General features: G+C 36.2%; 5 protein-coding genes and 1 long non-coding RNA gene across 6 annotated transcripts in view; all 6 read left to right on the top strand.

Moving 5' to 3' along the window:
* The first annotated feature begins 12,611 nt into the window (after positions 1–12,611).
* LOC121420266 (synaptogenesis protein syg-2-like) lies at positions 12,612–24,769 on the top strand. The gene is made up of 6 exons (XM_041614840.1): positions 12,612–12,700; positions 13,756–13,839; positions 14,416–14,766; positions 22,952–23,284; positions 23,646–23,987; positions 24,279–24,769. The coding sequence occupies exons 2-6, from the start codon at positions 13,791–13,793 to the stop codon at positions 24,584–24,586; spliced, it is 1,383 nt and encodes a 460-aa protein (XP_041470774.1). The 5' UTR covers positions 12,612–12,700; positions 13,756–13,790; the 3' UTR covers positions 24,587–24,769.
* Positions 14,911–20,302, top strand: LOC121420268. The gene is made up of 4 exons (XR_005970736.1): positions 14,911–15,136; positions 17,037–17,166; positions 17,802–17,914; positions 19,732–20,302. It is a non-coding gene; the product is annotated as an uncharacterized LOC121420268 (long non-coding RNA).
* A 2,361-nt stretch (positions 24,770–27,130) lies between the features above and the next one.
* Positions 27,131–29,803, top strand: LOC121419603 (synaptogenesis protein syg-2-like). Its single transcript, XM_041614060.1, has 4 exons — positions 27,131–27,439; positions 28,246–28,578; positions 28,929–29,024; positions 29,571–29,803. The coding sequence occupies exons 1-4, from the start codon at positions 27,256–27,258 to the stop codon at positions 29,801–29,803; spliced, it is 846 nt and encodes a 281-aa protein (XP_041469994.1). The 5' UTR covers positions 27,131–27,255.
* A 12,901-nt stretch (positions 29,804–42,704) lies between these two features.
* On the top strand, positions 42,705–43,856 carry LOC121419893 (synaptogenesis protein syg-2-like). The gene is made up of 2 exons (XM_041614371.1): positions 42,705–43,042; positions 43,414–43,856. The coding sequence occupies exons 1-2, from the start codon at positions 42,784–42,786 to the stop codon at positions 43,854–43,856; spliced, it is 702 nt and encodes a 233-aa protein (XP_041470305.1). The 5' UTR covers positions 42,705–42,783.
* A 14,662-nt stretch (positions 43,857–58,518) lies between these two features.
* Positions 58,519–61,523, top strand: LOC121419604 (synaptogenesis protein syg-2-like). The gene is made up of 4 exons (XM_041614061.1): positions 58,519–58,864; positions 59,907–60,239; positions 60,638–60,982; positions 61,282–61,523. Exons 1-4 carry the CDS (start codon positions 58,528–58,530, stop codon positions 61,521–61,523), a joined length of 1,257 nt encoding a protein of 418 aa, XP_041469995.1. The 5' UTR covers positions 58,519–58,527.
* A 6,524-nt stretch (positions 61,524–68,047) lies between these two features.
* LOC121419605 (synaptogenesis protein syg-2-like) overlaps positions 68,048–68,866 on the top strand; it is an 8,497-nt gene continuing 7,678 nt past the window's right edge. Inside the window, exons 1-2 of the mRNA XM_041614062.1 lie at positions 68,048–68,371; positions 68,633–68,866. The exon at positions 68,633–68,866 is cut by the window's right edge and continues 111 nt beyond it. Coding sequence (XP_041469996.1) covers positions 68,113–68,371; positions 68,633–68,866 — 493 coding nt within the window. The 5' untranslated portion in view covers positions 68,048–68,112. The remainder of the gene's footprint in view (positions 68,372–68,632) is intronic.

Here is a 68,866-nt window from a genome sequence, read left to right on the forward strand (position 1 = left end):
CATACAAAATAGGTTTGACCACGGCAAACGTCTTCTCTGTCAGGCAACTCAACCTACTTCATCCACTTTGTGTTCCGTGAATAACACACAGGTTTTGAAAATATAATTTCAACCTTAGATCAGGACGATGACTGTAATGAAAACAAAAAATCACCAGATTATTCAGTTATAAAAAAATGAATAATGAAAAAAATATACATAATTATTGACAACGGAATTCAAATGAATTTCCACATTTCCACTCGACAATGCTCCATTTCGATAATTAAAGCAAGGTTTATCATGGCCGTACCCAGATTTTTTCCGGGGGGGGGGGAGGAGGTCAAAACGCATGAAATTTCTTAGGAATGTTTCTCAAAGTAATTATTTTATGTTCGCACAGAAAGTGATCATGCTGTTATAATTTTGAATATTGTTCCAACCATACACGTGACTTCATATTGTTAACTGAGTACCCCAAGTACTCCAGTTAAAAATTCAATAATTTATTATTGTGATGAGGATTACACTTCCGTAAATAATTGATCCTCTATGCACTAGGCAGACGATTTAACTAGATATTTATTAATCCATGTCTAACATTTAATGACCAGTATATCAGTGGTGACAATACAGTTGTTGCATCTTTATTTCAACAGTGGTCTATGCATATGGCATATGATGTATATACATATATTTTTTCTCATGTTTTTGGATTGATTCAGCAAAAATATAAACAAAAGGGATAAAACCTGTTTCATAGTTTTGTTCTGTCTAATGTTGTGGATGGGCAGGGTTGACAATAATGATTCAAGTAATTCCTGCTATGAATAGATTGCGTGAGAACGTGTTCATGGTAATAAAAAAAACCCGCCAAGTACCATTTCAAAATACACATAGAAAAAAAAGTGAACACTCTTTTTAACAACCTCAACGATGATTTTGCTACATTTAACTAAAGGTTAGTGAAGAATAGATTGGTGGTGCATATAGACACACGCAATTTTGGTTGATTGGTGTACACCCGATGTTTTCTTAGGACCTAATGTAATCAAAAGAGTAACTTAAATGGAATAACGAGAAATCAGGACTATACCTTGACAGGTGCAATACACGTAAACGTGGATGTCAGAGAAGTGAAAGCTGCAGATTACCAACGCATGCATTAAATTGGTATCAGCCTCTAGATGGAGCTGCGATGACGCCAGTAAATAAGGTCTTTATTAAGTTAATGACATGTGATGTAATAAGTAATTTCAAAGTTGTGTGTATGTGTAGGGGGGTTATGTATTTTTTTGTATTTATCTGCAGTTTATGTAATTCATTTAAATGAAATCCTAATAAAAACATGTTGAAAAAAAGTCATGGCATGGAGTGCCTAGGTTGTAAATTGACAATTTGTTGTGTATTATTTGAGTGCTGATTAACGGCAGTGGCATGCTAAGAGTTAGCGGTGTCGATTAGGATTAATAGGGTGAAGTTTACGCACAATAAATGTGTTCAGGAACACTTTCACTGAGTTACCTCTGATTGTGTTCGTTTGGGCACATGTGTCGTTACGGTTCTCTGGACGCCATCCCAATCCATTGTTTGATGTAAGTAGGTTATGCAAACTTCAACCTCAAATCGGATAAGAGAAAGAGCACACTCTCTCGCCAGATCATTGAAATGCCGCCATACACTTAATATATCTAATATACATAACATCGTACTTTCATTTTCAACCGTTGACAACTTAAGACATCATGTCGTTTTTTAGTAATGTGCTTTAACGGCATGGATGATTGAAAGTAATCGAACAAATTTCATTGTCATCACTATTGCTTCACTGTGTTCGGGACACATCGTGGATGTCTTCTAGAAACGAAATTTGTCTCACCTACTGTAACTGTCTTACATTTTGATAATGAATGTTATCTTGTTACCAGGATTATTGAATTGGATGCTATCCCTCTGATCTCAAATGGCATGCCATATTTGGTGCTTGTTTTCTCTTCTCTTCTTTGGTAATGGTAAGTCGAGTAAGATTAAATTTCTGGGGGGGGGGGGGGCTGCTTCCACTTCTGCGTACAGTTCTGAATATAGTAAACATAATCGCCATCGTTACACAGTGTGACTTACTTTTATATTGAAGGGGTACTTTGAGAAAAATTGTTTAAAAAGTCAAAAGTTTTTACCGATTATTCATTTATTGTTTCGTAGTTTTTAACAATAACATTAATAACGACGTAAAGAGATACCTTTAGGCTCTGTCCTCTAGGTTGGAACATTTAACAGAAAAAAATGTCTGACATGCAAAACTAAAATAGATTCAAACGGCTTATAGTGTCTTTTTGTACATGTGTAGACAAAACCTTTAACTTTCAACGTATCATTATTTCAATTATTTAATTTTTCAGGTTGTGTATCCAATTTCTCAACAATGTTGATCAATGCATTTTGTCTATTCGCACAGAAACTAATCATGCTGGTAAAATCTTTAAAATTTCTTTCCAATCAAACATGATAATTGATGCTGTTTAGTGAGTACCCTTTTCAATTTATAGGAAGTATAATACTTTTATGAATTATTCACCATCTATGAACCTTATGCTTCTTATCAGAAATTCCATGTAAAACGTTATATGTCGGGTCTGTACCCAGGGTCAGCATATCAGTGTTCATGATACAATTGTACTTTCTTTATTTCAACAGTTGCATAAGTTTATGTCCATGTGATGTGATATTACTCCTTTTGTTTCTCATATTGCTAGATTGATAATTACCCCCCGAAAAAAAATTGGGAAAAGAGAATATTAAAAGCATATTTCCCCATTTTTAGTAGGATGTGTTGCATTAGCAAGATTATGAATAACTCAAGCACTATAATGCAAATGCGGGGAAATGTGATAATGTGTTCCTAGAAATAACGAAACGTTGTAATTACCGTTATAAAATCTTAATAAAAAAAGTGAACTCTCTTTTAACAATCTAAATGATGAACTTTATAAAGTTTAGAAACTGTTATCGAAGAATAGACTGTCGTTAAACATAAAAAAACCGAGGGATCAAATTGTTTAACAAGGATGGAAGTACCTAATGTTTTAACTGGTCCTAATGTAATCAAGAGTAACTCAAATGAAATACCTAGGAATTGTGATCATATTCTTCGGTACTGGAGCAAGCATAGAGAGAGAGAGAAAAAAAAAACTCATTGAAATGGTACCAACTCAAATTAATCCGACCATTCATAACTAAACCACAGCGCTGATATTTTATAAGAGTTTGATACAAAGCATGTTTGATTAGTGTGATGTACTTGGGGAAACTTAGAAAAAAAACCCCACAAAGCTGCAAAATAGATTCCTTGGTTTTATTTTAGATGTGGAATGGATGTATAGATCAAGGAGAACCTGTAAATTTGAACATATATGTAATGAACTAGAAGTTAAAGGGATAAAATCGTTTCGATGTGTAGCAATGATGAACTTTGAACTTTGGAAGCGGATTCCTACGAATATTTTTGCCAAACAACCTAGGGTCACAAAGGTAAATTATGATTTCACACAAGCCAGCTTTAGGAGTGTTGATTTTGTAAATAGGTTTGTCGGCGAAAATGGGTGATCATGCCACATTGTTAAGATAAACGTTATATATTTTACGTCACATTCTCATAGCTTTCTTCTTTAGATAATATTATAAATACACATAAGCATGATAAGCGGAGTTGTTAGAGATGCGCCAGCTGCAGATCAACAACGCATGTTGTTGTTGTTGATGAATATGATGGAGCTCTTCAATCTCTCCAGATTATACGCGCCAGTCGTTCCCGTTTATAATCAGGATTAATTAATAATTGTTTTAGATTCGGGTCATTCATCCTAAGTTTATCAAACATGATGCGTCTCTCCTTTACATATTTTGAACAAAATAAAATATAATGTTCAATAGTCTCAAATACATTGCACACCTCACAGAGGCCTGAAGAGTGCTGTCTAATTTGAAACATATAATAGTTTAATTTGCACTTACATATCGTGATTTGATGAAGGAGGCCTCTCTTTCCGAGAAAAACCTTTTCTATAAGCCTGCTTAAAGACATTATCATGAATAGCATATAAAAATCTACCATTTCTAGACGCTTTCCAATCTAAATTACGTATGAACTGCATTACATCATACAAATATATGTTAGGTTCACAAAGGGTGGATTCAGCAAAATGTGAAATCTACACGTACATGTATATAATCAATATAACAATTTGTGTATGATATAATTGAAAGCGCCCGAATGTAAAGCAGCTCTTAGATTATTTATCAATTGTTTTCTTTGTATAAAGGTAAAACAAAAAAAAAATGTAAAGCAAACTCATTAGCCTTTAAGATGGCGGCGCGACATGACGTCAATGTATAAGTTCTTAAGACAAGTGGTGCCATAAGTCATTTCGAAGTTTGGGTGATTAGCATTACTTTAAGTCCAATGTCTCAGATTGGTTGTAGCTGTATAAGTGTTTTTGTGTATTATTTTTGCAGATTAGCTACAGTGTCATGTTCAAAGTTAACGGTGTTGATTAGGATCAATATGAATTTTAAACGAAAATAAATGCTTTCGGAACAGGTTTTCTGAAGTATCTCGGATTTATTGTGTATTGGAGCCCATCCCTAAAAGAGTATGTGTCGTGACATTTGTCTGCACGCAATCCTCAAAGCTCAACCTCAAATATAATAGGGAAAAGAGCACACTCTGTCGCTAGATCATTGAAATGCAGCAATACAGTTAATATAATCTATAGACATAACATCGTTCTTTCATTTTCGACCACTGACAAATTAAGACATTAAGTCGTACTGTTATAATGTGTTTAACGGCATGGACGACTGAAAGTAATCGAACAAATTGTCATCATATTCCTTCAACGTGTTTGGTACACATCGATGATGTCTCCTAAAAAACGAAATTTGTATCGCAAACTGCAACTCTCTTATAGTTTGATATTGAATGTTACTTTATTACTAGGCTTTTAGATTGGTCAGTATCACCCTGATCTCAAATGGCGTACCATAATTGGTGCTTGTTTGTTCTTCTCTTCCTTGGTAATGGTAAGTCGAATTTAAAAGATTTAAATACATACATATTGGCCTGTAGCATTTCTCTTTGTAATAGATAAAGGCTATGAATAAAATTAACAATATTACACGAGGAAGTCATCCAGTATCTTGGAAGATCATTTGACGTGAGGTTATGGCCCAATACTGTCTGTAAGAATTCATTTTCCCATCATAAAAAACTCTCTTTTATTCCTAATTGCATTGTTTGATTTCGTCTTAGAATGCGTATAATAGGCCTATGCATCTATAAATTACGTATGAACTGCATTACATCATACAAATATATGTTAGGTTCACAAAGGGTGGATTCAGCAAAATGTGAAATGTACACGTACATGTATATAATCAATATAACAATTTGTGTATGATATAATTGAAAGCGCCCGAATGTAGACCAGCTCTGAGATTATTTATCGACTGGTTTCTCTGTATAAAGGTAACCCCCCCCAAAAAAAAAGATTAAACAAATCTGCAGCAGAACTCGAAAAAAGTGCAAGTGTGCATCCTTTTGGGTTAAATATCATGAAGGGTGCCACTTTGCACCTCTTGATACTCTAAAATTGATACCCGTCTTGGAAAATATACTATGAATTAGCAATCCGTCTGTTATTACCAATAATTGAAAATATTCCTACTCAATCTATTTACAGGATACCGCTCTACCATGTCTACAGCCATGATTTCTTTTCAACCAAGGCAGACCCTACCGTCAGGGGCCGCGGAACGGTTTTGAAGGAGGGGGGGGCTAACCATTCATGCAAAGAATCATAATCAGATGATCATTTTTACATTTTTGTTCACGGTTTGGGAAAGGGCGCGGGGGCTAAATTCCCGCAGCCCCTGCCCCGTTTCCGCGGCTCTTGATGGTGATGTTTTTCTTAGTGCGTGCTTCATTTAAGATTGGAATGCTAAAAAAATAGTTTAACACCAGAGCCAGCTGTCAACGTGTAACTCGAACATTTTGAAATATCTGTTATCTATAGGGCACACATGAGTATTACAGACCCCATTCATTCACGTGTTATATCATAGCTCATCAAAAATCAATCCTTCGATAGATTTTGCTTTAATTCACTGACAACAGTACATTAAGACTTGATATGTTAATCAGGTACTTGCCCAGCTCAACCATAATTTCGGCCAGTTCATTGCCAGAAAAAACAGAACTGCATTGTGGGTAATAATAATTAAAATGAAATACAAAAATGCAGTCTAGCCGCCCCAAACGCCTTGATAATAAAAGAATATGAACATAGCATTATCTCTATCGTTTTTCTTTTGATATACAATCATTTGATCTAATTTTAATGAATTATTTCAATCAATAAGTCATGTGATCTTTACGAATATATGCCTGTCCGACATGCTTTGCGCGCAGATGAATTACTCTCGTGTGCCGTATACTGAGGGTCAAATGACGAAAAGTTGAAAAATTTTGGTCTCAAAAGAAAGAGTGGGTTCTCCTGAAGAGATTGATACCTTGCAATCAATACTTTATACGTATCAAAAGAAAAGAAAAACGTCTCATTAGACACCCTCATTTTAATGTAATAATGCAGTGTTCCATTCATATATTTTGTGCGCTTCCTATGGTATTGCAGCTAGAGTTCTACTTGCTTGATGTCTATCAACGGGCTTAATACGTATTGTGTGGATTTACAACAACTTGTTTACATGTTTAATTTTGTTCGAGGTGATTCATTACATTTTTATTCGCATAAAGATCAACAAAGTAAATAAAAGAAAATATACATGATAACAAAAAAGAGTGTAAGCATTTATTTTGCTCATTTCGCCTCTCTTCCTCATAACCGTTAATTTAGAGGAAGAAGGGGGGGGGTGCTATAGGTATCAACCGCCCTGCTAACAATCCTGGAAGATGGGGGTATTTACCCCGACTCAGCTCCACCCCCCCCCCCCTTTATCCGGAGCTTTGAACGAAGTGAATAGTAATCAAGTGCGCAATCTATGATGTGTAACATCTGACGGAGACAAGTTTATGCATTTTAATGTTTTGTTTATTTTTCTTTCTCTGCGTGCTCTAAATATTGAAAATAGGAATACTGATGATAATTAGAGGTTATTTATCATTTTGAAATCCCTATTAATTGGATTTCACCCTCAAACTAACCAGATCTGATCTCCTCTTGGCATTTCTGCATGATAATAAGCATTTAATATGCATTTGAAAGCGTCATTCCAGCATCGTAAGCGATAAATGCACTTAATGCCTAGTTATATAGGGGAAGGCGGGGTAAGTTGAGCATAGGGGCAAGTTGAGCCACCAGCCCCAGGCCAATAATGAAGGAGTCAGACATTGTGGTGGTGTCATGTATTGATGACCCATAGCATAACCCCTAACCCCACCACATTGTTTCCAACTTTGAAACAAAAACTAGTTTTTTAGAGGGAAAAATATGAATTTCAGCCAAAAAAGTAAAAAAGAGTGTGAAATAGATAAGTGCTTTATAAACACACACGTCTTTAAATATAATTAAGACATGATAACAACATTATTAGTCCAGGTATGGATCTTCATTCTTGTCATAGTCTTTTATATGATGGATGCATAATAAATGTGTGGATACAAAATTATCGCACTAAGTTCGGGGTGGGGTAAGTTGAGCCAAACAGCATGGGGCAAGTTGAGCCATGGTAATTCCTATGGTCATGTATCTTAAAAAACAAACAAACCATAAAAATCGATTGAAATGCAGGCTGAAAGGAGCAAATTTACATGACTGTTTTTTTCCTTTTACAGGATGTTAGTATTTATAGAGAATTAGCAAGTGAAAAGACTTTAAACAAAAAATTGACATGCTGGTTCTCCCCCATACATTTTGTACATAGTTTTTGTGGCTCAACTTACCCCAGAAGGTGGCTCAAACTTACCCCATATATGGGGCAAGTTGAGCCTTTTGACATCGTTTTTTTCAAAGGTCACGATGACTTTCAGTGTGGGGATAGAAAGTTATTTATAGGTGGAAAATATTTCAGAAGAATTAAATTTCAAGGCAAGGTACTTATTTCGACAAGATTATTAATCATATCAATTCTAACATGCAAAAAGCAAAAACTGTCACAACTTACCCCGCCTTCCCCTACTTATCAACTGTTGTTAAACAAACCTATCACTTTGCATAAAACTGTTTGAAGCATTCTCACCACCGATTTCTAGCAGACGACGCCCAGCCATAGCAACGACAGTGTAGAAATGTAGTCGCGCTATAGGGCACACATAGGTATTACAGACCCCCATTCACTCACGTGTTATATCATAGCCCATTAAAAAATCATTAAAAATCAATCCTTGATAGATTTTGCTTGAATTCACTAACATTAGTCACAATTAACAGTACATTGATATGTTAATCAGGTACTTGCCCAGCTCAATCAAAAGTTAAATGGCCTGAAATAATACTAACCATAATTTCGCCGGTTCATTGCCAGAAAAACCAGAACTGCATTGTGGGTAATGATAATTAAAATGAAATACAAAAATGCAGTCTAGCCGCCCGAAACGCCTTGATAATGAAAGAGTATGAACATAGCATTATCTCTATCGTTTTTCTTTTGATGTACAAACATTTGATCTAATTTTAATGACTTATTTTAATCAATAAAGTCATGTGATCTTTACTTACGCCTGTCCGACATGCTTTGCGCGTAGATGAATTACTCTCGTGTGCCCTATACCATGTATACGATCGTGCTGCGAAAGGAAATGGCGACCTCTTGGACCATACATGCTGTATACATTACTCATTAATGTTAAATAGCACACGAAAACGAATCAGGAGTTGAAAAGGAAACCAGTAGAACTAGTTTGACACTATACCAGCGATTTTTCCCCTGAGTGTATAGGAAGCGGGAGTCTCCTGCAGGTTTGACTTTATAAGAGTATATTTGCCTTTGTTGAAGTTTTAAGTTGGTCTAAAAGCAAGTCTCCGTACAGCCAGATTCGATATGATGACAAGCGCCTTTGAACATGCTGCGGTTGTTCTTGTTCTAACCATCTTCAGTTGTGGTAGGTTTACGTTGGTATATCTGTATTTGACCCATTTTCCGTTAACAATTAAACGAGCACCGTATCAAAAGGTTCACTGTGTGTATATTATAAGTACTTTTATATGACAATATTATTTTGCAACACATCTTTATGTGCTCATATTCAATATGTAAAGCGACTTACTGACATATTTTGAAGAACAGAATCCTTCGATTTCGTAAGAGGGTGACCAAAGGACAAAAATATTCCCGGTAATGGCATGTGGTGATTTTTACACACCCCATCCTTCTGAATAGATACACGCGGCCTCAATTAATCAGTGTATAATTCATTAAAACATTTATAAAACAAATAAATAGTGAAATTAATTGATAAGTGATTAGAAAAAAGGAAAATAAAATGATTAAATGAGAAGTGATATTGACAAATGAATAATCTATAATGATACCCCTTACAAACTCACTGAAATGAATTTATTGTCATTGCATTAATTCGGGAGAAATCACGCCAAATGAATTATCTTCATTTCCAAAATATTGTCTTTCAATCTCGCAGAAACAGAAGGGTTTGCTGTGTTGATCAACAGAGGCAAGTATCTTCCCGTGATTGGCGAGAATTTTACATTGGTCTGCACGTACACACTACATGCCAGAAATAAGGAGATCACGTGGCAGAAGGATGGTGAATCACTGGCAACATGTGATTGTAGGGAAGATCGGTCCTGTAGATTTACTGTTCTAGACCAATGGAAATTCAGCTTGGTGGCAGACGACTCCAGTGCTAATCTTACGATAAAACAACTGGTTGGTGATGATGGCGGGCATTACAGATGTGCTGTTCACCAAACTGCCTTTCCCCACAATACAGCATCAAGGAGCATGCTCGTAAGACCATTACTACCAGGTGCAGTAATTGTTTAAGATATAATGATCAAAGACAAGTCAATCCAATTTCAACAATGAAAGTTTAAGCTAAAAATACATTACAATATTTCATCACGGCTATATTAAGAAAAAAAAACAACATGCAGATTATTGAAGTACGTGAAACGCGATCAAGAAACAAACTAATAAACAAAGCTAAACTAATTCATCAGCACATAACCGTAACAATTATGACAAAAAAAATGCAAAAAAAACATTTCGTTCACTATTTATTTTGTTGATATACATCGTCGATTTCATTAGTTTACTGGTAATCAATTACATTTTTTTTAGGAGAGAAATACTTTTTATTTACAATAATAGGAATGTGTCCATTCATAATTCGATTCAAGCTTTATCGACATCCACAAATATACGTACTTTTATTCAATGTAACATACTCCAAGAATAGATAATGAATAATAAATTTGACGCAGAAATAAAATCGTAGATCGTAGCCCATGATGTGACCCCCCCCTCCAAAAAAAATAATAATTCAAAGTTCTTGTTTCTGAAACAGTCGTTGGAAAGACGTGTGTTCATTGGCATCCGGCATCCGGATTGTGAAGCTCATCTTTCTAAGAAATCAATAAACACACACACCCCACAAACATTGAACCTTTTTAAATTGTGCATAATTGAGTATAGCTGTAATAATATACCCCTCATGAATTTTCTATCTTCTTTCACAGCTCCGCCTTCAGTAATCATAGTTACCGATAGATCAAGCCGTCTCTGCACCGATAACACCACTAGAACGATAATGGCCGGGGAGCCAAATGTGCTAACATGTACAGCATCGGAAGCAAGGCCTCCTGCAGTCCTTAACTGGATTGTACCAGATCATCTTACTTCCAACCATCAAGATCAGACTGATGTCGTTAAAGGCAACAGCTACACGTCTCGGAAGGTTGTTACCATCACGCCCTCTGCGAGTGATCAAGGAAAGCATATCAGCTGCTTTGCGTCACATCAAATACTCCAGACTGATCGTCAGTGTATTGTTTACCTAAATGTTCACGGTATGTTAACAAAATTGATGAAAATGAAAAAAATAAAAGTGATTTTCCTGACATTTTCCTCAGATTAGCAATTATATTATGATGTTTAGATAAGTCTTTATGTATTGTAAACCACGAAATGTTCTCCATAAAATCTAACCCATATTCTCCGTCACTACACAAGACATAAAATGGTATTTGTTTTAAGCCCAAACTCTTTCAAATTGACATACAGTATAACGAAAATTCTTCTTTTCTTCACCTTTCCTATAAAGTTCTTCCGTCTAACACGACAATCTTTCAATCTGGAAATGGAAAAGACTACCAGATATCACCAACAGTTATTTACGTTCAAGAAGGTTCTTCGGCTTCGATCAGCTGTCAAAGTATTGGATCACGACCGGAAGTTGAACTGACATGGAGAGTTGAAGACCCTGATATTCCTCCTGGAAGTATTAGTCTGTCGAAGATTCAAAATCCTGTAGACGACAGTCTGTTTGATACCTTTAGTACTTACAAGTTGCATCTGTATAAGAAGTATCAAGGGTTGATTCTCTGGTGCTTTGTATATCTGGGTGATTTTGTCGAACGACTGTTTGCTACAATATCAACCTATGGTTAGTGTACATTTCATCTCAATTATATATATATATATGTGTTTTCTCCTTCGGCATTTTACAGATGTGGCTTGGGCAGTAAGTTAGTAAAAAGTTGCTAGGCTATATAACCAGGGATACGTGTGTGTGTAGTATTCTTTTGATATAACAATTGGATGTCTTTTTGTTGTGGTTGATGTATTTATAATCTTCTATAATGGGCGTTTTCGGAAAGCAAGATATGGTAATTGATTAGGCCGACATGTTTATTCTCCTGTAAAAATAAAGCTTCATCAAGCGGATCACCTATGTCCGCAAATGATTTTGATGCTTTAATAGAACGTGTCACTTTTTGCATTTCTCTGAAAATGCTACAGCACCACCGGATGGGGTCGTTATGACTTTACCTGCTGAAATAAAAGAAGGAATAAAAGTCACCGTGATCTGCAAGGCTGCCAACGGGTACCCATCTCCTCGCATTTACTGGTACATAGGATCAAGAAATATGACAGGTCATTCATCACTGAATATTATTGAAAATGATGCTAGTCGATATGATGGTGAAAGTATTTTGACTTTCGTACCAAATAGGTTGGACCATGGAAAACATCTCCTGTGCCTGGCAGTTCTACCTACATTATCCACCACTTGGTCTGTGAATGATAGCATGGTTCTAAACATTACAGGTGCCTAGTTATTCAATATGATTTTCGATGCTTGTACATTATAGGAACTCCATAGAGTTGTGTACAATTTTAGTTCATATATGTTTGTAACTTTTGTGTAATATCTGATTGATATATTTTGTTAATATCTGTAGATTATTTATGGACAACAGAAATGTTTCTGGGCCAGCTCGGTTATCGTCTTTTGAATTGATTTTTAACTGAATTTTCTGACATAAGTATAATCCACCGGTTGTGTCTATAGACTTACTTAGATAAACTACTTAGGTAACTATCAATTATGTTTAAATTAATTAACTTTACACTGTAGTTAGACCCGATACACCTTCTTCTTGGTTCATCGTCAGTCAACACCAGGCGACATCTTCGACTATCCTCGCTGCCTGAGAACCTATGTACATCAGAGCTGGACATGCAGGTATAATGTCTCTAGGTCGATCAGCTTTTATTTTTTTAAATTTTATTGTCATATTTCACAAATGGATAACAGAATATCAACACAATACAAACCAATGCCTTTGATAGTAATGCTAAAAGATACAGTGGGCTAAATTAATGAATGACTGTATATGTTTATAACCATCAATGGAAATCTGCAATGAAGGAGACGGGACACACACAAACACAAATTCAGACTAAATTGTTCTGAGAGAGCCAAAGATAAGAAGGCAATATCATGAATCAGATTCGTATATCCAGATCTCTTCATAATGTTCAACAGTACTTTTCTTTTTTTCTCTGCTGGTACTGGAAGCCATCACAGCCAGCAAGTTGTAGAAATTAATTCGGTAGGAATAAGGCAAATAATGTTTTATATTAGACAGAATGACTGGTATGCAGTTGCGCTTAGGCAACATAAGGGTAGATGTGACTTTTCCTGATCCAACTTTCAGAGGTCACCAAAATGCAAAAAAATGTTTCGATAGAAAATTTGAAGTAAAATGAATGAAATCCTTTCTTCAGTTTATCAAAGTCATCTCATTAGAAGCGCATATGTGTTAAACATTCAAGGAAGGGCTGGTTTATGGCTTGCGCCAGTTGAAGATCGACAAGGCATGTCAGGCACGATGGCGGTGCGATGATGTCATTGCATAAGGTCTTCCCGAAGGGTATGTGTCGTGGCAGTTCTCTGGACGCCTTCCCAATCCATTGTATGCTCGGTTAAGCAACCTCGACACCTAACCGGCTATGGGAAAGAGCACACTCTGTCGTCCGAACAAATGCAGCTATATATTTGATATATGAAATATCGTACTTTCATTTTCGACCGCTAACAAAGTAAGACATTAAGTCGAACATGCACTTTTGAAATGTGCTTAACGGCATAGGCTAGCGAAAGTAAGCGAATAAATCTCACCGTCATCATTATTAAATCAATGTGTTTTAGACACATCGGGAATGTCTTAAAAAACAATTTGTCTCACCTACTGCAACTATCTTGAATTTTGATATTGAATGTTTCTTTGTTACCAGGATTATTGGATTGGACACTATCACTCTGATCTCAAATGGCTTACCGAATTTGGTGCTTGTTTGCTCTTCTTGTTATTGGCAAAGGTACGTCGAATTTGATTAAATTTGAATGAAATTGAATCTATACATATTTGGATTGTAGCCGTTTTTTCTTCTCTTTGTAAAGCCGGGTAGGCTGTTAATAAAACAAAGAATATAGAAAGTATGACTTCTTCCGTTACTGTATTATTATTTTCAGTGAGTTTAAGGTCAAAGCAGACTGTTGACAAAAAAAATGTCTTCCCATTCGTGCTTTCCATCAGCAGGATCAGATTTTTTTTTTCTTTCACTTAATTGCGTTGTTCACGTCTGTCTCGGAATGCGCTTCCTGGGCATATATCCATCTAAAGACCATGGACTGTGTTACGCATTTAAGGTGCACGAAGGGTGTTATCCTTCGCAAAATGGTACAACCTGCAGCAAAACTTGAACAAGTGCAATTTTGAACCCTTTTTGACATGTTTGAGTAAAAGTAAAAAAAAATCAACGCAAATCTAAAAGGATGCAACTTTTAAACCCTTGAGAGTCTAAAATAAATGCCCACCCTGTATAGTACTATGAAGAAGCAATACTTCTGCTATCACTAATAATTGACAGTATTCCTACACAATCCATTTACAGGCTCCCGCTCTACCATGTCAACAGCCACGATATCTTTTCAACGGAGGCAGTTCCTACCCGTCAAAGGAGAAGATTTTACGATGGAGTGCACCTATTTCCCTCCTTCGAATGTTCGCACTGTCAAGTGGAAACACGAAGAAACACCAATTGCGTCTGAGTGGTGCACAACTGCAAGTGAATGTACACCCAATATTTCAAATCCTACAAAGTACAAGTTATTGGCAGATGACCGCAGCACATCCCTTACAATAATCAATTTGAACACTGGTGACAATGGGAGATACACATGCAATGTATTTAACCTACATGGAGAACGTTCAGCGACTGAAATACTGAAAGCACTAAATCGAGGTAAGAACAAAACGGCTTATGTCGAAAGGGTGGGTGCTGTCGCGTTAGGGTGCGTCAACGCGAACGCGAAGATTCGTCCAAAGCCCCCCAGTTTGGCCGAAAGGGTGCGTTGGGAGCGTTAGGGCGCGTCAGTGTCGACAACGCCCCCAAATGGCACAACCGGGGGGGCTTTTCCCGAACCTTCGCGTTCAGTACATTTTTATTTTACAAATCGTCTTGAACGAGGTTCGCTGACTAATTAGGCCACGCCCACTCCAAAGTTTTGATCAAAATGTAAAGTTTGTTTGATGTTTTCGCCGCGACGATTCGAAATGAAACGAAGAAATTAGCAGAAGTGAAGGTCACCGGAGAGGTGAATGAGGATTTTACCGTAAGTAAAACCATTCAAAATGTCGTTCATATTATATGTAAGGTGATGAATAATTTGTGGTGCGTAATTATCAATTGAATTACAAGAAAAGATTATCTTCTGGCAGGAACCCTGTCGATACGATCGACAACCTTGACAGTACATAATCCAGTCTAGTCCATACCCGTGTTTCTGTGTCTGCAGAACTAAGTATCTGACTGAGGTCCACACAACGACCCATCGCGACCCTGTCCATACACGTTTTTATGATCCACACAGGGCTGTAATTTTGCTAAGAGAAATCTTTATATTGTTTTACCTTTATGACATTCGGCATTATCGTGATATAGGGAACCACCGTTCACTTCATACAGCAGCGCTTTATTCAGTCACACGCTCACGCACTACCCTATTTCCACCTCCATTCACTTTGTACACAAGTGCGCGTACACAAATCTATGAGTGGTTCCCAAAACCACGATTTGGCCTTACATTCTATATTAAAAATCATAATTTTTCTTTTCCTTTGGTTTTTGTATTAATTTTGTTGCTCGGTGTGGTCGGGGATATCCTCGATTACCAGCGTGTGCAATAGATGTACACAAATCCAATGTGGCCATCCCAATTCTGTGTTACAGTCATTGGAATTGGACAGGAGCTAAATCACATATTGATAGTGTGAGTGATAAATTGGATATTCTCAACTTATTTAGCATATAGGCTTAGCGAACACAAGTCAAACGAAATGGAGGCACTCGACAGCAGGCGAGGATTCAGGGGGGAGTTATGTGGCAGAGGTGCGTTCACACCCAATCAAAATCTAGATATTATAAGTTTTAAATGGTGCACCCGTGGCAGTAGACCAAAAGCTTCGGTCCCTGTTTTGCTGGTTGTTCAGCTGAACTCCGTTGGCTTCACTCACCAAATACAGAGACCGAAGTTCTAGCGCGATCTGTACAGGGACTCAATGGCCATATGTTTACGTACTTAAGATCGGATAAAAAGGGGAAGTGAATTTGCGCGACAGCCGAGGTAAGTCACTGTTTTGTTCCTTTTAACTTCAATTTTCTCCGTTTTGGGGAATTATTGCCAAGAGGGAATATAAATTTGCATTTTGGTCGCGTTAATTTTCAAAATTGTTATTCATTAAAGACAAAATTGAAGAGCCCCGACGGGGGGATTTTGCATTGTAAGTCCCCTAATGGTGGCTGCACAATAGCAAGCCGTCTGTGTATGAGAAATAAAAAAAATGTTTAAAAACTCCTCGAAACAGACAGCTGCCAGCTGTCTAGCTATCGTGCAGCCACCATTATGGGACTTACAATGCGAAATCCCCAGTCGGGGCTCTTCAATTTTTCAATTTTATTTTTCATTTTTATCGTACCACATAAAGTTAGAGTCTAGATCTAGTCAAACCTAACCTTAAATAGCACGTAAAGGTACTTAAATGTCCATTCATTAAAACAAAAATAAAGGGGAATATGCAATGGATCTCATCAAGCCCAAGTATTTTTTTGCCTTTGAATCTCATAATAAAGTACTATTGAACAAAATCCAGTAAATTAAACCAGCAAGGTATCCATGTGCTATTGGGTTAGAAAAAACTTTTATTTTAATTCAAAAATATATTAATGACAAAAATGTTTTATTATTTGTATGATTAATATGTTAATGACTGTCTTGCTTATAATCAAGTGGAAATTATATGAATTAACTAGAATTAATTGTTGACCGATTGTTGGTCGATTCTAGAAATTTCAGGATAATACAACAAGAAAGAAAAATGATTGGTATATTTGAATCATTCCCCTTTATAAAATGTCAACAATATTCATAGAAAGTGCAATATTTTTCAATGATCACTGTGTCAGTCTACATATTTCTTTGTTATATCAATGTAATATTAATGTTCTAATTTCAGACTGGAACTAGAGAGCTTGGCTCTGACTGGTCTACTACAGCAAGGAATGTGCCAGGGGCCAATCTGATGAACATGTGGCAGAAGATTTGGCAATGGGTGAAGAAACACTGAGATTGAAATGCAACCACAGGTAACATGTAGACTAGTAAAATGCTATAATGATGACAAAAAATGAAGGATATTGTTTAGGTTGCAGAATGTTAAATCATTAAAACCCACATCAATGATAATGAAATCGCACTGTACCAGATTTTAAAGTCAGTTTGTAATGTAGACATTACATAGACATGAAAGACCATGACCATGCAAAAAATCATCCAGATGGTCATTTTTGTACATGGTTTTGGAAAACAGTGTGGGAGCTGAAAAACATAAAAATTACCATTTGGTCATGATTTTTTGCATGGTCGCTCACTTTAAAACTCTACAGTTAACATGCGACCCCAGCCCCCCCCCCTTCTGTTTGCGTAGCCCCTACTCACACCCCTCAATCCATTTTTCACTACTTGCTCATGTGTATGTACATACAAGCTACATTACGAGGAATAATTTCTCTAAGTTTCTCGGCCAGAGCATATGTCATTTACTATTTTTATTTTTGATTAACATAATAAAAGCTTGAACCCTTTGTTTACCCCCTTCTATATGAATTCTGGTAATCAAAAGATGTTTTATTTCCTGTTTTTAGACATGTACATATACATGTGAGAAGAAATACAAGATTGTGGCAAATATTTTAATTAGTTCAATACTCTTTTCCTTCAGGTGGAGGCTTCACCCAAACTTTTCAGACGGATGCGAGATACAAAGTTACCCAAGTATAAATGGTTGAAGGTTTTGGAGAGCCAGACAAGAAGGCAGGAAATGTGATGTCACTTGTAAGTTAAAACACTCTTAAGTATGACTGCCTCACTTTGGCGAAGAAAGTAGTCACATTAAAAAAAATTAAATTGCCAGTACTGTTCTCTTCTTTATTTGGTCTTCTAGCAGTCAATATTTGAAAACAGTGACATCTATAAGTCTATAAGATAATAAGTGCTTAGATGCTTAAATGATTATTGATGATATTTCTTGGACAGTTGTAAAACATCCAATATCAATCAATGCTAGATGCTGTGTCTTGCTTTCTATTGCCAAAGTAGTAAATGAATGTTCCATTGTTCTGCATTCCTATTAGACCCCCCACACACCATCACCCTCTGCTTTGTCAGCTAGGAACACTGCAAATTTCCCAAAAAAGAACACAATTTTTTTTATATCTCTTGTAGGCATGTATAAATCAGATAAATTTAATGACTACAAAAGCAGTCATTAAACCTCACTTATTCAAATGATCTTGGTAGGGGGGGGGGGGGGTGGCTCAGGATCTTGCCTGTAGATTGTGCACTCACTTCAGAAATCAGCAGGTTGGTTCTGAATCACGAAATAAAAAACAAATGTGATAATTTTGGATTTTGACTCCCTTTATTTTGTCATTAAAGTCATTAAAATCAATTATGTATACATGTACATTTTAATTTTTTTCTTATGCATTTTTTTTGGGTTGTTTAACCCTAAGAAGACGGGGGGGCTCGACATTTTTCGCGATAAATCAGCTGCTCAAAGTTTTTTTAATGTGTCGCTCGCTGACTTTTTACTTTCAAGACTCTCGCGCAACTTTTGAGACCAAAATTGTGACCCCAGGTACGCGTTTCCGAAATTACGCAACATTTCGTAAGTGCATGCAGACCCAAAATTGCTCAAAAACATGAATTTGTGTACAAATCCAATGCAAATAGTGTTTTTAGCCAAAATTCATAAAATGTATCATTATTTTTCCTTTTACTGCTTAAAATCATTTAATTTTATCTTGTCTATGGTAAAAATAAAGTCCCTGAAAATTTCCATTGAAAACACAATGAAAAGCAAAAAGTCATAAAACAAAGAAATACATAAGAAATTTAGAAAACAATAGAATACATAAGAAAATAAATGTGATGTGTACATTTTTGAAAAATAAATTTGATCAGATGCCTATCTAGAGTATGTGAAACAAAAATGAGCATTTTAGGGGCTTTATTTTATTAATAAGCCAGTTCGTAGTTCCTTTCTGCGCATGATCAAAAGATTCTATGCATGATCAGAAGAAGGTCATTTGTAAAGTGACATGGTGCTTTAAAATCTAATGAGATAAGCACCAACTTTGATGTCTTGATTATTCATATATTCTTTTGAATTGTCATTTTCATTTTCATCCACAAAAAACAACAATGCTTCCACGAACGACTGGTATTTCACAGTTTGCAAAGTACATTGTGCAACAGGCTAAGATATGCATTCAAAGTAGGAATGCAACAAATGCCTTCATTACGTGTTCATTTGTGTGCTATTCTAGTCACCTGGTCTATTCAATTTCTTCATCCTGCTATGTAAGGCAAGCTTACGTAATATCTTGCTTTGAAATCTGCCTATCATGATGAAAGAAATGAAAGGTCATTTGACCAAAATTGTCCACGAAGTAACTACGAACTGGTCTATTAGAGCAAACTTATGATTTTACGCATAAATTTTCATAATCAATGAGCAGTGAGATTTTTCGCAGAATTTTAACAGCGATAATTAAATTAGGAATAAATGACTTTGGTATCAATAATCATGGAAATTAATATCTTTATTAATAAAATATCACATGCTCTATAAATTAATTCCATTTCAGTTACTTCAATAAACATGAACAGCAGCAGGAGCAACAACAGCATCAGCAGCCGAAACCTCAACTGCAAGAAGAGATGCAGCAACCGCACCGACAACATCAAGAGCAACAGCAAAAATACCTACATGTATTACAGCACAAATGCAACAATCACATTGGCAACATCAACAGTAGCAGGAGCTCCAACAACCATGCAGGGAACATCGCGCGCAACATGAATAACTTCATGAAGAGATGCAACAACCACAGTGGTAAACATCAACAGCAGTAGCGACAACGACAGTAGAAACAAAGCCAATGTCAAGGATTAAGCAATCATACAGGAAACAACACAAGCGGCAACATCAATAAATGCATCAGGGGATGCAACAGCCATACTTGTAAACAGCAGCAGTAGCAGCGATGACAAGAGCAACCACACAGGCAACACCTTGAGCAACATCAGTAGCAATGCACCAGCAATGAAACAATCACACCAACGACACCAAGAGCAGCAGCAAAAAGAAAATAAATTACAGCAACCATGATGACAACAGCAGCGGCAACACCAACAACACTAATGAATGTTGAAAAACTTGTACAAAAGTCAATGACACCACAGTTTTTTTTTAGAATTTATTGGACATTATTGATTAAAAAAATGCACAATGATTTATTCAGGTTGAAGAAAATTATGTGTGAAAAAATTGTGTACATTTGAAGATGTTTCCTGTGTATTGAATAATTTTTATGAAAATATAGTTTTATAGATGAAAATATGATTCTTGAAATGTCTACTTTTTATTTGTCATTGACTAAAGATAAATACATTTTCTTTGAATTTTCTTAATGAAATGAAAAAAAAGGAATTTATTCAAATGTTATCATTATTATCATCGTTCTTATCTTTATTATTATTATTATCACTATCATTATTACTATTATTATTATTATTGTTATTGATATTATTATTATTATCATTATTATTCTTATCATTATTGTTATTATTATTATTGTCATTAAGTATTATTTTTCTCATTATTATTATAATTATCATTATCATTATTTTTTTATTATTATTATGATCAATAGGACTAGTAACATGTTAGTATTTAGATTAATTATTATAATTATTGTAATTAAAATCATTCCTTCATTTTTGTCTCACCTGCGTAGCAAAGTGAGACTATAGGCGCCGCTTTTCCGACGGCGACGGCGGCGTCAACATCAAATCTTAACCTGAGGTTAAGTTTTTGAAATGATGTCATAACTTAGAAAATATATGGACCTAGTTCATGAAACTTAGACATAAGGTTAATCAAGTATTACTGAACATCCTCTTACAGTTTCATGTCACATGACCAAGGTCAAAGGTCATTTAGGGTCAATGAACTTAGACCATGTTGGAGGAATCAACATCGAAATCTTAACCTGAGGTTAAGTTTTTGAAATGTCATCATAACTAAGAAAATATATGGACCTAGTTCATGAATCTTGGACATAAGGTTAATCAAGTATCACTGAACATCCTGCATGAGTTTCACGTCACATGACCAAGGTCAAAGGTCATTTAGGGTCAATGAACTTTGGCCGAATCGGGTGTATCTGTTGAATTACCATCATAACTTTGAAAGTTTATGGATCTGATTCATGAAACTTGTACATAAGAGTAATTAAGTATCACTGAACATCCTGTTCGAGTTTCAGGTCACATGATCAAGGTCAAAGGTCATGTAAGGCCTATGAAATTTGGCCATGTTGGGTTTTTTTTGTTGAATAACCATCATATCTCTGTAAGTTTATTGGTCTAGTTCATAAAAAGTGGACATAAGAGTAACCATGTATCACTGAACACCTTGTGCGAGTTAGAGTAGTATTCAAAGTCAGAACTGCTGCTATATTGAACCTCGTGATGCCGGTGAGACTGCCAGAGGCATTCCACTTGTTTTCTTTTATTCTTCTTTTTCTCCTTCCTCTTCTTATTCCTCCTCTTCTTATCATTATTATTATTTTTATTATTATTATTATCATTAAGCATATTTTATCATTATTATAATTATTATAATTATTATTATTTTTATTTTTATGATCCATAGGAGAAGGAGCATGCTATTATTTAGATTATTATTATTGTAATTAAAATAATTCCTTCGTTTTTATTTTCTTCTTTCTCTTCCTTTTGTTCTTCCTCGAACTTCTTCATCTTTTTCTTCTTCTTTTTCTTCTTCTCCTCTTCTTCTTCCTCTTATTATTATTCTTATTCTTCCGCTTCTACTTATTCCTCTCCTTCTTCTGCTTCTTCTTCTTCTTCCTCTTATTATTATTATTATTGTAATTAAAATAATTCCTGATTTTTGTTTAACCAAGCACGCTATTTTGCGACGCATAACATCATTTTAATGTTAGTAATTTCTAAATCATGACCATGTTCTTACTGAAATTTAAAAAAAAACATCCCTACGAAGTAGTTAACCACAATGAGCGTGATGATATAGAATTAAATATCTACGAATGCGTATGCCTAATATTCATCCAGTATTGGGCCATCATTCTTACCCACTGAAAATACATCTTAATGAAATATCTAAATAATTTTACCTAGAGCCCGAGACTTTTCGCTGTTTAAGCAGTAAAAAAAAATAAACTTGAATAAGGATTCCGGTGTAAAAATTAATGGTAATGCCTTTTTTTAGAACGTGTGAAACCAAACTTGAATCATGAACGCTAATCACAATCACGAAGTCCAATTCGACTCCGGAGGGAAGTTCCAGTAAAATTTTACCCAAATTACGGTACGAATCTTCTGTGTGAAAGTTCAAGTGATTCTAAAGATGAATTCAGGATTAACGTGTGAAAAGGCCTACGATCAAACTGCAAAGATTCTATCGACGATGCTTTTTTTCACCAAACATGTGAAAGGTGATTTAATTGTAGATATTTTTAGTTTTACATAACCTCCGTCACCTCCTGCTTTCTGTATCATTTCATATAACGGGCTCTTTCCGACGTGTTATTTGTAAGAAGTTAATAAATATGAATACAGGTTATACATAATATAAATAATATTATGACTGTTTTATTGTTTTTTATTATTTATTTGTTTATTTAGCCCTTTGAAAAATTTGCATGAGTTCATACTCGCCAACAAAAAAATCATTAAGTGATTAATCATTTAAAAACTGAAATGGTAAAGAGCTATTTGGGATGAGGGTGTTTATTTCTAATGTACTGTGTTTTTCTCCAGTTCCACCCTCACGGGTTTTCATTTCTGACGCCCAATCGGGACGGCAATACTTGAACAACGCCAATATAAGTATAACTGCTGGAGAGTCGTTTAGCATCACATGTGGAGCAAATAGGGCAAGGCCTCCCGCAGTACTGCAATGGCTAGTACCAGAGGACGTGACCGTTGTTCATCAGGATCAATCTGATGTCATTCATTACGGATCTTACATCTCCCGGAAAGCCTTGACGATCACACCCACGAGAGATGACCACGGAAAGATTCTCAGCTGCATCGCATCACACCCGGAAATACAAAGGAGTCTTAGATCCTCATTTCTTCTGAATGTTCATGGTATGTGTCATTCAGGGAATCCTAGATTTTCAGTTCTTGCAAAACACTCAATTCATTCACCATAGCTTAAGCATTGGACAAAATATGCTAACACTTTACGTCGATTTAAGCTCCATTTCAATCTATTTACATGCATATCTACAAAAGGACGAACGAGCTGTTTCCAAGCATCATTCCGCAGTCCACACGATTTTTCTTTATCTATTTTTTATATTGAGATCATCTCTTATTTATTTACACGCAGTATCATTAAGTTACAAAACCGCTTTCCACAAAGGGCCTGTCTGCATATCATACAATGCTTCATTCTTCTTTCTAGTACTTTCTCTTACGATTCTTCTCTTGTTTGCCATGCATACAGTTCTTCCTTCCAGTGTGCTGCTCTTTCTAACTGGAGGTAACCAGTCACTCTCAACAGTCCTACACGTTCAAGAAGATTCACCGACTTCAATCACTTGTAAAAGTATTGGGTCATTCCCAGCAACTGAACTATCATTATGGTTAGTTGGTGACTTTGGCAGGACTCCGATCCACGCAAATGTGTCAAGTAATAGGAGCGTTTTAGACGACACTTTGTTTGACACTGAAAGTACCATTACCATTAGACCAGATGCCACGAACAATGGAATGCACATTGTATGTTTCTCGAATATGGACGATGTTTTCTTTGTTAAAGTACTGACAGTTAGACTATTTGTTTACGGTGAGTTGTTTCCTTCAATATCTTTAAAACCTAGAGTCAATATTGTTAACTGATAAAAGATCATCAATGAAAATTCATCTCGAATAGCCTAACCAAACCTGAAAAGAACTAAAAGATAGCTACTCATGTGTTTTTTTTTCAATAAATAAAATCATTTTTGCTGTTAGTGATGGTTTAAAATTATTTCGTTTGATTCCCAATATACTGTCCGGGCTATGTATAATATAAAAGAAGCTTAATTCTACAGCTGAAGTTTGACTATGACCAATAGCTTTTTATGTTTGTCTGAAGGTCTACCAGACAATGTCGTAATGATTGTCCGTGGTGATATGCTCGAAGGCTCTGAGACCAACATAACATGTACAGCTCTTAATGGATACCCCGCTCCTCACATCCACTGGTATATCGGGTCAAGGAACGTCACAGGCAATTCATCTGTGAAGACATCCATTAATAGTGCTGATCGATATGATGCTGAAAGCACTCTGACCATCATTACAAATAGGTTTGACCACGGCAAACGTCTTCTCTGTCAGGCAACTCAACCTACTTCATCCACTTTGTGTTCCGTGAATAACACAAAGGTTTTGCAAATATAATTTCAACCTTAGATCAGGACGATGACTGTAATGAAAACCGAAAATCACCAGATTATTCAGTTATAAAAAAATGAACAATGAAGAAAAATATACATAAATATTGACAACGGAATTCAAATGAATTTCCGCAGTTCCACTCGACAATGCTCCATTTCGATAATTAAAGCAAGGTTTATCATGGCCGTACCCATATTTTTTTCCGGGGGGGGGGGGGGTCAAAACGCATGAAATTTCTTAGGAATGTTTCTCAAAGTAATTATTTTATGTTCGCACAGAAAGTGATGATGTTGTTATAATCTTGAATATTGTTCCAACCATACACGTGACTTCATATTGTTAACTGAGTACCCCCAAGTACTCCAGTTAAAAATTGTGATGAGGATTAACACTTCCGTAAATAATTGATCCTCTACGCACTAGGCAGACGATTTAACTAGATATTTATTAATCCATGTCTAACATTTAATGACCAGTATATCAATGGTGACAATACAGTTGTTGCATCTTTATTTCAACAGTGGTCTATGCATATGGCATATGATGTATATACATGTATTTTTTCTCATGTTGTTGGATTGATTTAGCAAAAATATAAACAAAAGGGATAAAACCTGTTTCATAGTTTTGTTCTGTCTGATGTTGTGGATGGGCAGGGTTGACAAGAATGATTCAAGTAATTCCTGCTATGAATAGATTGCGTGGGAACGTGTTCATGGTAATTAAAAAACCGCCAAGTACCATTTCAAAATACACAAAAAAGTGAACACTCTTGTTAACAACCTCAACGATGATTTTGCTACATTTAACTAAAGGTTAGTGAAGAATAGATTGGCGGTGCATATAGACACACGCAATTTTGGTTGATTGGGGTATACCCGATGTTTTCTTAGGACCAAATGTAATCAAAAGAGTAACTTAAATGAAATAACGAGAAATCATGACTATACATTTACAGGTGCAATACACGTAAACGTGGATGTCAGAGAAGTGAAAGCTGCAGATTACCAACGCATGCATTAAATTGGTATCAGCCTCTAGATGGAGCTGCGATGACGCCAGTAAATAAGGTCTTTATTAAGTTAATGACATGTGATGTAATAAGTAATTTCAAAGTTGTGTGTATGTGTAGGGGGGTTATGTATTTTTTTGTATTTATCTGCAGTTTATGTAATTCATTTAAATGAAATCCTAATAAAAACATGTTGAAAAAAAGTCATGGCATGGAGTGCCTAGGTTGTAAATTGACAATTTGTTGTGTATTATTTGAGTGCGATTAACGGCAGTGGCATGCTAAGAGTTAGCGGTGTCGATTAGGATCAATAGGGTGAACTTTACACACAATAAATGTGTTAAGGAACACTTTCACTGAGTTACCTCTGATTGTGTTTGTTTGGGCACATGTGTCGTTACGGTTCTCTGGACGCCATCCCACTCCATTGTTTGTTATTAGTAGGTCAAGCAAATCTCAACCTCAAATCGGATAAGAGAAAGAGCACACTCTCTCGCCAGATCATTGAAATGCCGCCATACACTTAATATATTTAATATACATAACATCGTACTTTCATTTTCAACCGTTGACAACTTAAGACATCATGTCGTTTTTTCGTAATGTGCTTTAACGGCATGGATGATTGAAAGTAATCGAACAAATTTCATTGTCATCACTATTGCTTCACTGTGTTTGGGACACATCGTGGATGTCTTCTAGAAACGAAATATGTCTCACCTACTGTAACTGTCTTACATTTTGATAATAAATGTTATATTGTTACCAGGATTATTGAATTGGATGCTATCCTTCTGATCTCAAATGGCATGCCATATTTGGTGCTTGTTTTCTCTTCTCTTCTTTGGTAATGGTAAGTCGAGTAAGATTAATATCCATGCATGTTGGCTCGTAGCATTTCTCTTTGTAGTTGATATAGGCTATGAATAAAATAAAACAATATTACAATAGAACGTCGTCCGCTATTCTGTAAGATAATTTTAAGTGAGGTTATACGGCCCACTACGTTCAAATGTCTGTAAATGGTTGTTTTCTCATTAAAAAAAATCTTTCTTCCATTTTTAATTCCGCTATTTGTCTCTGTATGAGCATATGCATCTGATGATGACGTTTAAATTGCATAAAATACAGGAACATAAGGTCACAAAAGGTGCAAGCAGCAAAGAGTGCAATGTACATGATAATTCATATAAACTTTGTTTAAGAGAGACCAATTGTAAATCCTTTTTTCATTTGCGCTCACGATTTATCATCTAGAGCTGACTACGTTTTTTCTGTATAAAGATGTAAAATATCTGAAGAAAGAAATCTTCAGCAAAACTAGAAAAGGTGCAAATTTGTTCCCATTTGAGTCAAATACCAGTACGAATCTTGAAGAACGCAACATATTGATATTCTAAACCAGATGCAATCTTGTAAAGTACTATGGATAAGCAATACATTTATTATCACAATAATGAACCAAAAGATCCTACCCAATCCATTTGCAGGCTCCCCTTCTGCCTTGTCTTCAGCAACGATTTCTTTCCGACCAAGGCAGACCCTGCCCGTCAAAGGAGAAGATTTTACGATGACGTGCATCTATTCGCCTCCTTCAAATTATCGTGCAGTATAGTGGAGACACAAGGGCATCCAGGTAGCTTATGAATTGTGCAGTTCTATGATGAGTAGCTGTACAACTTCTGTTCCTAATCCTACAAAGTACACGTTATTGGGAGATGACCGCAGCACATCCCTTACAATAATCAATTTGACCACTGGTGACAATGGGAGATACACATGCGATGTTTTGAACCTAGATGGGCAACGTTCAGCGAATGAACAATTGGAAGCACTAAATCCAGGTACTAACGAAGGTTAAAAACCATATTTTTCATAACCAAATAAAAATAAGTTGCGAGATCAAATTCCTCCACTCTTTCAGGATTGTTCTGATAATACGTTTCTCAACAATGTAGATTTTAGTGTATTTCTACGCTTATCCAGACAGTCTATTACTTCAGGGATTCGATCATCCTCATCTCGCCTGTGTAATTTCATACAATTGCCATGTTACTTATCTGCTTGTTATAATAAGGTTATACACACATTTAAATTATTGGTAACGTTGGCTATACATACCTGATGAGAGGTTGGTTTATTTATGAAACTTTACAGATTGCCAATCCTGAAATGGAAAGATACACCACTCTATTTTGACATAGAAGTAAACTTCACTCTCTTTAATATATATGGCAAATAAAATATGAACAAGACAGAAATCGAAAATTGCAGTGTTTACACAATGCCAATGACATTCTTCAATAGTACGCACCGTTTGTGATAAGGGCAAGTTAGGAGGCCATTCCAGTAGCATTACTACTACCCATGCCAAGGACAACGCCAGAGCAATGTAGTCGTAGGTATTTACTATCTACTGAGGATAGCTATTGGGATCTATTCATTGAGCTGTTAGATGTCCCTAGTATCAAAGAAAATTCATAAGTTATATTTTAAAACTCTTTTTGCGAATAACCCGCGGAAGAAGCTTTGTGGGGTTGCAAGAAAACCAATCAATGATATTGATAGATGAAGCATAAGAATAGGCAGTAAGAAGAACTGTTACACTCGGATTTTAATCCTGAAAAAAATGCCACTTTTTCCCTTCCAGTTCCACCAGCAAGGGTATTTGTGTCTGACACGCAATCGGGCTGGCAGTACTTGAACTACGCTAACATAAGTATAACTGCTGGAGATCCGTACAACATCACATGTGGGGCAAATAGGGCAAGGCCTCCTGCTGTTCTGCAATGGCTATTACCAGAGGGTGTGACCGTTGTTCATCAGGATCAGTCTGATGACATTCAAGACGGATATTACACATCCCGGAAATCTTTGACAATCACACCAACCAGAAACGATCACGGAAAGATCATCAGCTGCATCGTATCACACCAAGATCTACAAAGGACTATTAGATACTTAGTTACTCTGAATGTTCGTGGTATGTATTTTTCATGGGTAAGCTTTCATACATATACATGACGTTGTTATTACTAGATTTTTAGTACTTGTTTTTATAGTAATACACTGTTAATCCAAAATAGTCTGAATATGCTGACACTTTGCATCGAACCAGGTGCTGCTTCTAAGCACCTTTTAGCAGATCTGTGATACTGAGTACATTCATTGACTATAAATCATATCTTCTGATTTTTTTTTATTAGCATGGTATCGTGAGGTTTCTGAACTTTTTTTTCGAAAAGGGCCTGTCGCACATCATACAATATTTCTTTCCATTTTATTTTCTCACTCTTTCTCTCACCCTTCTTTTCTAATTTGCCATGGATACAGTTCTACCGACCAGTGTGCTCCTCTTTCTAACTGGAGGTAACCAGTCACTATCAACAATCCTATACGTTCAAGAAGATTCACCGACTTCAATTACTTGTAAAAGCATCGGGTAATTCCCAGCAACTGAGCTATCATTTTGGTTAGTTGGCGACCTTGACAGGACTTGGATCCATGCAAATGTTTTAAGAAGTATGAGTGTTTTAGACGACACTTTATTTGACACCGAAAGTACCATAACCATAATGCCAGATGTCACAAATCATGGAATGCACATTCTGTGTTCCTTCGATATAGACAATGCCTTATTTGTTAAAGTGGTTGCAGTTAGACTAATTGTTTACGGTGAGTTGTCCCATAATTATTTTAGATACTAGTAATAATATTGGAAAAATAGAACTGATAAAATAGTATGATCATTCAATAAAAATTCATGTAGTATAATTTGACAAACTTAACGAGAATATTGCAAGGTAGTTGTTTACTCCGATGCCCTAATGGAACGAATGATCATCATTGTTGTTATTGATGATTTAACATTAATTCATTCGATTCCCCAATAAACTGTCCGGTTTCTGTTAAAAACCATGCGTATTTCTTTAGCTGAAAGATTAATTTTCAAAAATGTTTTTTGTTTCTATGAAGGGCTACAAGAAGAAGTACTAATGACTGTCCAAGGTGATATGCTCGATGGAAGAGAGACTAACGTAACCTGTACAGCTCGTAATGGATACCCGGCTCCTTTCATCCACTGGTACATCGGATCAAGAAATATTACGAATAGCTCATCACTTAAGATCTTGGTCAACAGCGCTGATCGATATGATGCTGTAAGCACTCTGATCTTCTCGCCAAGCTTAGGAGGCCATTGGCCATAATGACAAATTATTTATGGCAGCTTATTCAGGAATTACAGAAACGGATGAATGAAACAAATATCAACAACGTAATTTAAATGGAATATATCAGTTCCAATCAGCTATGCCTCATCGCCATTCTTAAGGCACGGTTTATCATGGCTGTAAAGGATATATTTTTTCTAGGGAGGGGGGCGAGACGTATACATTTTTCGGAAAAAAAAACTTGAAAGAGGGAATGAGGCAACCTGTCTTAGGAATGTTTTGACATTTTTAGAATGAAAATGATGAATTTCGTGCACAGTTTTGGTGAAGTAAAAAAATATATCATTAAGAAAATATAGGTTTTCTAAATTTCTAAATTTCTTGGGGGGGGGGGAGCTGCTTTCACTTCTACGTACAGTTCTGAATATAGTAAGCACCATCGCCATCGTTACACAGTCTGCCTTACTTTCATATTGAAGGGGTGCTTTGGAAAAATTGTTCGAAAAGTCAAAAGTTTTTTACCGATTATTCATTTATTGTTTCGTAGTTTTTAATAATAACGTTAATAACGACGTAAAGAGATTTCTTTAGGCTCTGCCCTCTGGGTTGGAACATTTTACAGAAAAAAAATGTCTGACATGCAAAACTAAAATAGATTCAAACGGCTTATAGTGTCTTTTTGTACATGTGTAAACAAAACCTTTAACTTTCAACGTATCATTATTTCAATTATTTGATTTTTCAGGTTGTGTATCCAATTTCTCAACAATGTTGATCAATGCATTTTCTCTATTCGCACAGAAACTAATCATGCTGGTAAAATCTTTAAAATTTCTTTCCAATCAAACATGATAATTAATGCTGTTTAGTGAGTACCAATTTATAGGAAGTATAATACTTCTATGAATTATTCACCATCTATGCGGTGAACCTTATGCATCTTATCAGAAATTCTATGTAAAATGTTAAATGTCGGGTCTGTACCCAGGGTCAGCATATCAGTGTTCATGATACAATTGTACTTTCTTTATTTCAACAGTTGCATAAGTTTATGTCCATGTGATGTGATATTACTCCTTTTGTTTCTCATATTGCTAGATTGATAATTACCCCCCCCCCCCCGAAAAAAAGGGGAAAACAGAATATTAAAGGAGAAATATATTGATTATGAATGTGGTCTTATTATATATCAATGGAAAGGTAATGATGTGGGGATCATCAGTGGGTCATTCAAAAATACCGAAAATAATACAAAAAGGTGAAAATCGCCGATTAAAAAACGCTAAAATGCCCCTCCGAAATATGCCTCGCATCGGTCTCTGAATTGACTGGAATTTGATGACGTCACTGTCTGTACGGGAGGCGTGATTGGCTCTCCCACGTGAAGCTCCACTTGCATGCAAAACCTGTTGCGTGGGTACGTTTTCTCCACACTGTCACTGAATACTTCTATCACGAAATGAAAGAAAACCCAGAATTTTATCTAGATTTGGATTTTCAAATTGATGATTTTAAAGATGAAGAGAATGATGATGAAGTGAACAACACAGTGAGGTAGTTGGAGGTAAATAATGGGGGAACAATGCCGATGATTATGATGAAAATTCAACTTGCCTGACGATCACAAGTAAAGTCATGTACATGCCGATTCGCTACCAACTCATGCAGCTGCTGCTACAAGTGGTAGCTATACGTACACCGCGCGGGCAAAATTAAATCCATGAAAATGAATAACCACATCAGAGAGAGTCTATCATAAGAAGGAAAATAATGATATAACTGTACTTACAAACAAGTGAATAATCCGAATTAACCTGAAAGCAAATCAACTCAACGAATAGCAGCAGACGATATGCACCGACCATAAACTTCATGTGGCTGGGATAGATTGTCACTCGTTCTGTTAGATGTAATTTGTAACTCATTAATTTGACAAAATTACGAAACTCGGGGAATTATTTATATATATAAAAATATAGTAACATCTCTTATTATTTTTTGTATTACGATAAAACCTCTTTTGAAGGAAAACGTTGAGATAAACTAAAATTACTTTTAAATCCCCCCCCCCCCCCAACATGCGTAGCTTGTATGTCATTGCAAACAAACCATCGCAAACATGCACGTATTCCTTCCTTGCTGATTGAGAGCTGTGCAACACGTGCATAGATCTATTCTCTCAGTCTCAGCCAAGGCGAGCAAACAATACGGCATGTGTTGTTGTGATGGTTTGTTTACGATCACATAATGCTACGCATGATGGGATGATCTTTTACATCTAATTTTAATTTACCCCAACGTTTTCCTTCCAAACAGGTTTTATCATAATTCAAAAAATGATAAGAGATGTTACTATATTTTTATATAGAATAATAATTCCCCGAGTTTCGTAATTTTGTCAAATTAATGAGATAAAAGTTACATCTAACAGAACGAGTGACAATCTATCCAGTCACATGAAGTTTATCGTCAGTGTATATGCCATATCGTCTGGTACTATTCGTTGAGTTGATTTGCCTTCAGGTTCGGATTATTCACATGTTTGTAAGTACAGTTACATCATTTTCCTTCTTATGATAGACTGTCTGGATGTGGTTATTCATGTTCAGCATGAATTCAATTTGGCCCGCGCGGTGTAGCTAGCACTTCCAGCAGCATTAATTGGTAGCGAATCGGTATGTACATGACTTTACTTGTGATTGTGTTGCAAGTTGAATTTTCATCATCATCATCATCATCGGCGTAATTCCCCCAATTTACCTCCAACTACGTCACTGTGTTGTTTCACTTCATCATCATTCTCTTCATCTCAAAATCATCAATTTGAAAATCCAAATCTAGATAAAATTCTGGGTTTTCTTTCGATCATTTCGGGATCGAAGTATTCAGTGACAATGTGGAGAAAATGTACCCTTGCAACAGGTTTTGCATGCAAGTGGAGCTTCACGTGGGAGAGCCAATCACGCCTCTCGTACAGACAGTGACGTCATAAAAAATCCCCAATTTCGCGGACGTAATTCTGCGTGTTTGAAGCATTCAGAGAGAGAACTTTAAACTATCAATTAACTGAGTTTCATCCGTCTCTATGATAAATGATGTACACCATCGTGTTCTCCTTATTTTCTCCTTTATTGTGATATATGATTCTCCAGTTTTACGATTTTCAATATATTTCTACTTTAAAAGCATGTTTCCTGCACAACAAAACACCCATTTTTAGTAGGATGTGGTGCATTAGCAAGATTATGAATAACTCAAGCACTATAATGCAAATGCGGGGAAATGTGATAATGTGTTCCTAGAAATAACGAAACGTTGTAATTACCGTTATAAAATGTAAATAAAAAAAGTGAACTCTCTTTTTAACAATCTAAATGATGATCTTTATAAAGTTTAGAAACTGTTATCGAAGAATAGACTGCCGTTAAACATAAAAAAAACCGAGGCATCAAATTGTTTAAAAAGGATGGAAGTACCTAATGTTTTAACTGGTCCTAATGTAATCAAGAGTAACTCAAATGAAATACCTAGGAATTGTGATCATATTCCTCGGTACTGGAGCAAGCATAGAGAGAGAGAAAAAAAACTCACTGAAATGGTACCAACTCAAATTAATCCGACCATTCATAACTAAACCACAGCGCTGATATTTTATAAGAGTTTGATACAAAGCATGTTTGATTAGTGTGATATACTTGGGGAAACTTAGAAAAAAAACCCACAAAGCTGCAAAATAGATTCCTTGGTTTTATTTTAGATGTGGAATGGATGTAAAGATCAAGGAGAACCTGTAAATTTAATACACATAAGCGGAGTTGTTAGAGATGCGCCAGCTGCAGATCAACAACGCACGCAAAGCAAACTCATTAGCCTTTAAGATGGCGGCGCGACATGACGTCAATGTATAAGTTCTTAAGTTGAAAGACAAGTGGTGCCCTAAGTCATTTCGAAGTTTGGTTGATTAGCATTACTTTAAGTCCCAATGTCTCAGATTGGTTGTAGCTGTATAAGTGTTTTTGTGTATTATTTTGTGCAGATTGGCTACAGTGTCATGTTCAAAGTTAACGGTGTTGATTACGATCAATATGAATTTTAAACGAAATAAATGCTTACGGAACAGGTTTTCTGAACTTTCTCGGATTTATTGTGTATTGGAGCCCATCCCTAAAAGAGTATGTGTCGTGACATTTGTCTCCACGCAATCCTCAAAGCTCAACCTCAAATATAATAGGGAAAAGAGCACACTCTGTTTCTAGATCATTGAAATGCAGCAATACAGTTAATATAATCTATAGACATAACATCGTTCTTTCATTTTCGACCACTGACAAATTAAGACATTAAGTCGTACTGTTATAATGTGTTTAACGGCATGGACGACTGAAGGAATCGAACAAATTGTCATCATATTCCTTCAACGTGTTTGGTACACATCGATGATGTCTCCTAAAAAACGAAATTTGTATCGCAAACTGCAATTATCTTATAGTTTGATATTGAATGTTACTTTATTACTAGGCTTTTAGATTGGTCAGTATCACCCTGATCTCAAATGGCGTACCATAATTGGTGCTTGTTTGTTCTTCTCTTCCTTGGTAATGGTAAGTCGAATTTAAAAGATTTAAATACATATATATTGGCCTGTAGCAATTCTCTTTGTAGTAGATAAAGGCTATGAATAAAATTAACAATATTACATGAGGAAGTCATCCGGTATCTTGGAAGATCATTTGACGTGAGGTTATGGCCCAATACTGTCTGTAAGAATTCATTTTCCCATCATAAAAAAACCTCTCTTTTATTCCTAATTGCATTGTTTGATTTCGTCTTAGAATGCGTATAATAGGCCTATGCATCTATAAATTACGTATGAACTGCATTACATCATACAAATATATGTTAGGTTCACAAAGGGTGGATTCAGCAAAATGTGAAATGTACACGTACATGTATATAATCAATATAACAATTTGTGTATGATATAATTGAAAGTGCCCGAATGTAAACCAGCTCTGAGATTATTTATCGATTGGTTTCTCTGTATAAAGGTAACCCCCCAAAAAAAAAAGATTAAACAAATCTGCAGCAGAACTCGAAAAAAGTGCAAGTGTGCATCCTTTTGGGTTAAATATCATGAAGGGTGCCACTTTGCACCTCTTGATACTCTAAAATTGATACCCGTCTTGGAAAATATACTATGAATTAGCAATCCGTCTGTTATTACCAATAATTGAAAATATTCCTACTCAATCTATTTACAGGATACCGCTCTACCATGTCTACAGCCATGATTTCTTTTCAACCAAGGCAGACCCTACCCGTCAGGGGCCGCGGAACGGTTTTGAAGGAGGGGGGGGGGGGGGCTAACCATCCATGCAAAGAATCATAATCAGATGATCATTTTTACGTTTTTGTTCACGGTTTGGGAAAGAGCGCGGGGGCTGAATTCCCCGCAGCCCCTGCCCCGTTTCCGCGGCTCTTGATGGTGATGTTTGTCTCAGTGCGTGCTTCATTTAAGATTGGAATGCTAAAAAAAATAGTTTATCACCAGCGCCAGCTGTCAACGTGTAACTCGAACATTTTGAAATAGCTGTAATCTATAGGGCACACATGAGTATTACAGACCCCCATTCATTCACGTGTTATATCATAGCTCATCAAAAAATCATTAAAAATCAATCCTTCGATAGATTTTGCTTTAATTCACTGACAACAGTACATTAAGACTTGATATGTTAATCAGGTACTTGCCCAGCTCAATCAACCATAATTTCGGCCAGTTCATTGCCAGAAAAACAGAACTGCATTGTGGGTAATAATAATTAAAATGAAATACAAAAATGCAGTCTAGCCGCCCCAAACGCCTTGATAATAAAAGAATATGAACATAGCATTATCTCTATCGTTTTTCTTTTGATATACAATCATTTGATCTAATTTTAATGAATTATTTCAATCAATAAGTCATGTGATCTTTACGAATATATGCCTGTCCGACATGCTTTGCGCGCAGATGAATTACTCTCGTGTGCCGTATACTGAGGGTCAAATAACGAAAAGTTGAAAAAATTTGGTCTCAAAAGAAAGAGTGGGTTCTCCTGAAGAGATTGATACCTTGCAATCAATACTTTATACGTATCAAAAGAAAAGAAAACGTCTCATTAGACACCCCTCATTTTAATGTAATAATGCAGTGTTCCATTCATATATTTTGTGCGCCTCCTATGGTATTGCAGCTACAGTTCTACTTGCTTGATGACTATCAACGGGCTTAATATGTATTGTGTGGATTTACAACTTCCTGTTTACATGTTTAATTTTGTTCGAGGTGATTCATTACATTTTTATTCGCATAAAGATCAACAAAGTAAATAAAAGAAAATATATATGATAACAAAAAAAAGAGTGTAAGCATTTCTTTTGCTCATTTCGCCTCTCTTCCTCATTATAACCGTTAATTTAGAGGAAGAAGGGGGGGGGGTGGGTGCTATAGGTATCAACCTCGCCCTGCTAACAAACCTGGAGGATGGGGTATGTCCCCTCGACTCAGCTCCACCCCCTCCCCCCTTTATCCTGGAGCTTTGAACAAAGTGAATAGTAATCAAGTGCGCAATCTATGATGTGTAACATCTGACGGAGACAAGTTTATGCATTTTAATGTTTTGTTTATTTTTCTTTCTCTGCGTGCTCTAAATATTGAAAATAGGAATACTGATGATAATTAGAGGTTATTTATCATTTTGAAATCCCTATTTATTTGATTTCACACTCTCAAAACTAACCAGATCTGATCTCCTCTTGGCATTTCTGCATGATAATAAGCATTTAATATACATTTGAAAGCGTCATTCGAGCATCGTAAGCGATAAATGCATTTAATGCCGAGTTATATACTTATCAACTGTTGTTAAACAAACCTATCACTTTGCATAAAACTGTTTGAGGCATTCTCACCACCGATTTCTAGCAGACGACGCCCAGCCATAGCAACGACAGTGTAGAAGTGTAGTCGCGCTATAGGGCACACATAGGTATTACAGACCCCCATTCACTCACGTGTTATATCATACCCCATTAAAAAATCATTAAAAATCAATCCTTGATAGATTTTGCTTTAACTCACTGACATTAATGTTAAATAGCACACGAAACCGAATCAGGAGTTGAAAAGGAAACCAGTAGAACTAGTTTGACACTATACCAGCGATTTTTCCCCTGAGTGTATAGGAAGAGGGAGTATCCTGCAGGTTTGACTTTATTAGAGTACATTTGCCTTTGTTGGAGTTTTAAGTCGTTCTAAAAACAAGTCTCCGTACAGCCAGATTCGATATGATGACAAGCGCCTTTGAACATGCTGCGGTTGTTCTTGTTCTAACCATCTCCAGTTGTGGTAGGTTTACGTTGGTATATCTGTATTTGACCCATTTTCCGTTAACAATTAAACGAGCACCGTATCAAAAGGTTCACTGTGTGTATATTATAAGTACTTTTATATGACAATATTATTTTGCAACACATCTTTATGTGCTCACATTCAATATGCAAAGCGACTTACTGATATAATATAAAGAACAGAATCCTTCGATTTCGTAAGAGTGTGACCAAAGGACAAAAATATTCCCGGTAAGGGCATGTGGTGATTTTTACACACCCCATCCTTCTAAATAGATACACGCAGCCTCAATTAATCAATGTATAATTCATTAAAACATTTATAAAACGAATAAATAGTGAAATAAATTGACAAGTGATTAGAAAAAAAGGAAAATAAAATGATTGAATGAGCAGTGATATTGACAAATGAATAATCTATAATGATACCCCTTACACACTCACTGAAATGAATTTATTGTCATTGCATAATAATTCGGGAGAAATCACGCCAAATGAAATATCTTCAATTCCAAAATATTGTCTTTCAATCTCGCAGAAGCAGAAGGATTTGATGTGTCGATCAACAGAGGCAAGTATCTTCCAGTGATTGGCGAGGATTTTACATTGGTCTGCACGTACACACTACATGCCAGAAATAAGGAGGTCACGTGGCAGAAGGATGGTGAATCACTTGCAACATGTGATTGTAGGGAAGATTGGTCCTGTAGGTTTACTATTCCAGACCAATGGAAATTCAGCTTGGTGGCAGACTACTCCAGTGCTAATCTAACATTACAAATGTTCTCTTCGTCTAACTTCCTTTCCCCACAATACAGTATCAAGGAGCATGCTCGTAACACCATTACTACCAGGTGAAGTAATTGTTTAAGATATACTAATCAAATTCAAGTCAACCCAATTTCACAATGAAATTTTAAATTAGAAATACAGTACGATATTTTATCACGGCTTCGAAAAGAATTAAACATGCAGATTATTGAAGTAGGTGAAACGCGATAACTCTCTGCTCACTGAACGCTAAGAAAGGAAACAACGTATTAACAAAACTAAACAAATTTATCAGCACACAACCATAACAATCATGACAGAAAATGCGAAAAGAATAAAACATTTCATTCATTACTTATTTTCTTCATATACACCGTCATGCTCTTTATTTTACTGGTAAAAAAAATACACTTGTTTAATGAGAAAAATATTTTTAATTTACAGTATTAGGAATGTGTTTATCCATAATTCGATTGAAGCTTTATCCATAAATCCATAATTTATTGTTCGAAATAGACATAAAATGAAATACTCCGAAAATTTGCTTAGCCCAATTGATCGTGAGCCCGGCAGCCACCGTGCAGCGCCAGATCGACGAGGCTCTATCCCTATAATCGTTAAACGCTAAACAGGGTAGCAGCAACTCCAATCTTTTAACGTATTTTGGTCTGACGCGGCCGGGGTTTGAACCCCCGACCTCCAGGTTGTGAGACGAACGCTCTACCAACTGAGCCAACACACTGGTTGGCTCAGTTATCGATATCCACAAATATACGTACTTTTATCTGTTAAATGTAACATACTCCAAGAAAAGATAGTGAATAAAACATATGGCGTAGAAATGAAATTGTAGATTTTAAAAGGAGTGCAGCTCTCAAAAATGAAAGAAAAGTTACACTCTTCGTCACTGCCCATGATGTGACAAAAAAGATAATTCAAAGATTTGTTTCTGAAACTGTCGTTGAAAAGACCTGTGTTCATGGGCATCCGGATTGTTTAGCTCATCTTTCTAAGAAATCAATAAACACCCCCACACATTGAACCTACTTAAATTGTAAATAATTGTGTATAACTGTAATAGTACACCCCCCATTAATTTTATATCTTCTTTCACAGCTTCGCCTTCAGTTTTCATAGTTACCGATAGATCAAGCCGTCTCTGCTCCGATAAGACCACTAGAACGGTAATAGCCGGGGAGCCAAATGTGCTAAAACATGTACAGCATCGCAAGCAAGGCCTCCTGCAGTCCTTAACTGGATTGTACCAGATGATCTAATTTCCAACCAACAAGATCAGACTGATGTCGTTAAAGGCAACAGCTACACGTCTCAGAAGGTTGTTACCATCACGCCCTCTGCGAGTGATCAAGGAAAGCACATCAGCTGCTTTTCGTCACACCAAACATTCCGGAGTAATCGTCAGTGTATTGTTTTCCTAAATGTTCACGGTATGTTAACAAAATTGATGAAAGAGAAAACCAAAAACAAAAGTGATCTGCCTGACATTTTCCTCAGTTTAGTAAATGATATTCTGCTGTTTAAAAAAGTCTGTATTATTCTTGTAATCCATTATTTTGTTCTCCCATAAAATCTAACCCATTTCTTTATCCATCATTACAAAAGACATAAAATGGGATTTGTTTTTTTTAATAATCACAAACAGCTTCAAATTGACATACAGTATATCGCAAATTTTCCAACTTTATTTCACCTTTCTTATAAAGTTCTTCCCTCTAGCATGACGATCTTTCAATATGAAAATGACAAAGACCACCATACTTCATCAACAATTATTTTTGTTCAAGAAGGTTCTTCAGCTTCGATCACCTGTCAAAGTATTGGATCACGACCGGCAGTTGAAGTGACATGGAGAATTGACGACCTTGGTATTCCTCCTGGAAATAAAAGTCTGTTGAAAACTCAAAATTCTGTAGATGGCAGTCTGTTTGATACCAAAAGTACTTTGAAGTTGCATCTGTATAGGAGGTATCAAGGGCTGATTCTCTGGTGCTTTGTATCTTTGGGTGGAGATTTTGTCGAACGACTGTTTGCTTCAATATCAACCTATGGTTAGTGTATATTTCATCTCAATTATATAAATAAATATATATATATATATATACATACATATATACACACACTGCATAGAGTGTGTGTGTGTGTAGTATTCTTTGATATAACAATTGGATGTCTTTTCGTTGTGGTTAATATATTTATAATCATCTAGAAAGGGCGTTTTGGAAAGCAATATATTGTTATTTATGGCCGATTTTTTTATTTTTTTCTAAATGAAGCTATATCAAGCAGGTCACTAATGATTTTAATGCTTTAATAGAACGTGTCACTTTTTGCATTTCCCTGAACATGCTACAGCACCACCGGATGAGGTCGTAATGACTTTCCCTCCTGAATTAAAAGAAGGGATAAACGTCACCGTGATCTGCAAGGCTGCCAATGGGTACCCATCTCCTCGCATTTACTGGTACATAGGATCAAGAAATATGACAGGTCATCTCTGAATATTATTGAAAATGATGCAGGTCGATATGATGTTGAAAGCACATTGACTTTCATACCAAAGATGTTGGACCATGGGAAACATCTTCTGTGCCTGGCAGTTCTAACTACATTATCCACCACATGGTCTGTGAATGATAGCATGGTTTTATACATAACAGGTGCCAAGATTTTCAGTATCATATCAATATGATTTTCGATGTTTTCCAATTACATTTTTGAAGGAGGGGGGGGGGGGGGACTAACCATCCATGCAAAGAATCATAATCAGATTGTCATTCTTGCGTTTTGTTCACGGTTTGGGAAAAAGCGCGGGGGCTAAATTCCCCGCAGCCCCCCTTCCGTTTCCGCGGCCGCTGATGCTGATGTTATTTCTAGTGTGTGCTTTATTTCAGATTGTAATATTGACAAAAATGTTTTTCACCAGCACCAGCTTTCAACGTGTTGCTCGAAGATTTTTAAATAGCTGTAATCTATACGATCATTCTGCGAAAGGGAATGGCGACCTCTTGGACCATAAATGCTGTAGATATTACTTATCTAATGTTAAATAGCACACGAAACCGAATCAGGAGTTGAAAAGGAAAACCAGTAGCACTCGTCTTACACAGTACTAGCGATTTTCTTCCCCAAAGTGTATAGCAAGTGGGAGTCTCCTGCAGGTTTGACTTTATAAGAGTCTATTTGCCTTTGTTGGATTTCATGTCATTCTGAAAGCAAGTTTTTGTACAGCCAGATTTGGCATGATGACAAGCGCTTGTGGACACGCTGTGGTTGTTCTTGTTCTAACGCTCTTCAGTTGTGGTAGGTTTACGTTTCGATTCATTTCTAAATTTGGCCCATTTTCCGTTAACGATGAAATGATTACTGTAATCTACATCAAGTTTACCGTAGTACAGTATGTGATAAATTTATTCCACAATACCACATTACAACGCATCTACACGCGCTCAAATACGTTCTACAAAGTGGCTTATTGACAAACATGTATTTTGGAGAACATTTCAATACAATAAGAAGATGAACAAGGGATAAAAATATTAGCCGTCATTATGAAACGGTGAGCATCTGGTGATATATAAAAGTTCTCTTACTGACTTCGGAAAGAAATTCAATCGATGATACCAATTAATCAGTGAATGAGGTATTATAGCAGTTATGAAATGAATTACTAGGGAAATAAATTAATAAGTGTATTAAAAATTGAAAAAAGGTAAAATGATAGAATGGGCAGTAAAATCATCCATTCATAATGATACCCCTTACACACTGACTGAAATTATTTTCATTGCATTAATTCGGGAGAAATGACGCCAACTTATTCATCTTCATTGGCAAAATTGTCTATCCCGCAGAAGCCGGAGGATTTAGCGTGACCATCAACAGAGGCAAGTATCTTCCAGTCATAGGCGAAGATTTTACACTGGTCTGCACATTCACACTACAAGTCAGAAATATGGAGATCACGTGGCAGAAGGATGGTAAATCGCTCGCAACATGCGATTGTCAGGAAAATCGGTCCTGTAGGTTTACTGTTGTAGACCAACGGAAGTTCAACTTGGTGGCAGATTACTCCAGTGTTAATCTTACGATAAAACAACTGATTGGTGACGACGGTGGCCATTACAGTTGTTCTGTTCGCCAAACTGCCTCTCCCTACAATACAGTATCAAGGAGCATAAACGTAACGCCGTTTCTGCCAGGTGCAGTAATTGTTTAAAAATAACATTCAAATGAAAATCAACTCGATTTGGACGATGAAATCGTTAGACTCAAAATGCAAAACGCAGTACGATTTTATCATAGCTATATTTAGAAAATAATTATGCAGATTTTAGAACTACGTGAAGCGCGATCGCTCTAGGTTAAATTGGAAACTGAGAAAGGAAAGTTCAATGGCAGAAAACTTTCATCAGCGGAAAACCATGACCAGACATAATATAAGAACAAAAAAATAAAACCCAATGTTTTTTATTCGATTTGTCGATGTCATTACTTTACTGGAAGCCAATCCACTTGTGTGTTATTATTGTGCATATGAGATAAATACTTTTTAACCTACAATATTTTCAAATAATGTACAATGGAAGCTTAATCGGCATCCACAAGTACGTTTATTTAACGTAAAACAATCCAAATAGATAATTGATGATTTATAATTATCTATTGAAAATGAACATACAATGTTGCAAAAATAACAATAAAAAAAATAGTGACGTAACTGTAATTGTAAACTGCTCATTAATTTTCTCTCTTCTTTCACAGCTTTACCTACAATCGTCATAGTTGCCGATAGATCGAGCCGTCACTGTTCCAATAACTCCACTGTAACGGTAATGGCCGGAGAGCCAAATATCTTAACATGTAAAGCATTGCTAGCACGGCCTCCTGCAATTCTAAACTGGGTTGTGATAGATGATCTTATTTCAAATCAACAACTTCAAACTGATGTCGTAGAAGACAACAGCTACACGTCTCGGAAGGTTGTTACTATCACGCCCTCAGCGAGTGATCAAGGAAAGCATATTAGCTGCTTGACTTCTCATCAAACACTCCCGAGTTATCGTCAGTGTAGTGTTTACCTAAATATTAACGGTATGTCAACGCCATCGAAGGAAAAGAAAACAAGAAGTTCAATATGTCTGTTCCGATATTTAGTAGGGCCTTAAATCAAAGGGCAACAAAATAATTTCCCTCATCTTTTAATCCACAGTTTGGAGGGAGATTTACTGTTGTTAGATGAGTCTGTGTTTTTCGCAATCTACTAAGGGTTCTTCCATAAAATCTATCCCACGTAGTTCAATTTTTATTGATTGAATTGATCGATGTCCAAGTTCAAGTTTGATTCTCATCATTACACAATGCATAAAAAGTTATGAAATTTGTTGCATGTTATAAACACAAGCAAATTAAAATTGAAATACACTATACCCTCTTCCATCTTTTTAAAATTTTTCCTTATAAAGTTCTTCCCTCTAGCACGACAATCTTTCAATCTGGAAATGACAAGGACACCCAGACATCACCAACAGTTATTTACGTTCAAGAAGGTTCCTCGGCTTCGATCAGCTGTCAAAGTATTGGATCACGACCGGCAGTTGAACTGACATGGAGAATTGACGACCCTGTTATTCCTCCTGGAAGTATTAGTCGGTCGAAGACTCAAAATGCTGTAGACGGCAGTCTGTTTGATACCTTTAGTACTTACAAGTTCCATCTGTATAGGAAGTATCAGGGGTTGATTCTCTGGTGCTTTGTATATCTGAGTGAAGATTTTATCGAACGACACTTTGTTACAATATCAACGTATGGTAAGTGTATATTTCATCTCTATTATATATACATGTACATGTGTGCGCATGTCTCTGTTGGCATTTTACAGACGTCTCTGGGGGCAGTTAGTGACTGAAACGTTACTAAGCTTTATAACAAGGAAGGTGTGTATGTGTGTGTGTGTGTGTGTAGGTGTAGTAGTAGTCGTTGATATAACAATTCGATGTATTTTCGATGTGGCCGATATATTTATGATCTTCTAGAATGGGCGTTTGGGAAAGCAATATATTGTAATTAATTAGGCCGACATGTTTATTTTTGCTACATGAAGCTTCATCAAGCAGATCACCCATGGCCGCTAATGATTTTGATGCTTTAATAGAACATGTCACTTTTTGCATTTCTCTTAACATGCTACAGCACCACCGGATGAGGTCATTATGACTTTACCTGCTGAATTAAAAGAAGGGACAGAAGGTACCGTGATCTGCAAGGCTGCCAATGGGTACCCAGCTCCTCGCATTTACTGGTACATAGGATAAAAAAATATGGCAGGTCATTCATCCCTGAATATTTTTGAAAATGATGCAGGTCGATATGATGCTGAAAGCACTTTAACTTTCGTACCAAAGATGTTGGACCATGGGAAACATCTCCTGTGCCTGGCAGTTCTACCTACATTATCCACCACTTGGTCTGTGAATGATAGCATGGTTCTAAACGTAACAGGTGCCTAGTTATTCAATATGATTTTCGATGCTTGTACATTATAGGAAGTCCATAGAGTTTTGAACAATTTTAGTATATGTTTATAACTTTTGTGTAATATCTGATTGGTAGATTTTGTTAATATCTGTAGATTATTTATGGACAACAGAAATGTTTCTGGGCCAGCTCAGTTATCGTCTTTTGAATTGATTTTTAACTGAATTTTCTTAATGACATAAGTATAATCCACCTGTTGTGTCTATAGACTTACTTACATGTAGATAAACTACTTAGCTAACTATCATTTATTTTTAAATAAATTAACTTTACACTGTAGTTAGACCCGATACACCTTCTTGGTTCATCGTCAGTCAACACCAGGCGACATCTTCGACTATCCTCGCTGCCTGAGAACCTATGTACGTCAGAGCTGGACATACAGATATAATGTCGCTAGGTCGATCAGCTTGTATTTTTAAAATTTTATTGTCATATTTCACACATGGATAACAGAATATCAACAAAATACAAACCATTGCCTTTGATAGTAATGCTAAAAGATACAGTGGGCTAAAATAATGAATGACTGTATATGTTTATAACCATCAATGAAAATCTGCAATGAAGGAGACGGGACACACACAAACACAAATTCAGACTAAATTGTTTTGAGAGAGCCAAAGACAAGAAGGCGATATCATGAATCAGATTCGTATATCCAGATCTCTTCATAATGTTCAACAGTTCTTTTCTTTTTTCTCTGCTGGTACCGGAAGCCATCACAGCCAGCAAGTTGTAGAAATTAATTCGGTAGGAATAAAACAAATAATGTTTTATATTAGACAGAATGACTGGTATGCAGTTGCGCTTAGGCAACATAAGGGTAGATGTGACTTTCCCTGATCCAACTTTCAGAGGTCACCAAAATGCAAAAAATGTGTTTCAATAGAAAATTTGAAGTAAAATGAATGAAATCCTTTCTTCAGGTTATCAAAGTCATCTCAATAAGAAGCGCATATGTGTCAAACATTCAAGGAAGGGTTGGCTTATGGTTTGCGCCAGTTGAAGATCGACAAGGCATGTCAGGCAAGATCGCGGTGCGATGATGTCATTGCATAAGGTCATCCCGAAGGGTATGTGTCGTGGCAGTTCTCTGAACGCCTTCCCAATCCATTGTATGCTCGGTTAAGCAACCTCGACATTTAACCGGCTATGGGAAAGAGCACACTCTGTCGTCCGAACAAATGCAGCTATATATTTGATATATGAAATATCGTACTTTCATTTTCGACCGCTGACAAACTAAGACATAAAGCCGAACATGCACTTTTGAAATGTGCTTAACGGCATAGGCTAGCGAAAGTAAGCGAATAAATCTCACCGTCATCATTATTACATCAATGTGTTTTAGACACATCGGGAATGTCTTAAAAAACAATTTGTCTCACCTACTGCAACTATCTTGAATTTTGATATTGAATGTTTCTTTGTTATCAGGATTATTGGATGGGATACTATCACTCTGATCTCAAATGGCTTATCAAAATTGGTGCTTGTTTGCTCTTCTTGTTTTTGGCAAAGGTACGTCGAATTTGATTAAATTTGAATAAAATTGAATCTATACATATTTGGATTGTAGCCGTTTTTTCTTCTCTTTGTAAAGGTAGGCTGTTAATAAAACAAAGAATATAGAAAGTATGACTTCTTCCGTAACTGTATTATTATTTTCAGAGACTGCTGACAAAAAAATGTCTTCCCATTCATGCTTGCCATCAGCAGGATCAGATTTTTTTTTCTTTCACTTAATTGCGTTGTTCACGTCTGTCTCGGAATGCGCTTCCTGGGCATATATCCATCTAAAGACCATGGACTGTGTTACGCATTTAAGGTGCACGAAGGGTGTTATCCTTCGCAAAATGGTACAACCTGCAGCAAAACTTGAACAAGTGCAATTTTGAACCCTTTTTGACATGTTTGAGTAAAAAATCAACGCAAATCTAGAAGGATGCAATTTTTCAACCCTTGAGAGTCTAAAATAAATGCCCACCCTGTATAGTACTATGAAGAAGCAATACTTCTGCTATCACTAATAATTGACAGTATTCCTACACAATCCATTTACAGGCTCCCGCTCTACCATGTCAACAGCCACGATATCTTTTCAACGGAGGCAGTTCCTACCCGTCAAAGGAGAAGATTTTACGATGGAGTGCACCTATTTCCCTCCTTCGAATGTTCGCACTGTCAAGTGGAAACACGAAGAAACACCAATTGCGTCTGAGTGGTGCACAACTGCAAGTGAATGAACACCCAATATTTCAAATCCTACAAAGTACAAGTTATTGGCAGATGACCGCAGCACATCCCTTACAATAATCAATTTGAACACTGGTGACAATGGGAGATACACATGCAATGTATTTAACCTACATGGAGAACGTTCAGCGACTGAAATACTGAAAGCACTAAATCGAGGTAAGAACAAAAGGGAGATTTGACAGCATTGGTGACATTTCATTCCACGTAGCTAAGATTTTTGTTTAACCAAGCACGCTATTTTGCGACGCATAACATCATTTTAATGTTAGTAATTTCTAAATCATGACCATGTTCTTACTGAAATTAAAAAAAAAAACATCCCTACGAAGTAGTTAACCACAATGAGCGTGATGATATAAAATTAAATATCTACGAATGCGTATGCTTAATACTCATCCAGTATTGTGCCATCATTCTTACCCACTGAAAATACATCTTAATGAAATATCTAAATAATTTTACCTAGAGCCCGAGACTATTCGCTGTTTAAGCAGTAAAAAAAAAATTGAATAAGGATTCCGGTGTAAAAATTAATGGTAATGCCTTTTTTTAGAACGTGTGAAACCAAACTTGAATCATGAACGCTAATCACAATCACGAAGTCCAATTCGACTCCGGAGGGAAGTTCCAGTAAAATTTTACCCAAATTACGGTACGAATCTTCTGTGTGAAAGTTCAAGTGATTCTAAAGATGAATTCAGGATTAACGTGTGAAAAGGCCTACGATCAAACTGCAAAGATTCTATCGACGATGCTTTTTTTCACCAAACATGTGAAAGGTGATTTAATTGTAGATATTTTTAGTTTTACATAACCTCCGTCACCTCCTGCTTTCTGTATCATTTCATATAACGGGCTCTTTCCGACGTGTTATTTGTAAGAAGTTAATAAATATGAATACAGGTTATACATAATATAAATAATATTATGACTGTTTTATTGTTTTTTATTATTTATTTGTTTATTTAGCCCTTTGAAAAATTTGCATGAGTTCATACTCGCCAACAAAAAAATCATTAAGTGATTAATCATTTAAAAACTGAAATGGTAAAGAGCTATTTGGGATGAGGGTGTTTATTTCTAATGTACTGTGTTTTTCTCCAGTTCCACCCTCACGGGTTTTCATTTCTGACGCCCAATCGGGACGGCAATACTTGAACAACGCCAATATAAGTATAACTGCTGGAGAGTCGTTTAGCATCACATGTGGAGCAAATAGGGCAAGGCCTCCCGCAGTACTGCAATGGCTAGTACCAGAAGACGTGACCGTTGTTCATCAGGATCAATCTGATGTCATTCATTACGGATCTTACATCTCCCGGAAAGCCTTGACGATCACACCCACGAGAGATGACCACGGAAAGATTCTCAGCTGCATCGCATCACACCCGGAAATACAAAGGAGTCTTAGATCCTCATTTCTTCTGAATGTTCATGGTATGTGTCATTCAGGGAATCCTAGATTTTCAGTTCTTGCAAAACACTCAATTCATTCACCATAGCTTAAGCATTGGACAAAATATGCTAACACTTTACGTCGATTTAAGCTCCATTTCAATCTATTTACATGCATATCTACAAAAGGACGAACGAGCTGTTTCCAAGCATCATTCCGCAGTCCACACGATTTTTCTTTATCTATTTTTTTATATTGAGATCATCTCTTATTTATTTACACGCAGTATCATTAAGTTACAAAACCGCTTTCCACAAAGGGCCTGTCTGCATATCATACAATGCTTCATTCTTCTTTCTAGTACTTTCTCTTACGATTCTTCTCTTGTTTGCCATGCATACAGTTCTTCCTTCCAGTGTGCTGCTCTTTCTAACTGGAGGTAACCAGTCACTCTCAACAGTCCTACACGTTCAAGAAGATTCACCGACTTCAATCACTTGTAAAAGTATTGGGTCATTCCCAGCAACTGAACTATCATTATGGTTAGTTGGTGACTTTGGCAGGACTCCGATCCACGCAAATGTATCAAGTAATAGGAGCGTTTTAGACGACACTTTGTTTGACACTGAAAGTACCATTACCATTAGACCAGATGCCACGAACAATGGAATGCACATTGTATGTTTCTCGAATATGGACGATGTTTTCTTTGTTAAAGTACTGACAGTTAGACTATTTGTTTACGGTGAGTTGTTTCCTTCAATATCTTTAAAACCTAGAGTCAATATTGTTAACTGATAAAAGATCATCAATGAAAATTCATCTCAAATAGCCTAACCAAACCTGAAAAGAACTAAAAGATAGCTACTCATGTGTTTTTTTTTCAATAAATAAAATCATTTTTGCTGTTAGTGATGGTTTAAAATTATTTCGTTTGATTCCCAATATACTGTCCGGGCTATGTATAATATAAAAGAAGCTTAATTCTACAGCTGAAGTTTGACTATGACCAATAGCTTTTTATGTTTGTCTGAAGGTCTACCAGACAATGTCGTAATGATTGTCCGTGGTGATATGCTCGAAGGCTCTGAGACCAACATAACATGTACAGCTCTTAATGGATACCCCGCTCCTCACATCCACTGGTATATCGGGTCAAGGAACGTCACAGGCAATTCATCTGTGAAGACATCCATTAATAGTGCTGATCGATATGATGCTGAAAGCACTCTGACCATCATTACAAATAGGTTTGACCACGGCAAACGTCTTCTCTGTCAGGCAACTCAACCTACTTCATCCACTTTGTGTTCCGTGAATAACACAAAGGTTTTGCAAATATAATTTCAACCTTAGATCAGGACGATGACTGTAATGAAAACCGAAAATCACCAGATTATTCAGTTATAAAAAAAATGAACAACGAAGAAAAATATACATAAATATTGACAACGGAATTCAAATGAATTTCCGCAGTTCCACTCGACAATGCTCCATTTCGATAATTAAAGCAAGGTTTATCATGGCCGTACCCATATTCTTTTCCCGGGGGGGGGGGGGGTCAAAACGCATGAAATTTCTTAGGAATGTTTCTCAAAGTAATTATTTTATGTTCGCACAGAAAGTGATGATGCTGTTATAATCTTGAATATTGTTCCAACCATACACGTGACTTCATATTGTTAACTGAGTACCCCCAAGTACTCCAGTTAAAAATTGTGATGAGGATTAACACTTCCGTAAATAATTGATCCTCTATGCACTAGGCAGACGATTTAACTAGATATTTATTAATCCATGTCTAACATTTAATGACCAGTATATCAATGGTGACAATACAGTTGTTGCATCTTTATTTCAACAGTGGTCTATGCATATGGCATATGATGTATATACATATATTTTTTCTCATGTTGTTGGATTGATTCAGCAAAAATATAAACAAAAGGGATAAAACCTGTTTCATAGTTTTGTTCTGTCTGATGTTGTGGATGGGCAGGGTTGACAAGAATGATTCAAGTAATTCCTGCTATGAATAGATTGCGTGGGAACGTGTTCATGGTAATAAAAAACCCCGCCAAGTACCATTTCAAAATACACATCGAAAAAAAAGTGAACACTCTTGTTAACAACCTCAACGATGATTTTGCTACATTTAACTAAAGGTTAGTGAAGAATAGATTGGCGGTGCATATAGACACACGCAATTTTGGTTGATTGGGGTATACCCGATGTTTTCTTAGGACCTAATGTAATCAAAAGATTAACTTAAATGGAATAACGAGAAATCAGGACTATACCTTGACAAGGTGCAATACACGTAAACGTGGATGTCAGAGAAGTGAAAGCTGCAGATTACCAACGCATGCATTAAATTGGTATCAGCCTCTAGATGGAGCTGCGATGACGTCAGTAAATAAGGCCTTTATTAAGTTAATGACATGTGATTTAATAAGTAATTTCAAAGTTGTGTGTATGTGTAGGGGGGTTATCTGCAGTTTATGTAATTCATTTAAATGAAATCCTAATAAAAACATGTTGAAAAAAAGTTATGGCATGGAGTGGCTAGGTTGTAAATTGATAATTTGTTGTGTATTATTTGAGTGCCGATTAACGGCAGTGGCATGCTAAGAGTTAGCGGTGTCGATTAGGATCAATAGGGTGAACTTTACACACAATAAATGTGTTCAGGAACACTTTCACTGAGTTACCTCTGATTGTGTTCGTTTGGGCACATGTGTCGTTACGGTTCTCTGGACGCCATCCCACTCCATTGTTTGATGTAAGTAGGTTATGCAAACTTCAACCTCAAATCGGATAAGAGAAAGAGCACACTCTCTCGCCAGATCATTGAAATGCCGCCATACACTTAATATATTTAATATATATAACATCGTACTTTCATTTTCAACCGTTGACAACTTAAGACATCATGTCGTTTTTTCGTAATGTGCTTTAACGGCATGGATGATTGAAAGTAATCGAACAAATTTCATTGTCATCACTATTGCTTCACTGTGTTCGGGACACATCGTGGATGTCTTCTAGAAACGAAATTTGTCTCACCAACTGTAGCTGTCTTGCATTTTGATAATGAATGTTAACTTTTTACCTGGATTATTGGATTGGATGCTATCACTCTGATCTCAAATGGCATGCCATATTTGGTGCTTGTTTGCTCTTTTCTTCTTTGGTAATGGTGAGTCGATTTCATAAGATTAAACACCATAGGCATACATTTTGGCTCTTAGCATTTCTCTTTGTAGTAAATACAGGCTATGAATAAAGTAAACAATATTCTATTCTGTAAGATAATTTGAAGTGAGGTTATGGCCCACTGCATTCAGACTGTCTGCAAATGGTCCCCCTTAAAAAAAACCCCGCTTTCTTCCATTCTTAATTCCGGTATTTGTCTCAGAATGCCCTTAATGAGCAATGAATTTGGAGAGGACGTATAAACTGCATAAAATACAGAAACATTAGGTTCACAAAGGTACAATCCGAAAAAAGGGCAATGTACATGATCATAATTTATATAAACTTTAACAAGGACCAATTGTAAGCCTGTTTATTAAATATGTGCTCATGATTCATTATCTAGAGCTGAATAAGTTTTTTCTGAATAGAAATGTATAATAACTAAATAAAGAAATGTGCAGCAAAAAAACTAAAACAAGTGAAAATTTGCACCCCTAGAGTCAAATATCCGTTCGAATCTTGAAAACCGCAACTTTGCACCTACTGATATAAAACAGATGCTATCTTGTAAAGTACTATGGATAAGCAATGACTTAATCTTTACAATGGTTGTTAAAAGAATTCCTACCTTACCAATCCATTTGCAGGCTCGCCCTCTTCCTTGTCTTCAGGAACGATTTCTTTCCAACCAAGGTTGTCCCTACCCGTCAAAGGAGAAGATTTTACGATGACGTGCATCTACTCGCCTCCTTCGACTGGCCGCACCGTACATTGGAGACATGAGGGTATCCAGGTAGCTTATGAATCATGCACTCCTATGAGTATCTGTACAACTTCTATTTCCGATCCTTCAAAGTACAAGATATTGGGAGATGACCGCAGCACATCCCTTACAATAATCAATTTGACCACTGGTGACAATGGGAGATACACATGCGGTGTTTTTAACACAGATGGACAACGTTCAGCGAATGAACACTTGGAAGCACTAAATCCAGGTAATAACGAAGGTGGAAAGCCATATTTTTCATTACCAATTAAACACAAATATTGAAATCAAATTCCTGCACACTTTCAGGATTGGTCTAATTATACGTTTCTTGCTAATGTGGCTTTTCGTGTATTTCTATGCTTATCAGGACAGTTTATTGCTACAGGAACCCATCATCCTCATCTCGTCAGTGTCATTTCATACAAGGGCCATGCTACCTATCTGCTTGTTATTATAAGAATATACACACGTTGAAATTCTTGTTAACGTTATCTATAAATTCTTGTTGAGATTTTTTTTAATGAAAATTCACAGATAAGCTTTACACGAACTGTTAAGACACACCACTCTATTTTGAAATAGGAGTAAACTTTACTCTCTATAGAATTATTAATATTTCTGGGAGAGAATATTACATATGAAATACATAATATGAACATGACAGAAATCGAATATTGCAGTGCTTTTCACAATGCCACTGACATTCTTCAATGATACACAAAGTTTGTGATGAAAGCCATTCAAGAGGGCATTCTTGTAGCTTTACTACTGCCCATGTCAAGGGCAGCACTTGAACAATGCAGTCGTATAGGTATTCACTATCTACTGAAGATTCGTTGAACTATTAGATGTCCCTAGTATCAAAGAAAACTCGTGAGTTATAGTGTAAAAGACACGCAAAAGAAGCTAATTAAGATTGCAAGAAAACCAATTAATGATATGAATAACTGAAGCATAAGACATGTAAGAATAGGAATTTAGAAGAACTGTCACATTTGGATTTCAATCCTGAATAAAAACGCATTCTTTTCCTCCAGTTCCACCAGCAAGGGTCTTTGTATCTGATACCCAATCAGGCTGGCAATACTTGAACTACGCTAACATAAGTATAACTGCTGGAGATCCGTACATCATCACCTGTGGAGCAAATCGGGCAAGGCCTCCTGCAGTTCTGCAATGGCTAATACCAGAGGATGTGACCGTTGTTAATCACGATCAGTCTGATGACATTCAAGACGGATATTACATCTCTCGTAAATCTTTGACAATCACACCCACCAGAAACGATCACGGAAAGATCATCAGCTGCATCGTATCACACCAAGATCTACAAAGGACTATTAGATACTTAGTTACTCTTAATGTTCGTGGTATGTATTTTTCATGAGGAAAACTTTCATACATATACACGATGTTGTCATCCCTGGGTTTTCAGTACTTGCTGTTTTTGTAATACACTGTTAATCCAAAATAGTTTGATTAAGCTGACACTTTGCGTCGAACCAGGTGCTTCTAAGCACTATTTAGCAGTTCAGGGATAATGAGTACGTTAATTGACTAATCATATCGTCTTCTGATTTTTTTTTATTTGCATGGTATCATGAAGTTTCTAAACTGCTTTCCAAAAAGGGCCTGTCTCATATCATATCTTTCTCCCTCTTTCCCTCACCCTTCTTTTCTAATTTTCTAATGCATACAGTTATGCCAGCCAGTGTGCTGCTCTTTCTAACTGGAGGTAACCAGTCACTATCAACAGTCTTATACGTTCAAGAAGATTCACCGACTTCAATCACTTGTAAAAGCATCGGGTCATTCCCAGCGACCGAACTATCATTTTGGTTAGTTGGCGACCTTGACAGGACTTCGATCCCTGCAAATGTATCAAGTAATAGGAGTGTTCTAGACGACAGTTTATTTGACACTGAAAGTACCATAACCATAATGCCAGATGTCACAAATCATGGAATGCACATTCTGTGTTCATCCTATATAGACGATGCCTTATTTGTTAAAATGGTAGCAGTTAGACTAATTGTTCACGGTGAGTTGTTATCCCATAATGATTTTAGAACTAAGTAATAATATGGAACTGATAAAAGACTAAGACTATTCAATAAAAAATTTTGTAGTATAATTTGACAAACCTGACGAGAATTGCAAGGTAGTAGTTTACTCAAATGCCTAAATGAAAGGAATGCTCATCATTGTTATTGATAATTAAACGTTAATTCATTCGATTCCCCAATAAACTGTCCGGGCTCTGATAAAAACCATGCTTATTTCTTTAGGAGAAAGATTAATTTTCAAAAATGGTTTCATGTTTCTATGAAGGGCTGCAAGACGAAGTACTAATGACTGTCCCAGGTGATATGCTCGAAGGCAGAGAGACTAACGTAACCTGGTACATTAGATCAAGAAATATTACGAATAGCTCATCACTTAAGATCTCGGTCAACGGCGCTGAACGATATGATGTTGTAAGCACTCTGATGTTTACACCAAATAAGTTTAATCATGTGAAACGTATTTTCTGTCAAATAGTTCAACATATGTTATCCACTATGTGGTCTGTGATTAACTTATGCAAGCTTAGGATATCATCGGCAGTAATGACACATTATTATATGGCAGATTATTAAGGAATTACAGAAAGGGATGGATGAGAAAAATAGCGAAAACGAAATCTAATTGGAATACAACAATCCAGTCAGCTATGATTCAGCGTCATTCTTATGGCACGATTTATCATGGCTGTAGATTTTTTTTTCTTTCCGGGGAGAGGGGCAAGACGCATACAATTTTTCGGAAAAACTCGAAAGAAGAGAGGAGGAAACTTGTCTTAGGAAGATTTTGACATGTTTAAAATGAAAATGAAGGATTTTAGTTTTGTTGAAGTCTGTGAAAAATATTAATAAAATGTAGGTTTTCTAAATTTCAAGGGAGGGGAGGGGGAGCAACTGCTACCACTTCTGCGCACGGTTCTGAATATAGTAAACATAATCTCCATTGTTATGCAGGGTGCCTTACTATCACATTGAAGAGGTGATTTGGGAGAGTTGTTCGAAATTTCCAAAGTGCACGTTTTAACTGATTATTAATTTACTGTTTCGTAGTTTTTAACATTAACCTTAATAATGCCCTGAAGAGATACATTTAGGGTCTCTGCCCTCTAGATACAGAATAGTGTCTGACACGCAAAATTAACATATATTGAAACGTTTTACTTATTTCTTTTTACTTCTGTATAAGAAATACACACTATTTTGAACTTTCAATGTATCATTATTTAAAGCATGAAAATAATTGTCCATACATGCATTATTAGTAAGATAGATTATTGTAACAGTTTGCTGTATGGGATCCCCTCGTCTCAAATTGGGCGTCTTCAGCGAGTACAGAACGCATGTGCACGGCTGATTTGTAGTCAATCCAGATTTTCTTATAGGATCTTCACTGGCTTCCAGTTCGCCAACAAATATCATTCAAGATTTTATTTATCGTATACAAGGCAATAAGTGTCCAAGTCCCTAGTTATTTTTCTGAGCTTTTACAAAGAAAAGTTCACAGACACTCTCACAACCTGCGCAGTTCCCTTGATAATTTGCTCCTTCATATCCCCACTCATAATACAAAAATCAAAAATTTGGAGATGGTGCATTTGCCTGTGCAGCCCCAAAATTATGGAATGGTTTGCCGTATGTAATAAGATCCTGTCCATCATTAGAAACGTTCAAACTTGAACTAAAAACATATCTGTTTGAATAATTCCCATACATCTTTTACCCCCTTTTCTTATTTTGTTCTAAAGCATTTCACCGGCTCTTTTTTGCAGGGAAGTAGAATATGAGCACATAGTTTCTGCGCTATATAAATCATTATATATTATCATCATATTATAATTGTTTGATTTTTGAGGTTGTGTATCCAATTTGTTAACGATACTGATCAAAGTAATTATTTTCTATTCGCAAAGAAACTGACTCTGCTAATAAAATCTTTAAATTTCCAGTCAAACATCAAATTGTATGCTGTTTAGTGAGTACCCCTACCAATTAAGACGAATTATAATACTTCTATGAATCATTCACCATCCATGCGGTGAATATTATCTTATTAGAAATTTTATGTTAAACATTAAATGTCAGGTCTGTAGCAAGGGTCAGTATATCAGTGTTCATAATACAATTGTAGTCTCTTTATTTCAACAGTGGTCTACATGTATGTATATGTCTGTGTGATGTTATACCATGTTGTTTCTCATATCGCTGAATTGATAATAGAAAAACGACAAGAACGTTAAAATCCTGTTTCATTATTTTTATTATGATGTTGCGCAGTAGCAGGGTTATAAAAGAATCAAGCTCTATGATCCGAGTGCAGGAGAATGTGAGAATGTGTTAACAAAAATAACGAAACGTTGTAAGTACCGTTATCAAAATAAAATAGAAATAATAAAGTAAACACCCGTGTTGATAATCTATTGTTTAGAAATTTCTAGCGAAGAATAGACTAACGTTTCATATAGATACATGCGAGTTCGGAGTGGACATCAGATCGTTAAAACAGACAGAAGTACCCAATGTTTTACTGGCCCTAATGTGAACAAAATAGTAACTCAAATGAAATACCTAGGAATTAGAATCAAATTCCTAGGTACTGTAACAATCGTAGAGAAAAAAGAATTAAGCAAGACGTCACTTAACAGGACCCATTCAAGAGATTCAGACTACATTCATAAGTAAACCACAGCACTGGTATTTTATAAGAGTTTGATACAAAGCATGTTTGATTACCATAATTACTGTGGTGCAATTTGGGGAAACGAAGGAAAATCACTTAGTGATCATAATGATAAAAAAATAGATCCCTTGGGTTTATTTTAGATGTGGACAGGATGTAGATATTATTTGAACTTTTATTTAATGAATTGGAAGTTAAATGAATAAACATCCTTTCGTAGCAATGATGTACTTTGGACCTTGGCAGCTGCGGATTCCTATGAATATTTTTCGCAAATAACCTTGGGTCACAAACTTAAAAAATGATTTCACACAAGTTTTATAGGAGTGTTGCATTTGTAGATAGGGTTATGGGAAAAGATGGGTGATCATGTCACCTCGTTGGAATAGATGTTTGGTACATGTATTTTACGTCACAGTATCATAGCTTCCTCCCTCAGAGGATAATGAGGAATACACGTAAATTGAGTTGTCAAAGATGGCCAGCTGCAGAGCAACAATGCATGGAAGGCAAATACACCAGCCTCTAAGATGGCGGCGCTACATGACGTCAATTTATAAGTTCTTAAGTCAAAAGACATGTGGTGTCATAAGTCATTTCGAAGTTTGGTTGATTAGCAGTACTTTAAGTCCCAATGACTAAGATTGCTCGTAGCTCTAAGAGAGTTTTTGTGTATTATTTTACCCCGATTGGCTACGGTGGCATGTTAATGGTGTTGATTAGGATCAATATGCTTTCGGAACATGTTCTCTGAAGTATCTCGGATTTATTGTGTATTGGAGCCCATCCCTAAGAGCCGTGTCGTGACATTTTTTTTGCACGGAATCCTCAAAGCTCAACCTCAATTGTGATAGGGGAAAGAGCACACTCTATCGCTAGATCATTGAAATGCAGCAATACAGTCAATATAATCTATAGACAAAACATCGTACTTTCATTTTCGACCATTGACAAGACATTCAGTCGTACTGTTGTAATGTGTTTAACGGCATGGGCGACTGAAAGCAATCGATCAAATTCTCATCATATTCCTTCAATGTGTTAGGCACTCATCGATGATGTCTCCTAGAAACGAAATTTGTCTCACAAATTGCAACTCTCTTTGAATGTTTCCTTATTACTAGGCTTTTAGATTGGTCAGTATCACCCAGATCTCAAATGGCTTACCATATTTGGTGCTTGTTTGTTCTTCTCTTCCTTGGTAATGGTAAGTCGAATTTAAAAGATTCAAATACATACATATTGGCTTGTAGCATTTCTCTTTTTAGTAAATAAAGGCTGTGAATAGAATAAACAATATTACACGAGGAAGGGTGGATTCAGCAAAAGACGAAATGTACACGTACATGACGTATAATCAATATAATAATTTATGTATGATATAATTCAAAGTACCCGAATGTAAACCAGCTCTAAGATTGTGGTCATTATTAATCGAAATGGTTTCTCTGTATACAGGTAAAAAAATGATTAAACAAATCTGCAGCAGAACTCAAAAAAAGTGCAATTGTGCATCCTTTAGGTTAAATATCATGAAGGGTGCAACTTTGCACCTCTTGATAGTCTAAAATTGATATCCGTCTTGGAAAATATGCTATGAATTAGCAATCCGTCTGTTATTACCAATAATTGAAAATATTCCTACCCAATCCATTTACAGGCTCCCGCACTACCATGTCTACATCCACGATTTCTTTCCAACCAAGGCAGACCCTACCCGTCAAAGGAGAAGATTTTACGATGACGTGCATCTATTCGCCTCCTACGTATGACCGTACGGTACATTGGACACACGGAGGCAGCCAGGTTGCTTATGAATCGTGCACTTCTGCGAGTAGCTGTACATCTGAAATTCCCAATCTTACAAAATACAAGTTGATGGGAGATGGCCGCAGCACATCGCTTACAATAATCAATTTGACTACTGGTGACAATGGGAGATACACATGCAATGTAATTTACCTAGATGGCCAACGCTCAGCAAATGACATACTGGAAGTACTAAATCCAGGTAAAGGATATTGGAAGTGTAAAACATATGAGCGACATTCAATACAGTCTTACTTAGATTTGGCTAATAAAAAATAAAAGAACATAAAAGACAAGGTCAATGAACGATCCTACTATAAATATAATTTATACTCAAAAGTTAGACAATCAACAAGCTAGACACAATAAGTAATCTTGTGATTCACTTTTGTTTATTGGTAAATCACCTACCATTCTGAAACACTGAAAAACAATTCTACTTCAGTGCTCATTAAGCAATGATGATATACAAATGCGATACCTACCAACATCCCTGAATGTTTTAGCTTTCTTTACCAATTTCAAAAATATCAAAACTGAAGTCCCGCAAAATCCTTCTCACGAGACATTCATCACCGTGGATTATTTTAGTGTACGTCTATGCGGACAATTTATTGAAACAGTCAACCCACCATACCCATCTTACGACCGTCATTTCAGAAATGTACATGGACCTGTCTCCTATTTGCTAGCTATAAGACGTTTATTTATATACGAATTAATGTTTATCGTTACTCATTCCTGTTGAGTAGTATGTTTGTTAATGAAAAAAATCAGATTAGCCATACCTTATGTAACAAGACACACGAAATAGAAATAAGCTTCACTCTGTATGATAACATTATTACTGTCTCTGGAAAACAAAGTTTCGTATAAATAAAAAATAAAACATAAAAAATGCAATTGATATTCTTCAAAAGTACATAGTTTTTATAAAGTCCAGTCAAGAGGAAATTCCAGTGGCTTTACCTCTGCCCATGCCATGGACAGCGCCAGTGCAATCTAGTACATCTAATAGTTCTTCACAATCTACTTGAGATAGCAATTAGGATCTATGCGTTGAACTGTTTGATCTCCCTTATCTCAAAGCAAAGTGTTAAGTTATCATTTTTTTTTGTACGATACTGTATAAGAACGTCATAAAGAAAAAAAATAGTCAATTGTATTAATCATCGAATCATATGAATAGCAAAGTGAGGAAACTTGTTAGACACAAGTTTTAGATATATCCTTTTTTTCTTTAGTGTCACCATCAAGGGTCGTTATGACTGATACGCAATCGGGCTGGCAATACTTGGACAACACCAGTATAAGTGTAACTGCTGGAGAGCCGTTTGGTATCACATGTGAAGCATCTCGGGCAAGGCCTCCTGTGGTACTGCAATGGGTGACACCTAAGGGTGTCTCCGCTGTTCATCACGATCAGTCGGATGTCATCCATTATGGATCTTACATCTCCTGGAGAACTTTGATAATCACAGCGTCCAGGAACGATCACGGACAAATTCTTAACTGCATTACATCACACCCAGAACTACAGAAAAATATTAGACGCTCAGTGAGTCTGAATGTTCATGGTATGAAATATTCACTAAATCATATACATGTATTGATGTCACAGTGAGCCTAAAAAAATATTAGATTTTTAGTCCTTGCTAAGTTTCTTAATATTCCATTTATGGAAAATAACCTAATAATTGAACAAATAATGCTGCAATATCACGTGCATTTCAGATCCATTTTCTAGTCCCCGAGTCCATTTAAATGTAATACGAACTGGCTGTTTCTAAACATCATTTTGCAGTAATCATGGTGATATGATATTGTACACAATATCTATTTCTCATTTATTTAAACATCATTCAATTCCAAAACCGCTTTTCACAAAAGGGCATGTTCGTCTAGCATTCAATACTTCCTTCTTTATATATCCCTCTTTATGTTACTCTTATTTTATATCTTGCCATATTTACAGTTTTGCCGGCCAGTGTGCTGCTCTTTCCGACTGGAGGTAACCAGTCACTCTCAACAGTCCTATACGTTCAAGAAGATTCACTGACTTCAATCACCTGTAAAAGCATCGGGTCATTCCCAGCAACCGAACTATCATTTTGGCTTATAGTTGATGCCTTTGAGAGGACTCCGATCCTTGCAAATGTCTCGAGTAATAGGAGTATTTTAGACGACACTTTGTTTGACACTGAAAGTACCATTACCATAAGACCAGATGCCACGAAACATGGAATGCACATTGTATGTTCCTCGTATATGGAGGACGCCTTCTTTGTTAAATTACTGACAGCAAGACTAGTTGTTTACGGTGAGCTGTTGTCCCTCAATGATTTTATTCTAACAATCAATATTTTTACGGTAGAATTGTTTAAAGAGTAAGATCATTCGATGGAAATTCATGTAGTATAATTTGCAAACCTGAGATGTATATTGCAATGTAGTTTCTCCCCTGTAGTTCTTTATGACACGAACTCTCTATTTCTGTTATTGACGATTTAACGTTTATTTTGTTTTATTCCCCATAAACTGTCCGGGATATGTTCAAGACCATGCTTATTTCTTCAGCTGAAGTTTAACTATGACCAATGGCTTTATGTTTCTATGAAGGGCTACCGGTCGATGCCACAATATCTATCCCAGGTGACATGTTTGAAGGTGCAGAGACCAACATAACCTGTAGAGCTCTTAATGGATATCCTGCTCCTCTCATCCATTGGTACATCGGATCAAGAAACCTGACAGATAATTCATCGCTGGAGACTTCATTGAATGCAGCTGATCGATATGATGCTGAAAGCACTCTGACTCTGATACCGATGATGTTTGACCAAGAGGGGCGATGGCATTAATGAAACAATAATTTTTGGTGGATTATTCAGATATTGCCATAATAAGAAAACGGGTAAATGAAATTATAATCGTCAACGAAATGTAGATGGATAAAAGCAGTTTAAATCAACAATGCCCCATCGCTATGTTTAAACATGCTTTATCATGTCCACACGCATATTTTGTTCAAAGAAGGTCGGGAGTAAGGGAGCAAAGCGACCAAGCTTGTCATGGAGACATTTTTTGGCATTTCGCGCACACTTTTCGTAAATGTTGTGAAAATTGGAGTCAGTAAAAATGTGTCACTTTCGAAAATTTCGTGAGGGGGGGGGGGAGGTCGCTACGTGCGGCTATGCACTTAATAAATATGAAAATGGCAAAATCTTGAAAACACCAAAAAAGAAACCCAACCCCCAAAAATCGCCTTTGTTATACAGGCTACCTTACTCTTATAATGAAGGGTGAAAGTTTTTCTAAAAATTCAAGATGCATATTTTCATCTTTTTGTTTATTTTTATTTCGTAGTCTCTACATTTTGACCTAATGACTGACAAACCCATTCAATTTCAGATTATTTATTCAACCAATAATTCTAAACCTCAATTAACGTCTATGACGTCATGTTAATCATTTCAAAGAAAACATACACTTTCTAAATCTTACAAATACCATAAATAGTGTGCCAACGCCGGAAAACCCCTGAACAACAAAGAACAATCTTTTTTTTATTTGTTAAGAAGCTATGAAAACTACGTATTTACCATCTTTGCAAGGACTTGAAAAAACAAAATCCAACATGGTCAATAAGTCACGGAATAAGAGATAATTTATATTCATTGGCGATTCGTGATTTATTAAAAAAAATCATGAAATAATTTATTTTGCTCTTAATTTATCATTACTATTGATTTTATGCTAAATGATTTATACCTGATTTATTGTCTATATATGCTTGTTACATGTAGGTTATATTATATTGTTATGTAGAAGAAAAATCAAATCAAACATAAATGTGAATAATCATACGTGCATAACAGGTTTGGCAACTCATTCGATTTAGATGACCTCTTAAATATATGTATGTATATACGATGAAATAACGAAGAATGTCCCCCGTCACGGAAAGAAAATAATAATCAAACTAAATGAAGTATAGTCAAGGAATGCTCAAATATTTCAATATTTGAGCATCCTTTGACTATTCTCTATTTAGTTTGATTTATATATATATATATATATATATATATATATTATATATATATATATATATATATATATACATGTATTAATGAGGCAAAGTGGTAATGCATTGCACTTAGTTTATTAGTTTAACTGAGTTTATTTTGAAGTCCAAATTTTCGACTTTAAACACACGTCTTCTTCAGGGATACAACAAATTTCGCAGTGACAAGAACTGAAATAATAACATTCATGATTGTGGTAGTCATAGGACCGCGCACAAAACAGCATAATTATCATGATAATAAGAAAAATAATAAGAAAAAGTATCGCGTGAGGACATCATTGAAACAATCACATATTATGACGCCACCACAATCATGAAACTGCAAGAATGGAATGGATAAAGGCTTATATATCAAGAAAATAAATTACGATTAAGGGAGGTGACAATCACCTCCTAAATCACTCTATATTGAAATCAACTGTTAATATGTATGGAGGAGAGTAGAGCAATAATAATAACAATAAACCTATGAGAAATTTTTGAAATTATTAATAAAAAAATGTATTTGTCCAGCCGAGACAGATCCTTGTTTAGGCCATACTGAAAATTTCGGCTATGAATAATGGCTCGAAGTTAAGCGAGTTTCCTTCCGCTGAAAATAAACCCTTTATGTGTCCACCCCCTTTACCCCCCCCCCCTCGCGGCTTATTAGGCATTTATGTGTCTGATTTGCCTTTTATGTGCTATGTGTTTGTTCTTGTTTTTTATTATGCAAGTTCCTTTCTCGTTTTGCCTTCGGAATTTCTTTACTATCCTTACATCCGCCATACCGTGGTGACCATTGTACCTTATAATCAGTTTTACGATTATCTATACTTGCCATTATCTTTTCTGGTGTATAAGCATTTTGTTTATAGTATCGCCAGATATGAGTAATAAATGAACCTGACCCCCCCCCCAAAAAAAAAAAATGCACAAGCTTCATAATCGCAAGATATCTAAAACATTTTCATTTTTTATCTTTTACCTTCAGTTCAAAGGGAAAATGTTATGTACATGATTGGTTTAGTCAATTGTCCACTGACGTTGATATGAAATTAGCAATGCGCCCTTCCCCCAAAAAAAAAATAAATAAATGAAAATAAAAATAAATAAAAAAAATCACGACCAAGAAAAATAAAACAGTAAAAAATGAAAATAAGTGAAAGGGGCAAGTGAAATATTATTCTGGTTTCATTTCAGTTTATATTTGTCACAAGATGGATGTCGCGTACCGGAGGAAGTTGTTGTAGTTTCTCAATTTGTTGTGATACTGTTTATGTTTTATCTTGTAATCGATTTTTATTAGATTTCGCGTACCGATTGAGGGCGCATTTTATTATGACTGATCATGGGAGGCGTGTCACTTGCCCATAGTTGTTGCTTAATTTCTTCAATTTGGTAATACGAGCCCAATGACGTGAGTAGTATTTGTTTATATTGAAGTCTATTAGTTATGTTATCAGATAAGCCGAGTGTCATGCTGAAATATGGTTCTTAAGTAATGAAATTAACGTGTCAAAATTATGTAGGCCGAGTGAAGTAGTTCAAATGAAAACGCCGCATACGTGTATATGCATGCATTCCGTAAAGGAAAGCATACAGTCGTGCGTGGCGTAGTTGTGTTTCGAAGGCAAGCAACTTAAATTTGGCGCCTTTGGGCACGTGCTGAACGCATTGTTAATTGATATGTTAACATATGGAAGCAGTAATCATAGACGCCTTTTAAAGACGTATTTAGTTTACTAGGAGCAATTACCCGTGGCAGCACAGGGGGTAGGAGTCATTCTTCTTTATCAAGGTGTGTGTGTGTGTGTGGGGGGGGGGGCAGAGACATGTATGTACACCTAGACTGCCTATTTACACTGAAAGCCAAGCAGTTTTTTGAGGAAATATATTTAAGTAACTGATTCATAGAATATTTCTCTTTCAATTAATATAGATATAAGGTTTAATCAAGTTTAGCATCTAGGTTTGAACTGGAGAAAGAGATTTAATAATCATGACACAGATCCATCTGTTTTTTATAAAATTGAAAAATATATTAGAACACGATGCATTCAGCAAGCAGTCATACTACATTTGTGTTTTGTTAATCACCCAGAAATGAATAAAGTTTAACATTTGAATTGGCGAACATAATACTAAATATAGTTAATTTATTTGTAAATGAATTTAAGAGACATTTAAATTTTGTTTAATGTGTGTAGCAAGGAAAGAAAATACCAGTGTTACAAATGTGCAGAACTGAGAATATCTGATCAAATTTGCCCTTCAATAAAAGGGTTAATAGCAATTAACAAATAATAATAATTTTGGAGTTTTGGATCTTAGAACTGAGTTTATTGTCTGACTCAACCAAACAACTTCATCAGGCTGGAATTAGGATTTAATCCCTTACTGCGGCATCAACCATTCAAAATAAATGTTACGTTTTACGTCAAAATTTCTAACCACCGAACTGTGTGCAAGAGAGCAATGACACAACTTGGCCGTGTGCTTCAGGTAACGGAATCTGTTACAATATAGGATTAAATTTAAACGATGTGTTAGTGAAACTGGGCAGGTTGCTAGGTCATTGGATTGACCTATTTATCAAGAAAATATATCTTTCTCAAAGATTCATCATGAAGGTTTTATCTCCCGATTTCACTGATGTTGACATAGATTCTAGGCCAACATATAATATTCTCATTTCATTCTCACCTGATCGGCAAGCAGGTGACAGGGAACTTATTAGTGAGAATTGTTTGTATGTCCAAGAAATCGAGAGACAAAACCTTTGTGATGAAGTTTTGCAACATGTACCGTCGCAAGAAATACCAAAATATACATTGGTCATTTCACGCGCTTGCGATACTGCCGCTGCAGAGTATAGGTGCAAGTGACGCGTGTAGCGGTATCCTCAGCGGTGCCTAGTATTGGATATAACCACACGCGTGTGGTCGCATGCATGTGGCTGTATACACTCCAAATGTGAACTGCCCTGTAATATTCATTGACAATACGATTATTACAAATATTAAAGAAATCTAACGGGTGATTTCTGTAAACTATTTATGTCTAAAAACATGATTGACATTGATCATTAAAATTCTAACCATATATTATCCAATATTGAAATCCAAACATGGACACCTATCTGATCCATTGAAGTTTAAACTGCTAATGATCATGATCAGCATGATCGGTGGCCGCGGAACGGTTTTGAAGGGGGGGGGGGGGACTCTGCATCCATACAAAGAATCATAATTATATGGTAATTTTTACGTTTTTGTTCACGGTTTGGGAAAAAGCGCGGGGGCTGAATTCCCATCAGCCCGTCCCCCGTTTCCGCGGCCGCTGATGCTGATGTTATTTCTAGTGTGTGTGCTTTATTTCAGATTGTAATTTTGAAAAAAAAATAGTTTATCACCAGCACCAGCTGTCAACGTCTAACTCGAACATTTTGAAATAGCAGTAATCTATACGATCGTGCTGCGAAGGGAAATGGCGACCTCTTGGACCATATCACTCAAGTCATAAATGTTAAACAGCACATCACGAAACCGAATCAGTTGAAAAGGAAACCAGTAGCACTCGTTTGACACAATACCAGCGATTTCCCCCCAAAAGTGTATAGCATCTGGGAATATCATCAAGTTTGACTTTATAAGAGTATATTTGCCTTTCTTGGATTTCATGTCGTTCTGAGAGCAAGTCTTCGTACAGTCAGATTCGATATGACAAGCGCTTTTGAACATACTGTGGTTCTTGTTCTAACGCTCTTCAGTTGTGGTAGGTTTACGTTGGTATATCTGTATTTGACCCATTTTCCGTTAACGATTAAACGAGCACCGTAATTTATAAAAGGTTCTCTATGTGTACATTGTAAGTACCTTTACATGGCTATTACAACACATCTTCATGTGCTCACATTCCATATGCAAAGCGGCTTACTGACATTTTTTGGAGAACAATATCCTTAGATTCCTCTAGAGGATGACCAAAGGACAAAAATATTCCCAGCCATTATTAAATGGTGAGCATCTGGTGATATTTGCAACACCCCTCCTTCTGAATAGATACTCGTGGCCTCAATTAATTAATGATGCATTACAGTCATTAAATGAATAAATAGTGAAATAAATCGATAAGTGGATTAGAAATAAAAGAAGATGAAACGATTGAATGATCAGTGATATTAACAAATGAATAATTCATAATGATGCCCCTTAAACTCACTTAAAGCAAAATGTTTTGATTGCATAAGTTCAGGAGAAATGACGCCAAATGAAATATCTTAATTTCCAAAATATTATCTTTCAATCTCGCAGAAACAGAAGGGTTTGGTGTGTCGATCAACAGAGGGAAGTATCTTCCAGTGATTGGCGAGGATTTTACATTGGTCTGCTCGTACACACTACATGCCAGAAATAAGGAGATCACGTGGCAGAAGGATGGTGAATCACTGGCAACATGTGATTGTAAGGAAGATCGGTCCTGTGGGTTTACTGTTCTAGATCAGTGGAAATTCAGCTTGGTGGCAGACGACTCCAGTGCTAATCTTACGATAAAACAACTGATTGGTGATGATGGCGGGCATTACAGATGTGCTGTTCGCCAAACTGCCTTTCCCCATAATACAGCATCAAGGAGCATGCTCGTAAGACCATTACTACCAGGTGCAGTAAATGTTTAAGATATAATAATCAAAGATAACTCAACCCAATTTCAACAATGAAAGTTTAAACTAAAAATACATTACACTATTTCATCACGGCTATATTAAGAAAAAAAAACATGCAGATTATTGAAGTACGTGAAACGCGATCAAGAAACAAACTAATAAACAAAGCTAAACTAATTCATCAGTAAATAACCGTAACAATTATGACAAAAAAATTGAAAAAAATAAAAACATTTCGTTCACTATTTATTTTGTGTATATACATCGTCGATCTCACTAGTTTACTGGTAATCAATTACACTTGTTTAGGAGAGAAATACTTTTTATTTACAATAATAGGAATGTGTTTTATTCAATGTAACATACTCCAAGAATAGATAATGAATAAAACATTTGACGCAGAAATAAAATCGTAGATCGTATCCCATGATGTGACCCCCCCCCCAAAAAAAAAAATAATAATTCAAAGTTCTTGTTTCTGAAACAGTCGTTGAAAAGACGTGTGTTCATGGGCATCCGGATTGTGATGCTCATCTTTCTAAGAAATCAATAAACACACACACCCCACAAACATTGAACCTTTTTAAATTGTGCATAATTGAGTATAGCTGTAATAATATACCCCTCATTAATCGTCTTCACAGCTTCGCCTTTAATAATAATTGTTACCGATAGATCAAGCCGTCTCTGCTCCGATAACACCACTAGAACGATAATGGCCGGGGAGCCAAATGTGCTAACATGTACAGCATCCGAAGCAAGGCCTCCTGCAGTCCTTAACTGGATTGTACCAGATCATCTTACTTCCAACCATCAAGATCAGACTGATGTCGTTAAAGGCAACAGCTACACGTCTCGGAAGGTTGTTACCATCACGCCCTCTGCGAGTGATCAAGGAAAGCATATCAGCTGCTTTGCGTCACATCAAATACTCCAGACTGATCGTCAGTGTATTGTTAACCTAAATGTTCACGGTATGTTAACAAAATTGATGAAAATGAAAAAAATAAGTGATTTTCCTGACATCTTCCTCAGATTCGTAATTATATTATGATGTTTAGATAAGTCTTTATTTATTGTAAACCACGAAATGTTCTCCCATAAAATCTAACCCACATTACTTCTCCGTCACTACACAAGACATAAAATGGTATTTGTTTTAAGCCCAAACTCTTTCGAATTGACATACAGTATATCGAAAATTCTTCCTTCTTTTCTTCACCTTTCCTATAAAGTTCTTCCGTCTAACACGACAATCTTCCAATCTGGAAATGGAAAAGACTACCAGACATCACCAACAGTTATTTACGTTCAAGAAGGTTCTTCGGCTTCGATCAGCTGTCAAAGTATTGGATCACGACCGGCAGTTGAACTGACATGGAGAATTGACGACCCTGATATTCCTCCTGGAAGTATTAGTCGGTCGAAGACTCAAAATGCTGTAGACGACAGTCTGTTTGATACCTTTA

The sequence above is a fragment of the Lytechinus variegatus genome, chromosome 8, assembly GCF_018143015.1.
Source record: "Lytechinus variegatus isolate NC3 chromosome 8, Lvar_3.0, whole genome shotgun sequence".
Classification (NCBI taxonomy): Eukaryota; Metazoa; Echinodermata; class Echinoidea; order Temnopleuroida; family Toxopneustidae; genus Lytechinus; species Lytechinus variegatus.

Coding starts and splice junctions, on each gene's coding strand:
- LOC121419603 (XM_041614060.1), top strand. CDS start 27,256: ATGATGAGTAGCTGTACAACTTCTGTTCCTAATCCTACAAAGTACACG. Junction 28,579..28,928: donor AGTTACTCTGAATGTTCGTG/GTATGTATTTTT, acceptor CCATGGATACAG/TTCTACCGACCAGTGTGCTC. Junction 29,025..29,570: donor TTCACCGACTTCAATTACTT/GTAAAAGCATCG, acceptor GTTTCTATGAAG/GGCTACAAGAAGAAGTACTA.
- LOC121420266 (XM_041614840.1), top strand. CDS start 13,791: ATGGCTTACCGAATTTGGTGCTTGTTTGCTCTTCTTGTTATTGGCAAA. Junction 23,285..23,645: donor ATTTCTTCTGAATGTTCATG/GTATGTGTCATT, acceptor CCATGCATACAG/TTCTTCCTTCCAGTGTGCTG. Junction 23,988..24,278: donor AGTTAGACTATTTGTTTACG/GTGAGTTGTTTC, acceptor GTTTGTCTGAAG/GTCTACCAGACAATGTCGTA.
- LOC121419893 (XM_041614371.1), top strand. CDS start 42,784: ATGGCCGGAGAGCCAAATATCTTAACATGTAAAGCATTGCTAGCACGG. Junction 43,043..43,413: donor TGTTTACCTAAATATTAACG/GTATGTCAACGC, acceptor TTCCTTATAAAG/TTCTTCCCTCTAGCACGACA.
- LOC121419604 (XM_041614061.1), top strand. CDS start 58,528: ATGTCTACATCCACGATTTCTTTCCAACCAAGGCAGACCCTACCCGTC. Junction 58,865..59,906: donor ACTGGAAGTACTAAATCCAG/GTAAAGGATATT, acceptor TTTTTTCTTTAG/TGTCACCATCAAGGGTCGTT. Junction 60,240..60,637: donor AGTGAGTCTGAATGTTCATG/GTATGAAATATT, acceptor CCATATTTACAG/TTTTGCCGGCCAGTGTGCTG.